Here is a 72,089-nt window from a genome sequence, read left to right as displayed (position 1 = left end):
AGCTAATTTAAGAGTGTAGGATCTAAAGATCCTAGCGTAAGTTATGACTACAGGTTATCCTACCTGCTTGAGCAGCCGCAAGTGCCGCTGTGACTTGGGCTTGAACGAGAGCCTCTAGCTGGGCTTGTGTCATATTGATTCTTCCAGATATGATCTTCATTGTAACAAGGAGCATAGGTAAGAATGGTTCGCGAATAGGGCGATGACAGAAAAGTGTAAGCACGTAGGGATTCTCATGCTATAATATCATGTGTATCTAAACGTAATGCGAGCAAAGTTCTAAACAGTTCTAGCAAACAGGCAATAACATAAACCTTATTACCTAGGATGTCGAGTCTTGCACGTAGAGCGAAGCGTCGTTGTGGATCGTTGAGAGCACTGTTCTGGTTATAGTCCGGTTTTAATAAAAACGTTTTCCCATATTAAAACCAAGTTCTCTATAACCAATGGCTCTGATACCAATCTGTCACACCCCCAAAATCCACCTCGCGGAGTACCACCGCTTGAGGGCGTGACTGACCAGGATCAAGCCATCAATCACATCAAACCATAGCATTTAATAATAGAAGTAGTTAATGAAAGTCACCATGACATGATTGATGTTCAAAAATCAAATACTGTTTAAGTAGCGGAAGCAACATAAAGTAAACCCAAATTAAGTTATAAGTTCAATAATGTTCATGATCCACCTGCCACAACGACCTGCTCCTCCCTTGTGCAAGCTCCATAAAGTACCTAAGGTCCTGCAAGGCATGCAGCAAATAATCAACAAACTAGTTGAGCGAGTTCACAGAAAGTAAGTTCATAACATAATGCATAAGTGTAGCTAGTGGGGGCTTCCCATACTAGTGTATACTAAAGGTGGGGGCTTCCCATGTTCATCCTGGTTAATGAGGGCTTCTCACTAACGGTACTTACTAGACTAACTTCCGACCATGTGTTCTTCTTTACCGAGAACAGGAAAAAAAAACGTACAGGGCCACGTAGGCTTTACGTGACGTGCCCTTCCCCGAGGACAGTGGTACGCGTGGGGGCTACGTAGGCTTTAAGCAGCGTGGCCTTCCGACCTGGAAGCCAGTAGAGGGTATTGGGTTACGTAGGTTTTACGTAACGTGTCCTCCCGACCCGGGAGACATATGGCAAATATACTGGGTTACGTAGGCTTTACGTAACGTGTCCTGACTAACCTGAGGACGATGGTCTATAGTCTGGTATATGCGTAAGTACGAGTAATTATTCCATATTCATCATATCCAACCCAATTCCCAACCCGAGAATCCCATGCCTTGGCTGTGTGAACTCACCTTGGTTTGCTCGGCAGATACACAAGGAATATAAGTAGCAAGTAAATGGTCAACCACGTCCTATCATGGTTATTATACGAGTCAGGTTCGTATATAGCACGTATATAGTAATCACGTATAGTCATGGCAAACTTGTACGCACGTAAGCAGATAAGACATAGCATGTGAGGATCCAATTGTCTAAGTCCCACAATACCCGGCCCAAAAGCATAACAGCCTAGATTCTCATTCGGCCCAAATAGTAAACGTATACCGGTCCAATAGCAAACAGTCCACAATTCAAATCGTTGGGCCCAAATGATTGGACCCGTGACAGTGAAGGCCCAACAGTGTGCGTGTAAATGGTGGTCTCGACTCGCAACGGGGTTACGAGTCGCAACGGGAATCTCGAGTCGTAACGGGGGTCTCGAGTCGTAACAAATGGTCTCGGTTCATCCTGGTCTGGTTACGAGTCGCAATCTGACTCGCAACCATGATTGCGGCTTGTGCTGTTTGTGGTCTCGAGTGGGGTTCCGACTCGCAATCCGAGTCGCAACCGAACGTGTAACTGGTTTCCATAATTTTAGTCAATTAAACCCCGTGATTTCAGCTAACAGTTTGGTCAGTTCGGTAACCAGATCAATTAACATAATTTTTAACAAATCATTTAGCATGATATCAATCAAACATAACAATTGCAACACAAATTCATAAGAACCCTAATTATATCATGCATGAACACATCTAACAATTCATCGACAAACCAACATTCAAGTTAACCCGATGCATACTATAGCCGATTACTTGATCATTCGGTAATACCACAAGATCATTGATTCTTATGTAGATCATGCATTCATATATATCCGATTTATGTCCAAGTCAATCACATAATCATAATATATCATAAAAGCCGATTTCTTTATATCTAAACATTCGATTCTAAGTTAACCACAACTACAAACTGATTATATAACAATCAATTCGAGGACCAACATAACCACAATATCTAACCGGCCCTAGTTCATCATCATGCAAATTCTAATCGGTTCGATCTAAGCATGTAATCAAAACATCACTTAACACACAAGCATAAAACATCATACTAACCGATTACAAGAAGGAGAGTGTGATCCGATCGAGATGATGGTCCTGCCGTCGAGTTCTAAGCAAGCCGAGAGAGAGAAAGAAGCAACTAGGGTTTTCTTGTGTGTGTTTATGTTTTGCAAAAGTAGTAAAACAATCCCCTAGTTCCGGTTTTGTGTGTTGCGAGTGGGAAGTGGGCCGAGCCCAACTCGGGTATCAAGTGGAGTCCGATTTCAAGGTGGCCCAAACGAGCTTGTATGACCGGTTTGCTTTGTGCAATCGGTTTTAGTGTGTGGTTTGGGTTCGGCTCAATTAACATACAAATATATCACACAATACACATAACGACATCTCATAAATCACGAAATATTCATTAGCTCAAAATGTCACATAAACACGTAACGTTACAACAAGCAAGCCTAAAGTTCGAGTTGTCACATTTGTTCATCTTCATGTGGTTTGTGTATGTTGGAATTGAGTATCTATACATGAAAAAGGTAGGTATTCTTCTATTTCTATTTAGGAAAAACACGGTTCGAAGATTCCTTGAAATGCTTTCACCTTCATGAAACTTTGATACCAGTGTACCCATTTACCATATTTTTTATGAAATCTTGACCTAGAGGTAACTTTTTTACATCAGCTTTTGTGGAGGAATTCAAACTTTTGTACTACTTATAGTGATCAGAGGACTAGAGTATTATGATTACAAGATGTTTGATATACTTTATTATGTTTGATTTTTTTTATTAATGTTCATTGTTAATAGTAATTATTTGGTGTTTGGATTTCTTAGATTAGATTTTGATTTTCGATGTTGATGTGGATGATTTTATTGTTATTTTCAGATTTTGGTAGGGAACAGTGGATATAAGATTTTCCTGATGCTACCTTCCAAGTCGATACAAAGATTGATGAATCCTAAGCAACTGGAGTGCAGAAAGAGACCACTGATAATGAGAACACTGCTGCTGCTCATGTAAGAATACATTTCAAACGTGTCATGTAGTTTTTGTTTATTTACAGCTAGCATCAGGAATGATTTTTAAGTCCCCAATTCTCTTTTATGTATAGCATCACCACTTACTAAATATGCTTAATATTAAACCTTCAGGTTCAAGGAAAAACAATATAGTAGTGGTACGGCTACCTCCCCACTAGACAGGTTTCAAGTTTGACTTTCACACATGTACATGTTTGTTATTTTCTTTTGATTTGATTATTGTAAATTAATAATTTTTACTTGAAAATATATAACTTAGATGTTTATTTGTGTAGGGGATTCATCCGATAATGTACCCATTGTTAAAATATAAACCTACATATTTAAGTATGCATTTTAGCTGGTGATAAATTATTTCAATTTATCCTTTCTTTTTTGCTTTTCCTTTTTATTTGTGTGGGTTTTCTTTCTCTTTTTATATTATTTGTTAACTATGAACTAATACTATTAATTTGGATACTATGAGAAAATTAGCAACTAATTGAACGTTGATTACATTAAGTGGCATTTTTAAGAGATCTTGAGTAAATCATAAAAGTGGTCAAAATAGGTATCATATTGGTTTTTTTCCTGTGAAATAGTAGTGTTATACTCACAAAATTGTAGGGATGAGCTCGGTAGCGATACCAAAAATTGGCAAATATGGGTACCGGTATTTGTATGTAAATTCGGTAAAATACCGGTACCGTACCGAACCGAAAATACTGGTACCAAAAAAGCCAAAAAGTGGGTACTGAAAAAAATTCGGCACGAGAAATTTGGTACTGGTACCAAGTCCCAAATGCCCATCCCTACAAAATTGTACTTGCCCCAAATGGAACACTTGAAAATAGTAAAATTTGATTGATTGGCTTTAGGACAAAATGCAGTTGAGCTTTTGAACAAATATTCGATTCGATGAGTATGGGTGAGAGACTCTTGATTGGGCTTTGGTGAACGTCGCTGAGGCAGGTGATCGTGTGATCATAGTTAATGTTTGTTGAAAGTCAAGGTAGTATTGCATGTATCCATTTTTTCAAAGTAAAGATTTAAACTTTGTTAGTCTATTCGTTTGATGTTTTACAACTTATGTATCGGGAAAGTAATTCACTTCTTAATAAGCATGCCCGGTTCTTAAACACTTGATGTTATTGAGTAAATATCTCATGTTTAATATAAACTGATTTTACTATTTTTTTTTGCAGCTAGTATAACTAGGATTGTTAAGCAATTATATTTCAAGAAGAACAAGTGGTGCATTCTCTTCAAGTTCTACTTTTGTTGCACTACAACTCAGCTTTAGAAGGAAGACTTCAACCGCCATGGTTTGAATATTACAAATTGTGATATGGCAGTTATAAGTTGCTTGATGAGGCGGAGTAATACTCTTTACATGACAACCGACATTTGGCAAATTTAATCTCATTGGACGTTAGCGCACACAAATGGCAGATGAACAAGTGGGAGTTGGCAAGTATTCATTCTATGGCAAAAGTTGCAAGTATTTTTAGCATTAAAAAGACATACTTTTTATGATTTTTATAAGACTAATAATACACATGGTTTTGAGAGATATAACTTTTTTTATTATTTGATATATAAAATTACATTTATTTAACCCGTACAATATACGGGGTTCATAAAGATCTAAATTTTTATTGTTTAATATATAAAATTATATTTATTCAACTCGTGTAATACATGGGGTTCTAACCTACTTTTGCAGGAAAAGGTAGGAGCTTCACTTTTAGCAGACAATGCGGCGGTACAGTTTTTAGAAGGCATACAGGTACCGGTGCCTGCCTTTAACTATTGCTACCTTAAAATAGACAAGACTTACATGCTATTTGAGTTGGGAAATCGATCGGAGGCATACAGGGCTATTATTTATTGATTTACAAACCGGTTAAAGCCCTTCAACTTTAAAAATACATAAGTATACGAGAAATTATCTATCCGAACTAAAATTGGCATTAATTCATGAGAATGTGAGAGCGTATGCCCTTAATAGTCACAAGTATGTATGATTAAGGATTTGTATCGGGATATATCATTTCTCTTTGTATAAAAAGTGATGCCTACTTTTTTGAAGCTGATAAACATACTTTAAAATAAATATTATTATATGTATTTTCATAAATATCACTTTAGCCCGGTTTGTAACCAGGTACTATAAGATATGCTCTACCATATTAAGTTTAAACATGCAGTTTTAGAGTGGATGACTAATTCATTAGATATTTATTAATTATTATTTGTTATTTGTCAAAAGTGGTATATTCGATACGATATTGTCATTCTTGATTAGTTTATTAGCTTTTGTATTTTAACTTTTAGATACTGTTATTATAATATATAATCTTCTTGCTCTGCGATTACGTAGAACTACAGATTAGAAGAGATATTATCTGCCACCAACAACTTTTCGGATGGAAATCTCATTACAGAAGGTAGATTAGGAAAGGTGTACAAAGGACAACATTTGCATTATGGGAATTTGGTGAATTTTGCCGTACGAAGGTTGGATCGTGAGTACGGGCAAGGAGATGAGTTTGAGACGGAGATTTTAATGTTTACGAGTCTCCAACATAAAAATATTGTTTCCTTCTTTTGGTTTTGTGATGAGGATAATGAAAAGATAGGGTGATTATTTTGTTTGTATTATTGATGTATTATAAATTATCCATGAAGACTGCTACATAAGGGTGATTATTTTGTTTGGACTACTAATGTACTATAAATGATCCATGTGATTTTGATGCTCTTTTAGTTTAATTTGTTAATTGTTTTTCGATCAATTCGATTTTGGGACTTGATTTGATGGACACTAATGTGCAAAAGAGGTAGAGAGTTATAATATATGAAACATATGAATTAAAACTATTGTTTTGACCTTTATAGTCAAAGTAAGACAGGTAAAGGAGCAAGGATTAAATATATAACTTCATCCACCTCAGCGAACTGTGAATACAAGATTGTCCATGTATTGAGTCATATCCTAACCTTGGGCTATAGAATCTCACTTTGTTAAGATATATGTTTATCATAGGCCGTCAACTTTCGATGATTCCTTTCATCATGGACAATCTTACTTGGTATATGGTTTGATTCGAACCTTGGACTATAGAACACGTAATCGCTTATGTCAACACCTGCCGTCTTACTTGGTATATGGTTTGATTCGAAACTCAACAAATTTTAGATGCCTTACCTTATTTTTTAGCTTAACTTTTTAAAGTTAGATTGAATCTAACTTCGTTTGATACATTACATACCCGCGAGTAGAGAGATGATTTCCTTACTTGAACGTTTACTTCTTTCAAATGATTATTTAAACATTTTTAATTTATATATTTGTGTGTTAAGTCACCCGCGAAACTCGCGGGGTCTTAAACTAGTATACTTTATACAATTAACTAAAACACACATTATCCAAATAATAAACGTATTAATATAGAAAGTGGAAAAGAGTGGTAAACATGTGTTAAAAAAGTGATACATATAAATAGTTTATAATTTTGTTTTTTTCTAAAAATGGTAACGGGTATGAAGCCGTCGGGCAACGGTTATGAACCCATTGGGCAATAGCTAGAACATCAAGAAGCACACATTGGGTGCAGAACCCGGAAAACATATTCGACCCAAGTACTCGGGGGCACTTGTGGAGGTATACCCAGGGTACTTGGGATTGCTCGCAACTACCCGGTGGCTTCCAGGTTTTCCATCCCTTTTACCCTTATTAAAATATTATAAGGGTGTAAGGGGTGCTCACCTAAGAGGTGAGTCCCCTCTCTTACGCCAACCAATCCTCGTGTGCCACGTCAAGTCCCCTCTTAAACTCCCCTAACACCCTAAATTGATGGCGGCACTCCCCTCTTAGGTGAATTGGTTTTTTTTTTTTTTAAAAAAAAAAGAAAAGCATTGATTGGACGCCGCCTCTCTCTCTCCTCCCTCTCTATTCGGTGAGCCGCCACCGGTTTCACCCCCTCTCTCTTGGTCACCGCAGTGATGGCGGTGCATCCCCGCTCGGGATTTTGGGTCACCGAAGGGGGTTGCCGAAGGCACCCCGTATACCCTAATCCACATAAAATGCTAATAATTATCTTCAATGGTTGCACCAAATTTGAATAAGATTCAACATTGAATGCCATTCTGATCCCTGTGCTTCCAATGGTCAGAACTTCATCAAAATTGTTGGCTACAAATTGAACCTTTTTATAAGATAACTAGGTTAGATTCCCGTGTATTACAAGGGTTGAATACATATAATTTTATATACTAAATAATATATATATATATATATATATATATATATATATATATATATATATATATATATATATATATATATATATATCTTTAATCATCTCGTTTATTACACGGGTTGAATAAATGTAACTTTATATATATCAAATAATAAAACAATATATATTTAAAAATCTTATTTATTACATGTGTTGAATAAATGTAATTTTATATATTAAATAATAACAAAATTGTATTTTTAAGAACCACGTGTATTGTATGGATTGGGTAAATTTAATTTTATATATTAAATAATGAAAAAAATTACATTTTTAAGAACCTCGTGTGTTATACGGGTTGAGCGCATGTAATTTTATTTACCAAACAATAAAAAGTTATATCTTTATAAACCCTATGCATTATATGGATTGAATAAATGTATTTTATAAATGATTGCCGCGATAGTTTTTATAAATGTCACACAAACATAGTGATTACCGTATTTGAGTTGAGAGTTGAACACAAAAAATAAAAGTATAGAATCAATAAACATTGATTAATAATTAAATTATAAAATATATGATAAAAGAAAAGCATACAAGTTGAAAGCTACTTCAAAAACCCCATTTCAGAGTTAAAAAATTAATAAGTTCAAATAAATAAACACCTTTCAAAATGAATAGTGTAGCAGTTTTTCGTAACAAATTAAATTTTGTTTTATTTCTTTAATCAAATACATACAGAAGAAACTATTAATTAAAAGTAATACATAATACCATGGATTGATTCCCATAAATCGTCTAGTTCTTTATTTACATTTATTGTGTCTTACTTCAAAAAAAATATAAAAATAATAAATAAGAATAAAATAATTTACCTTTATGCACTTGAAAACTAATAATATAATAATTAACCTTTTTATACATTTATGTATATTTTTTTAGAATTGATAAGGATAGATGCATTATTCATTGGAAAATATCTCTTCAAATAAATTATATGAAAAAAATAGATGTTGATTGTGATTTACTTCAATAAAATATAAAAATAATAAATAATAATAAAATAATTTACCTTTTATACACTTCAATAAAAAAATAATAATAGAATAATTAACCTTTTATACATTTTCGGATAAATAATTTTGAAATCTGATAAATATTTTAAAATATTAGATTATCTCCTATACGAATTGTTTAAATTTATATTAAATTTAATTTTATAATTATCTTTTAATTAATATTAATTATTTATAAAAAAATAGATGGCTTCAATGAATGACATGTGTCCTCCCATTAGTTTCTTTTATTATATAGTATAGAATTGCAACTTGTTTGTGCTGAAATCAATGAGTTGTATACGCACAAAGCAACATCTTTGATGGAGCAACGACTAGCGAGAGTAAAGGGTTCTATTGCGTTATGCATAAGCACAAAGCAACCTCTTAAAGAAGCATTATGACTTGTGAAAATAAAAAGAAAGAGGATAGGGGTTTTATTGCTTAGACCGTGGGGTATGGTGGGGTAGGGGCTTGAGGCATGGGTTGACACGTGGATTAGGGCACTCAATACACAAACCCAAGTTATAGGGGGTATGGTGGGCGTGGCTGGCTGTCGTGGCCAAGGCACATCAAATTTTTTTAATATATATATATATATATATATATATATATATATATATATATATATAGGGGATCGCTAGAATGAAAACCACCTCGAGTTGTAAGAACCGCGAGAACTACACCCCACGGAGGGGCGTTCGCCGCGATTTTTTTTTACAAGTAGATGTGTGCATTATAAACACGGCCGTAAAAAATCACGGCGAACACCCCTCCGTGGGGTGTAGTTTTTTACACCTTAAGTTTGGTGTTTTTTAATTTTTTTTCTTTTTTCTTTTTTTTTCACCAAACTTGAGGTGTAAAAAACTACACCCCACGGAGGGGCGTTCGCCGTGATTTTTTACGGCCGTGTTTATAATGCACACATCTACTTGTAAAAAAAAATCGCGGCGAACGCCCCTCCGTGGGGTGTAGTTCTCGCGGTTCTTACAACTCGAGCTGGTTTTCATTCTAGCGGCTCCCTTATATATATATATATATAAAACCATTAAAAACTACATAAACATACATAATAATTATCAAAATAAAAAACAATCATTCTTTGAACCCATGAATCGTTGAAACATGATCCACCAAATCAGATCGAAGGTTGTGATGTATATCCCTTGACTTGATCAAAAATTCATTTGACGCTTTATCTTCGTCTGTAACTGTTACATTACCTGGTTGGGGGTCATCGTAATCATAGTAGGTAACGACCGCTCTACCTTCATCCTCCAAAATTATGTTGTGAAGAATGATACATGCGTACATCACGTTTCCAATCCGATCCTTGTCCTATAGTCGACAAGGCATTGCCATCTAGATATTCTTAAAAATAAGTTTCTACTCATACGAAAACGACGCCTAAACACTTTTTCATCATACTTAGGTTCCGTTGAGAAGTAATCGCTTACCAACATATTGTTAGCGGTGTGCCATTCACGAGCGATGTACCTACTCCGTTTAGGTTGCGGAGTCTCTTCCTCATCGTCTTCCACAATAGCTTTCACCACCATCACGATCGTTTGTAGAAATATTTCCGCACCATCGTCAGATGATGATGACGATTCACTTCAACTTGAAGAAATCATGGCAAGATTGTGTTTTATGTGTTTGATATTGTGTGAGAAAAATGTTAAATATGGTAAGGTATTTATAAAGGAAAACAAGTTTTTTAAAAAAAAATTCCCCAACGGCTAGTTTGGTTTGGCCATTGAGAGCCCGCCACGTCATATCCGCGCCACGCCCGGCTTTAAACTTCCGCTCCTTGGGCACGCCTAAACCCAAGCCCACTTGGGGTGGTGGCTTGGGCGTTTTCAGCCAACCCACACCCAATACCCTATAGTCTTAGTTCACCTGTATTTTACTTTTTTTTATTAGCGATTTTTGATAGACTTCGGAGTTTTCTAATTTTAATTAACATTTTCAATGATTAAAATATTATACTTACTTTTCAAATAATAACTAGTATTAAGCCTTCCGTGTTATGATGAGGGCGTAAAACCGTGATAAATAGCACCAATGCCATACTACAGTCAACAACCACCAACATTGAAGTTGCGGCGTCTTAATGTTGAGAAATTAGATGGACATATAAAACAGAGAAAATAATAACTAATTCGATTTAGGACTCGCGTGTTGTGACGAACTTGTTAAACACGAAAAAAATAGACAACTTAAATACATTGAACCACACACGTACGTTGCGCCATGTTAACTTGCAAAATTTAGAACGAAGCGCATAAAAAACGTAAACACACACACATTGTGTCGTGTTAACTCGTAAAATTTAGAAGTAAACATAAAACGAAAATTTTTGCAAAATATGAAATATATAGGGGATCAAAGTTTAAAGTAAAAAAGCTGTTAGGCTAAATTGAAAAAACTAAAAACTTTTGGGTTAAAGCTACAAAATCAAGTAGTTTGGGTTTAAAATGAAATATGATTTTTTTTTAAAAAAACCCTCCAAACATGAGGTAAAACACGTCAAAGCACCATCTTGTTGCTAATATTATGTAAGTATAGGTATCACACGATCTCTACAAGTATCTACCCCGATAAAAAGTTTCAATAACTCAAAAATATTTTATGTTAAGAAGTAATGACCAAATATATTTTAAGAAAAGAAATTGCTTAATTCGTTTGGAGTATATTATGTTAAGAAGTCAATGACCAAAGGTATTTTAAGAGAGAAAAATGATTAATTCGTTGGAGTATATACACATAATCAAAATCTTTTAAACTTATAATGTTTACTTTCTTTCTTCTATATATATTTTCTTGCGATGAATATAGTATATAGAAAAAAAGAACATTTTTTGATGTGTAAATCACCTCATCGTGATCGTTTCACCATGAGATAAAACATAGTATATTAGAGAAAAATCTTTCAAAAACGTCTTTTAACACATTAGTAATCCAACTTGATATGGCTAAATTTAGAAGTGAATTTTACTAGTTTTATCCCCAAGTTAATATTGAATATATAGGGTTATGGTTTAGCATTGAATGTATTCAGTGTACGAGCTCGTTGATGTAACATGGCTTACTTGAATTTGTGACCACGTAGAGTCACATTACAATCTTGTACTTTTAAACTTTGATCCAAAAGTTTTATTTGTTATAACATCATTTGCCATACTTTATGTAATATGGTTTGATATAAGGTGCTCCTATGAAATGTAGTCATGTTTTAATTTGCTGTATCTTACTATATTTATAATTAATTAATGGATGAATGTTGACTAAACTACTTTAAGAAGTTGACTTTAAGTTTATGGATGGGGTGAATGGTGGCTATTGATTCCAAGAGGATTTATCATAGAACTATAAACTACTTTAAATGTGATTTTAGTCTCTAACTCAATGTTTTCAGAACCGGACCGAAGGTCGACCCGGTCGCCTTATGGGGTCAAAGACCGGTCCGACCGGTTTGACCGGATTTAAGACCCGGATGACGTCATAAATTATATAAAAATATATATAAAATATAGAAAAAATAGAAAAAAATCTAAATTTTTAATAAACAAAAAACACAACCATTAGTCATCCAAAAACAATAAAACATACAAAAGTACCAAATCCAACAACATAAAAAAGTACAAAACCAACAACAAATTAAAGTACCAATCCAACAACATTCAAATCTACCAATCATCTTGCGAATCCGATTCCTCATAAAAATCGCCATCATCATGATCAACATTAATAGCAACATCAACTTGAACCACATTATCTTCTTCGTTGAATTCTTGGCCTAACATTTAAAAAATGACAAATCTAAATATATACTTTTTGAAAGAAAAAAATTATGCATCGTGAATTTATCAAAAAGAAAATACTAACCTTCGGATGGTTGTGTTTGTGAATCAAGGTCAATTAGTAGTTCCTCCTCATCGAGCATATTTTCTAAATCATCATAGTTAAGCTCGGCTTCCTTCTCATCTTCCACCACCCAAAATTCGTTTTTGTCTATGCCTTGGTAATCAACCGGGTCATATGGCCTTTTGCTCTCATTTAGCCTAACAAGTTTATATGTAAAATCTTTTATTCGATATAAAAAACTAATAATAAGTAAAGTTTGTGCTTGTATCATACCTATTTTGTAGACGTAAGTTGTAATGCACATACACGAGATCACTTAGCCTTTGATGCTCCAAGCGGTTCCTTCTTTTGGTGTGAATTCTCTCAAAAACACTCCAATTCCGTTCACATCCAGAAGAGGATGCGGTTTGACTTAAAATTCTTATGGCAAATTTTTGCCGCCGATACATATCCACCGAACGCTTTCCACCACTCATCTAATCATACAATTAACATGAAAATATAATTTTGTTATAAACTTATAATATATAAAACTAATATCATAAGTAAACATTAAGTAGACTAACCTGGACGCTCAAGCTCCACAGAATTCAAAGCAACAGATCGACCAAAAGTACCTACTTTATCCCGAAATTTTGCCAAGTGTGAAATAGTTATTTGCACACTGTTATCTAAAGTCGTTAACTTCTCAATCATATCAAGCACCCCTACCCATGCCTTATCCTTTTCTTCACGATTATCTTTTTCATATTGAAATATCGGATTTAGCCAATAAGCTGCTGCATGAAGACTTTTGCGTAATATCTTATCCCAACGAGCATCAATGATATCAACATACCTCTTATAGTTTCTTCTTTTCCTTTTAAACAACTCTTTGATTCCTTTCCTTATCCTAAGCATACCTTCATAAACGTAGCCTAATGAAGGCTTTTCATCGGAATCACAGATACGCAAAAGTCTCAAGATAGGAGTCATCACCTGAACCGTTATAAAACAATTATTCCAAAACTTCGGATCTAAGATAGTGTCTTTCACATCATTAGCTTTAGTCACTTTCAACATCTTTTTGAAATCAAGAGAGGTTACTAAAGCTTGCAAATCATGCTTATGATCATGTAAACTCTTCAATGCAATGGATGATGTGCCAAATCGGGTGGCCCCAGGACGGATAATTTCTGTCCAACCGGGTCTTTTCCTCAACCAATTTAGAGGCCACTTGTGGTTGTAGATGAAAACTGTAATTCGTGATGCAAGTTGTATCAAAGTAGACACATCTTCCAGTTCTGAAACATCCTTCAAGATCAAATTTATACAGTGAGCCGCACAAGGAGACCAAGAAATCATTGGATATCTATCACATAATAATCTTCCCGCAACTTTGTAATTTGCAGCATTATCAATGACCAAGTGAACAATATTCTTGGAACCAACAATCTCAACAATTTCACTAAACAAATTGCATAAACCTTCAACATTACTTTCAATATCAGAAGCATCAACAGATTTGATGAATGAAATCCCCGTTGGAAAATAAACCAAAATATTAATTAGAGCTCTTTGTCTAACGTCTCTCCATCCATCACTCATTATAATGCAACCTCTTTCAGCCCATTGCTCTCTATAAGAATCAACTATAAGTTTCACAGATTGCTTAGCATCTTTCAACAAATTTACACGAACTTGATGGTAGGAAGGTCCCGTATATCCATGCCCCATGGAAGCTACTTTACTCATTGCAATTGGAAAAAGAGGACAATTTACGGCATTCATAGGTATGCATGCATCATATAGTCACATGGCTACAGCTAAATCTGTATCATGAACTCTTTCCTTACTGTGCCATACAGATGTAATTGAAGGTTGAGTAAGATCATTTATACCTCTTGAGAAATACGATTGTGCGTTGTCGGATGTTGAAGAAGCTTTCCTTTTACCAAGACTTTTTTGTTTTTAGCGTGCTACCCGTCTCAGTCTCTGAAACTGTATTTTTACCTTTTTGCGACTCTTCAAACAAAATTTTCATTTGACACCTTACATACGCCGGAACCTATAAACACGCAGCCACATTTCCTTTAACTCCACCAAGGTGTTGTTTCATTCGGTTAATGCCCCCTCCACGAAATGACTTGTTGCAAAATGTACAAATGCGCATCTTTTTACCAAGTTCATCTTGAGCTTCGGTAACATATTTCCATGTGATATCCGTCTTCGACCGAACATTTGAGTGGGCGGTCGACTCGGAATGGGGATTAGTTTCCTCTTCTTCTTGTGAATCCATACTCTACAATCAATAATCATAAACAAATCAAACACAAAGCTGAACACACAACTGATTCTCTACAATCAATAATCATAATTCATAAACAAATCAAACACAAAGCTGAACACACAACTGAACACGCAACTGAATGAACACAAAACTAAACTATCGAAGCTATTATTCAAGAATTCGAAGCTGATTGACTATTATTCTAGATGTGTATCAGTTTTTTAATGAAACATTAAACAAATCGGTCAAATCCATGGGGGAATCGAAGTATAGAATGTGATTGAACAAGGGTAATCGAAGGAATTTAACAAAATTGTAACTCAAACCTGGAATCTTGAATTGAAGATGATGGATTGGAGAGCAGAGCAGTCGCACGCACACAGCCACAGGAACACAGCGGCGTTTTTTTTTGGGTTAGAGGATTAGGTTTTCTTCATTAATATGTCCAATATTAAAAAAAAAAGAAACTGGCCCAATAGTTTGCGCAGACCCGCCCGGCCCGACCGCCGGTTTCCGGCCCGATCGGCGGCCCATTGTTGATTCCGGCTTTGAGTGTGAACCAGCCCGGATAAGCTTGCGGGTCCCGGCCGAACCGGTCCGACCGGCCGGCCCGGTCCGGTTTTTAGAACATTGCTCTAACTCTCTATGGTTTAAGCCATTTTTGTTAGGTTAGTCCAAAGTTTTCATTTTTCGCCAGTTGGTCTAAAACAGTTTCACCGTTGTTATTTTAGTCTACTAGGTTAATTTTATCCATTTTTTTTAACGAGAAGGGCAATTCGGTCATTTTATATGGCGGAATTGCCCTTCAGTTAACAGAATTACATATAATATGACCGAATTGCCCTTCTCGTTGACATAATAAATGGATAAAGTTAACCCAGTGGATTGGCAACGATGAAACTATTTTGGACCCACAGGCGAAAAATGAAATATTTGGACTAAACTGTCAAAATGGCTCAACCCACAGGGACTAAAATGGCATTTAACTCTATTATAAAAGAAAATGTCTTAAAAAACTTTGGAGAAACATAAATAGATTAGAAGGTTAGGTTTATATAAATACTAGATTATAACCCCGTGTATCACACAGGTTAAATAAATGCAATGTTATAAACTTACTAATAAAAAGAAAGTATGTTTTTAAAAAACATGCGTATTACACGAATTGAATAAAACCACGTATTATATGTCACACCCCGACCCGCAGCGGAAAGGTACGGGGCATGATGATTGCCCATAGCTCATGACAACTAATTTTTGTTTCAATATTTAAAGCATATCCATTTCAATAGTCACATAACATATAATAATCAAAATTGTTCATACATTGCTCAAAATAAACATATCAAGATTTCAATTTAATTTCCTAAGGCCCCTGCTACGTGTTCACATCACTTGATCGTCAACTTTGAAAACCTGCACCACGTTAGAAAAATATATTTTTGGGTCAACAAACATGTTGGTGAATAATTTCCTCCTTTTATTGAAAACAGTTTTATATTAATTTTATCTTAAAAAAATATTTTTAACATGCACCTCAGGGTTAGTGTGTAAATGGTCTCATATCATCAACATAGTAAACATATCCATAAATCCAAATTTACCAAACAAGAATACACCATCAAAAACAACACAAACAAACAAAATAAATAGACTCCTGATAATAGCGTGCATTAGGCTCAAGCCCCGAGGAGCGAGTCTAATACTGTTGGCGATACTAGGCTACAACCCATGGTCGTGGGGAACCTAGTCAGTCGTGTGGATCCACTAGAATAATAGCATGCAATAGACTTGACATCAGATAGCATATAGAATAATAGAATACACATAAGACGTTCACATAATAACACTTGATCATAGCATGTTAAGTAAATCGAAAAATGTAACGTGATGCACCCCAAAATTTGTAAAAGATTAAAAAGGGGAATAGAAGAAATTACTCACAAGTTGCGAAGAGTTAATCCACGAGATTTATCGCACGAGTACACGAGGAATAACAATTGACTAAATCACCCTAGAATAAATATAACCAAGATTCTAAATAACGAAATACTTGAACAAAAGGACAATTTTTTTTTTTTTTTTAGGAAATTGGGTTCTCCTATTTAGGGACTTTGAATTATATAAAATAACTATTTGACAAAATAACCAAACCAATATAATTTATGTACATATAGATTTCTAGGATTATTTACCATGAGATATTCTTGGAATTATCAATTTAATAGGGTTTAATAGTTTTGTAAATGCCATATTTAAACAAATTCAATAAAACCATCTAATAATTTTTATATCGTCGATTAAATGATTATCACATAAAATGATTAATTATATAAAGGAATTTACTTTGTTTAATATTTCCATAACTTCTTTACTTAAATGATTATCTCAAATTATGGAAGATTTATATAAAATTCCCACAACGATTATATAATCTATAGAAATCAGTAAAAATATTTATAGAATTTATTTGTGAAAATCTAGTATTTTTGAAATAATTCAATAATGTATAAATCCAAATTAAATTCCATGAGTTCCCAAAAATTAAGAAAAAAATTTATAGAAATTCCCTAGTATTGATATAGTCTGAAATGACCAATAGAAATATTTATTGAGTTTATTTAAAATTATCTTGTATTTTTGTTTGATTTATCTAGTGATTAAAACAGAAATAATTCACCAAAATTCCAATTGATATCTAAAAATTCTAACAATTTACACATAACATGCTAATATGATATATAACAACATTATACTCTCAATTTGATCAAAACACAAGTCTAAATCAAAAAGCCCCAAATTCTATGCATGAAGAACCCTAATTTCAACTAAAACTAAATTCAGATAAATTAGCCTTCTATCACTGAAATTGATAGAGGTCTTTTGTAGAGCACGAAAAAAATAAGCATGTTGGGCTTTGGAATCACCTGAAAAGGTTGAGAATTGAAGGAGATATCGTCCTCGCGAGTTACAAGCCCTAGAATGTTCTTCGATTAAATTCGAGATGTAGAGGTGATGAATGGGGTTTTGCATGGTTTGATCAGGAGAACGAATGGTAAAAATTTCGTGACCTAATTTGACGAATTGACACAAAACCCAATTGTGTGCTTAAAGGTACTTTAATGGTGAATGAATTCCACGCTAAATTGATTGGTTAGGATGTTGATTCGAACGATTTAGTGTTAATGATAATCACTCGCCATCAATAAGAGTTATATGGAATTAAAAGGAAGTCAAAGCGTTAACTGAAACGTGTTAAATACACGGGTCGGGTTATTGATAGGAACCGGGTCACGTTTGGGTAAAGAAGATGAATAGTTTCAGGTTTTAAGTATGGTTTTTACATAAATCACGTAGATACAGAGCACAAGAAGCAAGCTGAACCGGATGGTTATTCGCCACTTTGTAAAACGTTGTGGACACGTTATATCTTTTATCTTTTGCAAATAAAAGAAACCCGGTTCGAATTCAATAAATATTATGTGTACCGGTTTCCTACACATGATTTAAAGGTGGTGGTGTGGTGCGCTGATTGCTTCTAGACGCTGGCGTTTCGGGTTCGATTCCCTCCCCTTCGTTTCTTTTCTATTTTCTTAAGTTTCAGTTGTTTACATAATCAGCCCCTGTTCTTTAACTAACTTAGTTAGTATGTATCCTTTATAACTAACTAACCAAGTTTAATTATATTACATAATCAATACTAACTAACTTAACTAGGTTTACTAACCTAGTTAGTTAACTTGTTTTCAATCTAAAGTTTCCATTAATTACAATATAACCCCTTAACTTATAACTTTGAGGTTTTGACAGTTTAAACCCTTTTAAGTTTCAAACTTGATTTAACCATTATTTTAACGTAGTTAATCATTCCCTTCACTGTTATTAACCGATCTAAGTGGAAATCTTTATAACTTCCACTTTTTAATCCATTTTTAACCGAACGTGATATGTGACGATTATTAAGAAATAAAATATTAAAAACTTTAATAATTCTTATTTTTATTTTACTAAAAAAAATCCGGTTAAGAAATCGAGTCGGGTTTCGGATATCCGTTTTTTGCGGATGTTACAGTCTCCCCAACTTTTGGTAATTTCGTCCCGAAATTAGAAGAAAACTGCTCGTGTAGGATTATGTGTTGGGTCTTCCATAATCGTAAATCGGTTCGATTTAGTAATAGCATTAGGAACTCGAATCTTAGAAATAGATTGTTCCTTAGGAATGTCATGTAACAAGTGTTAAACACAAGTCCTAACTTTGCTGAGTATACGCTCGAACTATGATATAACAAAAGGGTGCAGAAATGTTGAGGCGGTAGCGTTCCTGATAAGGGTTGCATACCCAGTTAAAGGAATCGCTTTTAAATGCCAAGGATGCAGAACAATGAAAAGTGTTAACTGTTATGTACAAGATAGCCAGTTATAGGCTCTATGATCGTTACAATCACGAAGCTCAAGATTGGCGTATCAAAGATGTATTGCGGCTAAATAGAAAATCACATCCCAAAGATGACTTGTAGCACGAGAGAGTTTGCAACCGAGTCGTGAGGTATACATGTGATGTCCAACTGCAATCTGTGTCACGACTTGGGATTTTGAAAAGAAAAATTCTCATAAAATGCTACAATTTGAGTTGAATGGGCGAAATTGTAGAATTTGAATTCTCCAATCACAAAACCAAAACAAACTAACTAAAACACTCATGATTAGTCTAACGCTGCTTTTGAAAATTTGACAGACACACTTATATATAGGAAATACCAGTGGCGTATCCACCATGTCCCTATCAAATTTTCATCCACATCGTTATTCAAATCATGATTGACGACTCAACCAACTTCTCATGACCAGACTAACGAGGCTTTTGATACCTCGATAAGAACACTTATATATAGGAAGTACCAGCGGCGTATCCACCATGTCCTTATCAAGTTTCATTGGCTTCGTTATTCGGATCATGATGACACAAACACAACACACATAGGATATCTCTCGGCCAATCTAACGAGGCTTTTGATGGTTTGATAAGAACACTTATATATAGGAAGTACCAGCGACATATCCACCATGTCCTTATCAAATTTCATTGGCTTCGTTAGCGGTTTTGATTGGTTCTACGCGACGACTCAACTTACTAATTAAATAACACAACCAAACCACAACCAACTAATGTATGAGGCTTGAACCCAAAAAGGGTGCGCCTAAATGGTGGCAGTACCTACGCCCATAGTTATGGGGAAAAGGGTCAGTGTATGAATAAGTGAGACGATACCGATATCACACAAATTATGGGAAAAGGTAAGCCATGATGAATGATGATGTGAAACTGCAACAACATGAACTAGAAATAAAACAAATTATAAATGCATAATATAGTAATACATAAAAACGTCTGAATAAAGGATGAAAACAATGACAAATAGTAACGTTGAAGGCGTGACAACGACACAAGCTATCAACGGTACTGATTAAGAGTTGATATTTGTATCGATTGGTGTTAGTGCAAACGCCATGGATACAAAGTGAGAGTAGCAGGTAAAGTCGTTAATGAGGGAAAACTAAAAGTGAAGTCGAATGGTGGAGGAGATGAAGTAGCAGCATTGATTTACACTTCCACCAGTCGGGCGATAGTTACGATTCGGACAAAAGTAGAAGGGTCCTAAGATAAATTAAGGAAACCATAACTTTGTTAACTCAACTCACGTGCATTTCGTTTTGTTAACTATTTTTACACTTTACCAAGTGTAGCATATTGGTATTATAAATTGTTAATGTACAAAAGCAACTTAGTTAAAAAGATGAAAAACTTTGGATAAAAAGTTAAAAAGTCATTGGGGTTAAAGTTTAAAGAATAAAAACCTTTAGGTTAAAAGTGAAAATTGCATTTTTTTTTTTTTTTGAAAACCACCCTAAGCCATAAGTACAACCTCTTTATGCACAAAATGGTTGCAAATTTATATTGTGGAAATACCATCTCATATGAGTATGAGTGATACTTTCGTATATAAAAACTAACTAGGTTAGAACCTCGTGTATTACACGGTTGAATAAATGTAATTTTATATATTAAATAATAAAAATTTTATATCTTTATGAACCTCGTATATTGTACGGGTTAAATAAATGTAATTTTATATATCAAATAATTAAAAAAATATTTATTTAAAAACCATGTGTATTACACAGATTAAATAAATGTAATTTTGTATACTAAATACTAAAACTTCGTATCTTTAAAAGACCCGTGTATAATCGGGTTGAATAAATCTATCAAATAATAAAAAAAATTGCATCCTTAAAAACCCCGTATATTACATATGTTGAATAGATCTAAAAAAGAGTTATACATTTAAAAGCCATGTGTATTACACAGATTAAATAAATGTAATTTTGTATATTAAATACTAAAAACGTCGTATCTTTAAAAAAACCTCATGTATAGTCGGGTTGAAAATCTACCAAATAATAAAAAAAATTATATTGTTGAAAAACCCCGTGTATTACACGTGTTGGATAAATCTAATTTTACATAGCAAATGATAAAAAGTTATATCTTTGAAAATTTCGTGTATTACACAGGTTATATAAATGTAACTTTGAATAGTAAATAATAAAAAAAATTTAGAAACTCCGCGTTTTACAAGAGTTGAATAAATATAATTTTGTATACCAAATAATAAAAAAGTTATATTTTTAATAAATTAGGATAACATTTAATATTAATTTATTATTTATATATTTAATATAAGATAAGTAGAAAAGAGAGATATTTGTTTTAAAAATATATTAAATTAACAATTTAGATTTGAGGATAATATTTTATTAAAGTATGATAAGATTTAATATTAATTTATTATTTATTTAGTTAGTTAATATAAGATAAGTATAGATTTGAGGATATCCTTAATGTATGACACGTGTCCAAAAATTGGTTTCTTTAATTATAGTAGATAGATGCGTGTGTTATAGTATAAGATGTTATTTAGTATATAGTATAACATAATCTGTCTCTAATGTTGACTTGTGTTAAAGACTTTCGTGAACCCTTTGTAAAATGACGAATATGCACTATATAAGTAAGTAGAGATAGGCATAATCGGGTATTTTTAATATCCGGAATCGGTTCCTACCTGTACCCAATTCCCCTCAAAACTGAACGTACCCGGTTCCTCTTAAAACCGGTTCCGGGTCATACCCGTGTTTGTAGCGTGGTTGAAGTGTCTCTCTAGGAAGATTGGTAAGATCATGTTCGTCGAAGTGTCCAAACGACAACACTTTTTTAATCACCAACTTGGCCATCCTATCGCGAGTTATGTTATGTTCATAACGAAATATCGTACCGTCTTTTGAGAGTTGCACTTGACCGGGTGTCACCTCCTTTAATGCCTTACAATACTTCTTAACATGCTTGGTTAACGTTGAGTTAGAGTCCTTGCTTAACAAGGAGCCACAATGTTTGCATTGGGCATTTTGCGAACCATCACTCAACTCGACCAAGTCCCAATTACGCCACACCTCAATATTTCGATTGTGTGATAATGTTCCAACGACAAATGGAGCGGATTGATCACCATTGTTGACGGATGTGGAGTTTGTAACTTTGGAATTTTTGGTAGCCATTATAGAAGAATAAGCTAGAAGAAGAAGATTAGTGAGAATTGCATGATAATCTTGAAAAAATGGCAATGTTTTTATAGGCGGAACCGGTTCCAGCGGTCAGGAATCGGTTCTAACGGTAAGATTTGTATTATATGTTGAATATGACCGCTAGAATCGATTCCAACGGTCAGAAATCGATTCCAACAGTATGATAGTCTGTGGGCTTTGCTTGATGGGCTATGTTTTGAGAGTAGAAAGCCCAGCTTTATAAAACTTTAATAATTAAAGTGGCACCGGGTACACATGGAAACCGGGTACGGGTAGGAACGGGGTACGCATGGAAACCGGGTACGGGTAGGAACGGGGTACGCATGGAAGCCGGGCGTGGGGCGGTCTTGACATCCTAGCTGGCAGCCTCCTATTCGCTGACCCCGCCATGTCATAGCTGACCCGCCATGTCATAGTGGGCCATTTGAAAGTTTGAATTTTAAATTCAAACCGTTTGGCCAAGCCAAGCGGTCACTCCAACCCCCAACATCCCCTATAAATGTAACCCCCAACCCCACCGACTACCCCATCCCAAACCGTCACTATCCACCGCTACCCCACCGGCAACCCACTTGATCCCACGAACCCGCTACCCTAATCCGAAGAAGATGGCATCTTGGACCCACGAGGAAGAATTGGCTCTCGTCACAAGCATCGTTGACGCTATGAAGGGTCGGCAACCCGGCCAAACACGATATTGGTCGGAAGCATCGCAACCTACAAACATAAGGTCCGACACGACCACCACAACCTCAACGCGTGCCAACATAAATGGCGCGAGCTACGGCCCAAGCTCGATCGTTTCAAGGCTTACTACGAAGCCGTTCCGAGCGGCGATTTAAGCCACGAGGATCGGGTGGCGGTGGCGAACATTGAATTTATAGGCAAGGAGCGAAAGGCGTTCGACAAGATCGCCCTTTTTGAAATTTACCTAACGCTCTAAGTTTTTTATTTTGTAATTTTTAGGTATTATGTAATTTTTAGGATTATGTAATATTTAAAAATCTAATGAAATTGTAGGTTTTTTTTATAAATGTTGTGTGAATTTTATAAATTTTTTGTAATTTTTTTTAACAATCTGCCAAGCGGTGCACCCAACCCAAGCCCAACCCACGCCCCGCCATACCCCACGGACACGTCACTAGCCGGTGGGGGGGGGGGTTTCAATTCCAGGTGTCAACTCATGCCCCAAACCAAGCCCAACCCAAGCCCCACCATACCCCACGATCTTATGTAGACACTTTAGGCTCGACTACTTGACACCATCAATGAGCTTAGTGACTCGATAATTAGTGCAAAATTTTACACATCTTGTCAACTATACTAACATATGTCTTTAGTCATCAGTGCTGCAAGCTCAACCGGCAAATCGAATGTGTTATTGACATTGGTACCATAGAATTAATAACGGTGAAATAGGTTGGCTCCATTAACTTCTAAGGGTGGAGGGTATAACCCTCGGGGAGTTGTGCGGTGACTTGAGCCACCGATTCGGTTACTATACCCTCGCTTCCAAGGCATTCGGTGACTAAGAGAGAGAGTCTCAAAATCGGTAACCTTTCACCGAATTGACTGATGTTGATTGATGCATTTTTTGACCGTTTGCATTTTTTTTTTGACTGTTTATAGTTTTTGACTGTTGTTTATTACCGTTAGGTGAATTTTTTATATAAACTCAAATTTTCAATCCTTTTTAACACACAATTCTTACAAAAAAATTCTCTTTCTAGAACCACAAACACCATGGATAAACAAAACCAAAGTGAACCCAAGAAAAAAGGTTCCGCTAGCCGAGGATCGGATTCAAGAAAAACGGTTTCGCAAACGAGACAAGGTGATTGTAGAGGTACAAGTGCACCGGTTCAAACCTCCTACGGATATTCACCAACCACTCAACCTCAATTTTATTACCCTCAAACTCAACCATCTTTTTTTACCCAACCTACTTTTCCACCACAAATATTTTCACACCCAAGCTTCACAAACGAGTTCGATCCATTTGGATTTAGGACCCCGCCAATTCAATCACCAAGAGAGAATGTCGAGCGCCCACTTCCTATCTACGATGATGTAGAGGTTGTCCCCGAAACACAACATTTGTATGTAGATAGTGGCAAGGACAAAAAAGAATATGTGGATGAAGACGATGATATTGGTGAAGCAAGTGACCCGAAACAAAAGGGAGTCAAGGCGGAGCGTCAAACTTGGGCGAAAACACATGAAGAGGCCTTAGCCAATGAAATACCTTACAAAAAAAAAGTAAAAATATTGAATTAAATATTAGTATGTATATATATAGGTATTACTTGATTAAATAAGTACTGAATTTAATAAAATAAATAAATAATAAGAAAAGGGAATGACGTTCAATTGAAATTTTTTTTTTTAAGATAACTAAATGAAGTTTTAAAAATAACAGTAACTCATTAATAATAAAAATGTTAAACATGTTTAAAAAGGAAAAAGTAAAAATAGGTGAATATTTTGAGGATAATATTGAGTAAAAGTAAATAAGGAGGACGTGTAGTTTAGAAAAGTATATGTGTTTCAAAATTTTACATTTGTCCATATTTGACCACCTTCTTTACAAAGGAATTGACTATCTTTGGGGCCAAGGAAGTTGACTGCCTTATCTATTCCTTGTTGACTACCTTATTCCCCAAGGAAACATAGTTATAAAAATGGTACCCGAAAGCTTCAGTTCTCACACCTTCCGCCAACTCAAACAAATTTCCGGTCACCTTGTTTGTTTTCCGGCAAACCATCGTTATATTCTGATCCTTTTGTTCATCTCAGGTTTCAGGTATATACATGAACCCATATATCTTTATTCATGTCTGTTTGTTATTCTTACAACTTAATCAATAAACTAAAAAGAAGAACAAGAAAAGAAGAACTGGTTTCCTTTCATGAAAAAGATGAATTGTAGTAATGTTTATTATTATTTTTATCATCAAAGTTGCAAAGTCAAAGCTTTCAGTTATCAATCTGACACTAAAGTGTATGTCATATCTATGTATATGTATTATATATTATTATATTAAATTTTTTAGTTATGTCACATTCACTTTAAGTCAAGTTTATATTTACCAGCTTCTTTAAAATTATATGATAGAGATATAAGTTTGATTAAGAAGGCTTTAACATTTTGTAAAACCATTTAAAATATTTTCGAAAGATCAAATTTAGTTATTTTGTTTAATATAAAAGAGCGTAATTAATGGGTTCTAAAAGTTGATATTTTAGTAGGAATTATAATACGAGATACTTAAGATATTAACTTTGTCCAATGAAAAATATTACTAATAGTAAATGAATCTTCAAAACCTTTGTAAGATAGTTATATAAATTTTTATGACTAATAATAATAAATGCTTTCTATGTTCAGCCACTATACATTTTTATTAAATATTAATAAGTTTATATTTTATTAACAGTCAACACATAATAATAATAAATATAATATTATTATGTATATTGTTGAAGAATAAATTCTTTTAAACAAATTTTACAAATATTTAATTGTATTACAGAAAGTTATATAATAACTATAATTCATTATATTTGGAAGTCATATATATATATTAATTATTGTCTCGTAAGTTTTGATAATAATAAATTTAATGTTATTATTCAAATATGTTACTAAATAATAAATTAAGTAGATGAATCAATATACATATTAAAATTGAAATTATCTCTACAGAAGTTACAACCCAGTGTGGACCAGTTAAACATAATTTTGAACCATCATTAAGGTGCGGATTCCTTCCTTTACTATCTGTATAGTATGGGTTTTCAACTTTGTTCGTTAATCTTCATTTCAAGCTTCGTATTATGAATTAATTAAGTTGTACCCGTTTGATTAATATCCATTACAATTACTTGTCTAATCCTTTCTGATTCTGAACACAACTTTGGAACCATATTACATGCGATATTATCTTTATTAAATTGTACTCATTATCGCATCCTACTGATAATATGTCTGACCTGTTATACTGGAATATGGAGAAATATAAAATATTATATGTTTACCCTCTGTACTCTGATACCCGAGCACGCCCCTACTTGTGGGGGTGACCGCAATCATGTCATTGCGGCATCAATGGCGTGGCACCGACTGTGACGGTGAGCCTAAATCACAGCGTCTCGCCTGTTCTGAACTCTACGGAGGGCCAGCTATATATTTTTTCGAGGCGTATGGATCGATCCTAGGATATTATTATTTCTGGTGGATGGTTTGTATGATGCCCATACGCCATCACACATCGGTTCAGGACTAGCTAGCCTGTTCCGCCTGTTCTGTTTATTATATATAAATATATCGGGCTCGATGGGTATATCTTATAACATGGTAACGTTATTGAATTCTATCATGTAGTTACAATTACATTATTATCTTTTCTTTCATATCCATTATTCATTGCTATCATTATCCGCTCGTGGCATTTTGCTCCTTCGATTTTTTTTTCTTTTCTACAGGTTAGCAGGGATGGCGGGAAAGTGTGAAGAGAGCTAAAATAAACAAGTTGGAATCTTAGTGTGTAGTTTTAATATTGTATGAAATAAATTATCAGGAATAAATCTTTTGTAAACTCGTTTGGATAAAAAATAAAATAAGCCCTTTTGTATCTGATTCTGTAATAGTGACACGTCAGCTCAGAGCTGGGCTGGGGTGTTACAGTTATGGTATCAGAGCTTAGGCTCTTTCCTGTAGAAAACTTAAACATTAAAAATAATCACACCTGTGAGTTAATGGGTAGAAACTGGGATAGGAAATCAAATCTTTCATTTTGTCTTTATCGCCATTCTTACATTATCTTTCCTTCCAGATGCCTCCTCTAAGATCTGTTCGTCGGAAATCAAGTTCTTCTAAACGACGTAATTTTGATAAAGCCTTTCAGCGTGCTTTTGAAAGAATACTGCCTAATATTCTACAGACCGTTGACCAACACGTATATAACACGATTCCTCCACCACCTCCAACTCCACCTCACATATCACCTCCTTCATCTCCCCATGTTACTCCTCCTACATCTCCACCAAGAAGCAACAAAGTGGAAAACACTGATACAAAACCGTCTGAAGGGATTCATATTTGGAATGAGAGATTCCAAAAGCAAAAACCAAGATCATTCAGCAATGCAGCCAAGCCAGTGGATGCTAGCAACTGGATAGCACATGTGGAAAAGATATTTGAAGTCCTCGATGTAGATGATATATTTAAGACAAGGCTGGCATCATATAAGTTGGAAGATGACGCTCGTATATGGTGGGAAGGAATTAAACTTGCTAACGGAGGAAATGGGTTTGCTGCTACTCTTCCTTGGACCGATTTTCGCACCATATTCTTCAAGCAATATTTTTCTGATGTAGAGAAAAACGAGTATGCTAGAGAATATGCATCGATCGAGCAGCGGGATAATGAACCATGGTCAGAATTCATGGCTAGATTCTGTAGACTGGCTAGTTTTCTCGGGGCGACGGCTGGAACACCAGAAGTACAAGCAGAAAAGATGAAGTGGGCAGTCTGTGAAAAGAACAGAAGATGGATAATAACGCAAAAGTTCAACAACATTACTGAGGTTGCAGATGTTGTTAAAACAATGGAAATAGAAAATAAGAAAAGATGGGCTAAATCCGAGGAGAACCGCAAGAGAAACCGTGAGGACAACCGCATCATAACTACTGGGCAGTCATCTAATCAAAACCAATTCAATAGAGATGGAAGAAACCAATTCACGCGTAACCATAACAACCAAAATAATCAATGGCAACCAAGAAACCAAACTTTCAATCATGCTCAACAACCCCAACCCTATATGGCCACTAATAGGACTCCATCTGTCAACCGTCAATCTAACAACAAGAACCAAAATCAAATCCCTATATGCAATATATGCGGTAATCGTCATCAAGGCGTATGTCGTCGGGCATTGGGAGCTTGCTTTAGATGTGGAGCGACTGATCACATGATTAAGCAATGTCCGAAGCCTGACCCTAAAGGAACTAATGTTGGGAATACTGCTCGACCCACTGCTGGAGGGCGAGTGTTTGCTTTGAATACTACGGAGACTTCAAATGCACAAGGTACGGTCTCTGGCACTCTTCGTTTGGGCTTACATGATGTTGAAGTTTTATTTGATACTGGAGCAACTCATTCTATAGTCTCACTATCAGTTATTAAACATCTCACGACAACACCTACGCTATTAGAGAACACTCTTACTCTTACAACACCTATGGGCTATCCCGTCGCGATTTCACAGGTCTATAAAGACTGTCCTATACAAGTTAAATCCCTTATACGTAAAGCAGATCTATACCCCATGAAAATGGAGGATTTTGATATAATATTAGGAATAGATTGGTTATCCAAACACAACGTCACTATCAAATGTCGAACTCGACGTGTAATTTTTGGAGACCCTCAATCTCCTAAACTCGTCTTTCAGGGGACTCAACCACGAAAAGTCCTCAAGATTATCTCTGCCCTCAAAGCCCAGAAATTCCTATCGCATGGTTGTGTAGGGTTTATAGCATCCGTTAAATCTCTTTCATCTGAAGAACCAACCATAGATAGTCATCCGGTTGTCTGTGAGTACCCAGATGTATTTCCAAAAGAATTACCTGGAATTCCACCAGATCGTGAAGTGGAGTTCACCATTGACCTTCTTCCTGGAGCTGAACCAATTTCAAAAGCACCATATCGTAAGGCTCCCTTAGAATTAAAGGAACTCAAGGAACAATTGCAAGAATTGCTGAATCTAGGATTCATTCGACCAAGTGTCTCACCCTGGGGCGCACCTGTCTTATTCGTGAAAAAGAAAGACGGGACTATGCGTTTATGCATAGATTATCGAGAACTAAACAAAATCACAATTCGAAACCGTTATCCTTTACCCCGAATCGATGATCTTTTTGACCAACTTCAAGGTGCCAAATTATTCTCAAAAATTGATCTCAGATCTGGTTATCACCAACTCAAAATCAAGGATACAGACGTTCCCAAAACCGCTTTTCGAACTCGATACGGCCATTATGAATTCCTAGTTATGCCATTCGGGCTGACTAATGCTCCAGCCGTATTCATGGATCTAATGAATCGTGTCTTTCATAAATTCCTTGATAAATTCGTCATAGTTTTTATTGACGACATTCTAGTGTACTCTAAGAATAAAGAAGAACACGAGACACATCTACGTGCTGTTTTGGAAACGCTCAGGCAAAAGAAGCTATACGCAAAGTTTTCCAAGTGCGAATTCTGGTTAAATCAAGTTGCCTTTTTAGGTCACGTGATATCTGCAGATGGTATCATGATGGACCCTGCAAAAATCGAAGCTATTACAAAATGGCCTAGACCTGCCTCGGTTACCGAGATTCGAAGCTTTTTAGGTCTAGCAGGCTATTATCGACGCTTTGTTGAAGGGTTTTCTATGATTGCCTTACCTTTTACGCAACTTCTAAGAAAAGGAGTAAAATATACATGGAATGACGAACGGGAAAAGAGTTTTCAAGAGTTAAAGAAAAGACTTGTGTCTGCTCCTATACTCACTCTTCCAACAGGCTCTGGTGGCTACCAAGTTTATAGTGATGCCTCGAAGAAGGGACTTGGATGTGTTCTCATGCAACATGGAAAAGTTATTGCCTACGCTTCACGACAGCTCAAGCCATATGAAGTTAACTATCCAACACATGATCTTGAGTTAGCAGCGGTAGTTTTCGCTCTTAAGATCTGGAGACATTACTTATATGGAGAAAAGTGTGACATTTTCACCGACCATAAAAGTCTCAAGTATATTTTTACTCAGAAGGAGATTAATATGAGACAGAGAAGATGGTTGGAACTTCTAAAAGACTATGATGTCCACATTCAATATCACCCCGGCAAGGCGAATGTCGTGGCAGATGCATTGAGTAGAAAAAGTTCAGGAACGGTGGCATGCCTCACCATTCAGCCTGAGATTGTCAAGGATCTGGAGAAAATGGAGATTGACATTCAGATTAGGAAGTCTGATGGTTTCTTGGGCAGAATGCAAATCGAGCCTGATCTTATCTCAAGAATCAAGGAAGCCCAGAAGCAAGATGGAGAACTGTGGGCAATCTCGCAAAACCTGGAGTTAGGCAAGCAGTCGGAGTTTCGTATAGATGAACAAGGTATTATTTGGTGTGGAAAGAGATTATGTGTTCCGTCTGACTCCACCCTTCGTGAATCCTTATTATTAGAGGCTCATAGTTCACCTTTCTCTATTCATCCCGGTTCAACAAAAATGTATCGTGACTTGAAGCAGAATTTTTGGTGGAATGGCATGAAAGAAGATGTTGCCCAGTTTGTGGCAAAATGCCTCACCTGCCAACAGGTGAAAATCGAACATCAAAGGGCTAGTGGGTTATTGCAACCTCTTAATATCCCTATCTGGAAATGGGATGAAATTTCTATGGATTTTGTGATAGGCCTACCAAAGACCTTCAAAAAGAATGATGCTATATGGGTCGTGGTTGATAGATTAACCAAGTCAGCCCATTTCTTACCTATCCAACAAGGTTACTCTATTAGTAAGTTGCCCGAAATTTTTCTCCAGGAAATTATTCGTTTACATGGCACACCATCATCCATTGTGTCAGACAGAGACCCAAGATTTACATCACGATTTTGGAAAGGTTTCCAAAAGGCTTGGGGTACACGTCTGAAGTTCAGTACTGCTTTCCACCCTCAGACAGATGGGCAAACTGAACGAACCATCCAAACGTTAGAAGATATGCTTCGAGCATGCACATTAGATTGGAGTGGAAATTGGGATGAATACTTGTGCCTTGTTGAATTTGCATACAACAATAGCTGGCAAGCAAGTATTGGTATGCCCCCATTCGAGTTGTTATATGGTCGTAAATGTCGTGCTCCAATCTGTTGGGAAGAAGTTGGAGAAAAGATCATCGAAGGACCAGAAATAGTTCAGGTCACAAATGAAAGGGTCACTACTGCTCGAGAACGATTGAAACAAGCTCAAAGCCGTCAGAAAAGTTATGCTGATCAACACCGACGAACCTTAGAATTCAAAATAGGAGAACACGTCTTTCTCAAAGTGTCACCTAGTCGCGGTATTCGAAGATTTGGAATTAAGGGAAAGTTAAGTCCTCGTTATATTGGTCCATTCGAAATCCTCGAAAGAATCGGTGAAGTTTCTTATCGTCTTGCTTTACCACCACAACTTTCTCATGTCCATAACGTATTCCATGTATCCTTACTAAGGGGATACAACTATCACCCGATTCATGTTATCAATTATCCATTAGACATGATTCAAGAAGATTTAACGTATGAAGAAGAACCTGAGGCTATCCTTGATCGTCAGGAACGTGTGACAAGGCGAAAGACGATACCTTTCGTTAAAGTTCTATGGAAAAATCACTCTGAGCAAGAAGCGACGTGGGAAACCGAGGAGTCAATCCGCTCTCAACATCCAAACTTGTTTAACAATTAGTATTTCGTAAATTCTATCACGCTATTAGCTTTTCTTGTTTTATTGTTAAACATGAAACTTATGTTTTTACTACTCCTTATAGTTAGATTCGTTTGTTAGAAATACTTTAAAATTTCGAGGACGAAATTTATTTTAAGGGGAGTATAAATGAAATACCTTACAAAAAAAAAGTAAAAAATATTGAATTAAATATTAGTATGTATATATATAGGTATTACTTGATTAAATAAGTACTGAATTTAATAAAATAAATAAATAATAAGAAAAGGGAATGACGTTCAATTGAAATTTTTTTTTTTAAGATAACTAAATGAAGTTTTAAAAATAACAGTAACTCATTAATAATAAAAATGTTAAACATGTTTAAAAGGGAAAAAGTAAAAATAGGTGAATATTTTGAGGATAATATTGAGTAAAAGTAAATAAGGAGGACGTGTAGTTTAGAAAAGTATATGTGTTTCAAAATTTTACATTTGTCCATATTTGACCACCTTCTTTACAAAGGAATTGACTATCTTTGGGGCCAAGGAAGTTGACTGCCTTATCTATTCCTTGTTGACTACCTTATTCCCCAAGGAAACATAGTTATAAAAACGGTACCCGAAAGCTTCAGTTCTCACACCTTCCGCCAACTCAAACAAATTTCCGGTCACCTTGTTTGTTTTCCGGCAAACCATCGTTATATTCTGATCCTTTTGTTCATCTCAGGTTTCAGGTATATACATGAACCCATATATCTTTATTCATGTCTGTTTGTTATTCTTACAACTTAATCAATAAACTAAAAAGAAGAACAAGAAAAGAAGAACTGGTTTCCTTTCATGAAAAAGATGAATTGTAGTAATGTTTATTATTATTTTTATCATCAAAGTTGCAAAGTCAAAGCTTTCAGTTATCAATCTGACACTAAAGTGTATGTCATATCTATGTATATGTATTATATATTATTATATTAAATTTTTTAGTTATGTCACATTCACTTTAAGTCAAGTTGTTTATATTTACCAGCTTCTTTAAAATTATATGATAGAGATATAAGTTTGATTAAGAAGGCTTTAACATTTTGTAAAACCATTTAAAATATTTTCGAAAGATCAAATTTAGTTATTTTGTTTAATATAAAAGAGCGTAATTAATGGGTTCTAAAAGTTGATATTTTAGTAGGAATTATAATACGAGATACTTAAGATATTAACTTTGTCCAATGAAAAATATTACTAATAGTAAATGAATCTTCAAAACTTTTGTAAGATAGTTATATAAATTTTTATGACTAATAATAATAAACTAGGAACAAGACCCGCGCGCGTTGCGGCGCGGGTATATCGCAAACATCGAATGGATTAGTCCAACGTTATGTGATGCGTTAATCATATGAAAACATGTGTTTCGACGTAGCTTATTTAACTCAATGCAACCTATATAATTATTGCAATTGGCGCGCGGGTACATCGCAAACATCGAATGAATTAGTCCAAACGTTATGTGATGCGTTAATCATATGAAAACATGTGTTTCGACGTAGCTTATTTAACTCAATGCAACCTATATAATTATTGCTATTGGATCAAAACATAAAGAAATCAAATTTATACTGTACAATTATAACGTATTATATGTGGCTCGAGTCATACATAGAAAATGTAACAGTTTTAACGGAAATGCTGCCACGTATAATTATAATAGATTAATTGAAACTTTAAAAAGGAAAGAAAATCGCAATTTGACTCCACTTGGATCGAAACAAAATTTACAAAACATTCATAAAAGTCACGAAAACATATTATATTTGACCTAACTTGTTTCCCAAAAAGTTTAGGTCGAAACACACAGCAATTCGAATTTATACCGAAACGTACATAAAAATATGTGCGTAAGATTTGTTTTTTAAACGAAAGTGTATTATATTTAATCAGACTCGTTTTCATAAAAAGTTCACGTCGAAATGTAAAACAAATCAAATTTATATCGATGCGTACATAAAAATATGCATATAAAAGTTAGTTTTTCTTAAGTAAAGGAGATATAGTTGTAAAGTCGAAACAAATACGTTCGTAAAAAATCGTGCCAAGTAGCACTAATGCCACAACAGTTGCCAACGACCACCAACACCAGAAGAGCTCGTAAAATTAAAATAAATAACAAAGTAAAAAAATAATACCGACGGAAAAACAGACGTAAAATCGTTGAACCACGCACGCCCGTTGCGGCGTGTTAATACGAAAAAATAGACATAAATCTAAAACTTAGAAAAGAATAACTAAGTCGATCCAGGATCCACGTGTTGCGACGAACTTGTCAACGAAGAAAAATACACGTGTTGCGATTGCCTGTCAAACGGGAAAAAACAGACGAAAAAACGTTGAATCCTATACGCACGTTGTGGCGTGTTGACTCGAAAAATTTATAACGAAACTTAAAACGAAAAACTTGTGAAAGATAAAAAGTATGGGGGAACAAAGTTGAAAATAAAAAAGTGTTGGGGGTTAAATTGGAAAAGATGAAAAGCATTTTGTTAAAAGTAAAAAACTCCAAGGTGTAAAAATGCAAAAGATTAAAATCTTTGGGTTAAAAGTGAAAAATACAATTTTTTTTTGGAAAACTCCCAATACCAATGTTACAACCACATAAAGCATATATTTGTTGCTAATTTATAGTTTTGAAATGCTTTCTATGTTCAGCCACTATACATTTTTATTAAATATTAATAAGTTTATATTTTATTAACAGTCAACACATAATAATAATAAATATAATATTATTATGTATATTGTTGAAGAATAAATTCTTTTAAACAAATTTTACAAATATTTAATTGTATTACAGAAAGTTATATAATAACTATAATTCATTATATTTGGAAGTCATATATATATTAATTATTGTCTCGTAAGTTTGGATAATAATAAATTTAATGTTATTATTCAAATATGTTACTAAATAATAAATTAAGTAGATGAATCAATATACATATTAAAATTGAAATTATCTCTACAGAAGTTACAACCCAGTGTGTACCAGTTAAACATAATTTTGAACCATCATTAAGGTGCGGATTCCTTCCTTTACTATCTGTATAGTATGGGTTTTCAACTTTGTTCGTTAATCTTCATTTCAAGCTTCGTATTATGAATTAATTAAGTTGTACCCATTTGATTAATATCCATTACAATTACTTGTCTAATCCTTTCTGATTCTGAACACAACTTTGGAACCATATTACATGCGATATTATCTTTATTAAATTGTACTCATTATCGCATCCTACTGATAATATGTCTGACCTGTTATACTGGAATATGGAGAAATATAAAATATTATATGTTTACCCTCTGTACTCTGATACCCGAGCACGCCCCTACTTGTGGGGGTGACCGCAAGCATGTCATTGCGGCATCAATGGCGTGGCACCGACTGTGACGGTGAGCCTAAATCACAGCGTCTCGCATGTTCTGAACTCTACGGAGGGCCAGCTATATATTTTTTCGAGGCGTATGGATCGATCCTAGGATATTATTATTTCTGGTGGATGGTTTGTATGATGCCCATACGCCATCACACATCGGTTCAGGACTAGCTAGCCTGTTCCGCCTGTTCTGTTTATTATATATAAATATATCGGGCTCGATGGGTATATCTTATAACATGGTAACGTTATTGAATTCTATCATGTAGTTACAATTACATTATTATCTTTTCTTTCATATCCATTATTCATTGCTATCATTATCCGCTCGTGGCATTTTGCTCCTTCGATTTTTTTTTCTTTTCTACAGGTTAGCAGGGATGGCGGGAAAGTGTGAAGAGAGCTAAAATAAACAAGTTGGAATCTTAGTGTGTAGTTTTAATATTGTATGAAATAAATTATCAGGAATAAATCTTTTGTAAACTCGTTTGGATAAAAAATAAAATAAGCCCTTTTGTATCTGATTCTGTAATAGTGACACGTCAGCTCAGAGCTGGGCTGGGGTGTTACAGCCAAGGCATGGGTTCATTGTTCCTTAAACAAGAAAATAGGAAATGCACAAAAAGGGGATAGTTTTTGGAAAAAAATTCTCGTCCATTACAACGAAACGGTCGGCGGAAGTACTTGTTGGTGCAGTTATCTGTCGACTACATCTTAGTTCGAGTCTTAGGATAGGGCTGATTGTATAGTGAACGGTAAACGAGAAATCTTGTAATGTTGAGGGCCGCTTATAGGGTAGAATAGGTGGGTCGCTTATGTGGCAATCATTATGGATCGCTCATTTGTCACTTGGTTGGATCGCTCATATGGACTTGTCCATATGAGCGGCCTATGTTTCCTATATATAGGAGTCCAGATGAGCGATTCAAGCAGTGATGTGTAGGTGTTTTCCAAGGTGTAAAGGCGAAGCCCTGTCCGATTGTCTCCACAAGCTTGTAATTTGACAGTTAATCAATACAGGAGACATTAAAGAGTGAAATCAAGCTTTACGAAGACTAATTCAATGAATTCCGCCTCTGGATTAGTCTAAGATCTCTTCTGAACGACTCGTTGGGTCAGCAAACGATCCTACATGTGGTATCAGAGCTCAGGAGGAAGAGTTCTTACCGTTTAGCTCGATTTTCGCTCGAAATTCTCACTTCTACACCTTCTTTTTCAGATTCAGACATTTTCAACGGTCGAAATTTATTGAAAATCTCAGGGATTGTGCGCAATAGTACCGTGACAAACCCTGGAAAGTTTCAGATCAAAATTCAAAGTTTAAATGGGTCAAAATTGGATTTGAAATTGTGGACCGCTCGATCGAACTGTTCTTGGACCGCTTATCCGAACGGATCTTGAACCGCTCAATTGGTCGAATTTATCTTGGACCGCTCTAAATTTACATTTGAGAACCGCTTATTCGTTCAATTGACTTGGATCGCTCGTAATTTGGACTCTTGAACCGCTCCAAAAACAAAGTCTGGACCGCTCGAACATTCAAGAGTTTGAACCGCTCTTTTGGACTAGACTGGATCGTTTATCCGGACAATCTAGACTCGCTTATTTGAAATTGTCTGGACCGCTCATTAGTAAAATTGTCTGGATCGCTCGAAAATCATTTGAACCACTTTTTCAGATATTGGTTGGTCCGCTTATCAGACAATTTTAGTGGACCGCTTATTTGACAGTTCACTCGAACGATTTGTTTGACTGGTCCGGTTATTGATCAGATTGATTGAATCGCTTAGTGTTTGACCAATTTATCAAAGTTAGGAGGATTTGAAATATGACGATGATATTTCACGAAAAGGAAAATGATTTTATTGGAAGGATAAATAATTTTGGGAGATATCGTACGAGGTCATTTGATCAAGATGATAAGCATAGTTGGACTCTCCGACTTGAAAATTTTGCTTGTCAACAGAATGAGAGTTTGATAGAGATGGAAAAAAGATTTGATTACATGATGGACAAGTTAAAATCATTTGATATAAAATTGACAAATACTGAAATGACATGAAAGTTGGAGGCCGCGTTACCTGCCGAATGGGATGATGTTTTAAAGGAGTTAAAACAAAAACCTAAATTCTCAAAATTACATCCATCTGATTTCATCAGTAAACTTCAAAAAAGTTATTATAAAAATCTTGATAAAAAGAAGATATTGATGAATAGAGTAAAAGAGAATCTAGAAAGACTGAATCTGGGAAATCTAGATAAAATCAATTTGGATGTAATTACTGAGATTAACAATAGAATTTGCATATGTTTTGGTGCAAAACAAAACATGAGGTATGATTATAAAAGGGGATGTTATATTGATGAAAATTTAAAACCTCTTGATTTTGTAAAAATTGTTTGTGCAGGTACGTACAAGAAAGAAACAAAAGAAATATCAGTAAAGGATGAAGAATCTGTGGAGAATGAAGCTTCAAGTTCTGCATCAGTGTGTTTCAAATGTGATAACTTGAAGACCGACAATGACAAACTTGTCAAAGATGCGGAAAGTTTGGCATTGGAGATCAAGAAGTTGAGAAATGAGAAACAGACTGATGATAATCAGATTCTTATTCTGAAGGAAATTTGTGAGAAGTTGAAAGCTGAAAATGACAAACTGTTGGTTGGTTTAAACAGTTTGACATTTGAAAACAAGAATTTGAAAGAAAAAGAAAAGGTTTTTGAAAAGAAAATTAAAGATTTTGAAATTGAAAAATCAAAAAATGAAAAAGAATTTCAAAATCAACTAAAAATTCTTGAAGATGGGAGAAATGTTTTTAGCCAAAACAACATTGAGAAGCAAAAACTAATCAATTCACATCTTCAGAAAATTATAAATTTGGAGAAAGAATGTGAAAATGCGAGAAAGAAAATCAAAGAGCTTGAAATAGAGTTTGAAAGCAAAAAGAAATCGTCAAAAGATGAGGATTTCTGGATTAAGCTTGAAAACAAAAATTTGAAAGCAAATGAATCAAAATTCCAAGAACAGATAAAAGTTTTGGAAAATGAAAAATCTGTTCTTGAAAATTTGAAAAATGAAAATGAAAATTCAATCAAGTCTCATCTCGAAAGAATATCTCAGTTTGAAAAAGAAGCTGAGAATTCCAGAGGTAAGATTGATGAACTTGAGAAGAAATTGATAGGTTTTGTGACTTCATCAGACAGTTTGAAGTTTCCATGTCCAAAACCAATCAATTCTGTTCCAATGAGTGATAATGTCACAAACTTTGACAATGTCAAAGATAAAGGTTGTGATGGAAAATCTGATGATAAAAGGATTAAAATTGAAAAACAAAAATTGGTTTTAAATTTAAAAGAAAAATCTCAGAAATCTGTTCTACAATCGACTGAAAAAGGTGAATGTTCTAAACAGAAACCTTTGAAGAAGAAAGTGGAACAGAAACAAAAAGATAGTAAAAGGTCATCAGATAGATCATCCAACCATAGTGCTCAAAAGCTAAATCCAGCAGATTTAAGAAAAGAGTATCACCAAGCCAAACAATGTTTTGATCTGAGTGTTTGGACTAAAAATGGTGATAGGTACGATAACAGAGTGTGTTACAGCTGCGGCTTTCATGGACACATTGCTGTTAACTGCCGGTATTGGAGTTATGAGACCAGGAGGTGCTTTAATTGCAACATCAAAGGTCACATTGCCAGAGATTGCCCAAGGAAATCTAGTGAAAGATTGAGGGTTAATTCTCAGAAAACGGCAAAGATTCCAGTCAAAGTCAAGCCCCAGGAACAGAAGGTTCTGAAACCTAAAGTTCAAGAACAGTCAACTCAAGAAAAGAAAGTAAAACTTTCACAGGGGCAGAAAGACAGACTGAGGAAGAAGAGGAAGAAAGCGAGAGAGTATCTCGAAAAGATATTGTCCTCGGGTTCACCAGACAAAAAGATTAAAGTTCTGATGAATCGATTCCCTCAGTTGCAAAAACAAGGAAAAAGAATTCATCAGATACAAATCTGGGGACAAAAGAGGAGAAGAAAAAGGAGAAGGTCGGCGATAAATCTGACAGGTCAAAGTCAGACAAGCCACCTGCAGGCAATGATTCTGGTTCGTTAAAACCAGAGGAGCCATTGGTTGAGGTAAAAAAGGAGAATTCAGGTTTAACAATGAATGATGCAAATTTTCCATCATTGTTGAACAAGAATTCGAAATCACCCAAGGACCGTCAGGCTTGGGTGAATCTGTTTAAATGAAAAACCTGACTTGCCGGAGATCCCAAGATGGTATCGTGGATCATGAATCGGCACATTTCTTGAGAAATTTCACTTTGGTGATTTTTCGCTTTACATGTGGTAAATCAGGGATATTAAATTGTACTTGATTTTCTCCAAGATGGTTTATGTTAAAACTGGAAATGATAAATCTTTAAAATGTTTGAAGAAAACAAGATGAAGAGATAACCCCGAACCTATAAATGGTTGGAACACAAACTAATTTTTCTGGAAAAACCATTTTGATTAAAACAAACTTAAGTGTTTTGAAATCACAAATGGGAAAATAGTTTGTTGTGAGGGGGAGTTCTGATTGTTTTTGCATGAGAATGGTGAATTGAGGTAATTCACACAATGTTGTCATATTCCTTGTATAGTTTGTTTTCAATTTTTCCTCAGAAAATCAAAATTGAAACATATTTTGATTTTAGGGGGAGTAAGAAATTGTTTGAAAATTTTAAAAAATTGAAAAATGAAAATGAGTTTTGCTGCAAAAAGAGGAGATGATAGTACATCGGTGAACTATCACAGCATGCTAGAGATTTGTAAAGACAAAAATGTTTTTTAAAACAAGTCTTACTAATGATGTGTCAGTAGACTTCACACAGTTAGTAAATTGTATTCGAGATATAAACCTAAATTCAAACTTACTTATTTTGTGGGGAACACTACTTGGATATATAGGTAACCCCTGAAATCTCGTTTGAAAGGTTTCTTATTTTGAAATACTAGGTTCTTATACTCGAATGATGTCTGGGGTATTATTCCGGGACTTCTGCTGAACGGTAGTTCTGACCTAGTCCCTGGCTAATACTTGCTGCAATATGCTTGAAACATAGCATAAAGCCCTCAGCTGATCAGACAATAAAATTGATGATCAGTTGTTGTAGCTGAAAAGATCCTCTAAAGGGGACACACTGCCAAGTCGAAACTGATATCTCTCTGCTGAACGGAAGTTCTGACCTGAGATCCCTCAGTCTTCGCATATTTCCCCTAATTTATATACAGATATCATTTGTAGTATAGTTACCTATAAATCAGAATATTGAGATCTGGATACGGGAGTATATCCAAGAGGTGGGATACTCAAATAAATTTAAGTGCTAAGACATTAAATGCGTATCTTGAATCAATTGAAAACTTGTGTAGAGGTTTAAGTGGACAACAATACTGACAATCAGAAGTAAATTTGTTTTTAACATTTGCTGATTAATCAAGATCAACGGTGTTGGTGATATGTCTCAAAATCCGATATGATCCTCTGGCACAATCTCTCAAAAATAGTGTTTTATTTCTGTATTTCATTAAATTCAAAAATCCAAAAATCCAAAAATATTGTATTTTTGCTTGATATTTGAAAACTACAAAAAGATTTTCGACAACAGAGTGTGAAGAACTGATATTTGACATTTTACGTGCTAAACATGTTGAACTTGTGGTTTGGGAGAGAGTGTTAAATTCTGAAGATTTGAAATGCAAAATTGGTTCATTAACTTGATGATTAAGTTGAATGGTAACCTACAGTTTGATCTTCATAATTTTTATTACATGATTTGCTGATTCATTAAATTGAATTTCAAATTATGTTAATTTGTGATAGTGTGTTTGAGTTTTGCAGGTTTCTGATCCTGTTGCTACAGAAAACCAGGAGATACATCAGAATCAGAGAAGAGCTTAAACAGAGAAAGCCAGGAGTTGATTTCAATGGTGATAACGATTTCCAGACTGAGATCCCAGCATGATGATAGGGGGAGTCTGATGAAAGTTAGAGCCAGAGAAAGTTCCAGGCATATAATTCCAAGAAGAAATTCTTGAAGAAAGATTTGATTCCAGGCAGAGTTCCTGAAGAAGACCGAACAAGATTGAGGTGCTGTGAATGATTGAAGACTCTCACTGAAGATTCCGTCAACATTCAAGGGGGAGTCTGTTGGTGCAGTTGTCTGTCGACTACATCTTAGTTCGAGTCTTAGGATAGGGCTGATTGTATAGTGAACGGTAAACGAGAAATCTTGTAATGTTGAGGGCCGCTTATAGGGTAGAATAGGTGGGTCGCTTATGTGGCAATCATTATGGATCGCTCATTTGTCACTTGGTTGGATCGCTCATATGGACTTGTCCATATGAGCGGCCTATGTTTCCTATATATAGGAGTCCAGATGAGCGGTTCAAGCAGTGATGTGTAGGTGTTTTCCAAGGTGTAAAGGCGAAGCCCTGTCCGATTGTCTCCACAAGCTTGTAATTTGATAGTTAATCAATACAGGAGACATTAAAGAGTGAAATCAAGCTTTACGAAGACTAATTCAATGAATTCCGCCTCTGGATTAGTCTAAGATCTCTTCTGAACGACTCGTTGGGTCAGCAAACGATCCTACAAGCTTGTAATTTGACAGTTAATCAATACAGGAGACATTAAAGAGCGAAATCAAGCTTTACGAAGACTAATTCAATGAATTCCGCCTCTGGATTAGTCTAAGATCTCTTTTGAACGACTCGTTGGGTCAGCAAACGATCCTACAGTACTCGAACAATTCATCAAGTACGTTCAAAATGGCTCCCTATGTTGAGTAAGATAAACCACTTCAACGGTCTTTGGCAACAAGCGGTAATATTTTATTTGTAATGTGTTTACTTTTCCATAACATTTAAAAAATAATTTCCATAAAATTGTTTATGTTTAATTTTTTTTTTTACTTTATATTTGTTATCTATGTAGGATCGTATTCGTGGTAGTGGTGTTAGCGACCTCAACGTCATGAATAGGGCTTTAAGTGATTTCAAAAAAAAATATCCGAGTAACATATTGAGGCATGGGAGGTCGTTCGTAAACATGACAAATGGACAACGGTACCATTGTTGGGTGAAGATAGCGAAGGTTCGGGACAAAAAAGAAAGTCGCCCTATGCGGGTACACCGGGAACTGAGTCACTGATCGATATACCGGACATAAACGTAGACCCGTCACCAACAAGACAAAAAAGGAAAGACAAGAGGCCGGCATCATCATCAAACGATAGCCAAGAGGCCCTCACCGAGAAGCTCGCGCAATACACTCTTATGAAAGAAGAAAAAAAGGCACGGGCAATAGAGTTGACGAATATACGAAAGAAACGCGAGGAAGACACCATAGCGTTAGTGGCAGAACAACGCGAGGCGGTGAAACAACTCATGTATGATCGGGATTTGAAGACATTTACTGAGTCACACGACCATGCTCCACCCGAGATGTTGCCATTTATTCTCGCGAGGAAACGAGATATCGCAAAAAATATAATTGGCCATGCAATTTCTAAATATTAGTTTATTTTATGTTTAATTTTTATGTATTAAATGTAATGTGTTTTTTTAATTTTAAATGTAACTAGTGTAATACCCTGCACGCGTTGCGCGCTTACCTGGACCGTTTTTGGTTTAATAACATGTACGTTGGTGTTTCATCTTCTTTTAATCTAATCTTATTATTTAAACTTAATAAAAATACACGTTGCCTAACTAACGTACTTTGCGTACTTTGCTGAGAAAAAAATAAGGAGAAACTACTTCATTCTAAGATATAAGAACTTTAAGAAAAGGAAAACAAAACTCTATTTCACATTATACCCAACTAGGGGCGTGAATTTTCAACATGACACGAAAACCCGACACGACCTTTTTGTGTTTAGGTTTACCCTAAACGGGTTCGGGTCAGTTTCAGGTCGAACCCGCGAACCCGTTTAGCTAAACAGGTCAGGTTTGGGTCAAACCCGTCGGGTTCGCAGGTTAACCCATTTGTTATATATCTATAAAAGTCCTTATTATATATAAAAGTTTAGGGTAGATTCTGCCAATATAAATAGTTGAGGATTTGCTTTGAATTAAAACTATATTGGTAAACATAAGATCGCATATTTGATTGGCCATTTAGGGCGGCCGTAGTATCAGATTTGCTTCGTTCCAAGATAGAAGATGAAACGATCTGTCATTCAGGCGCCAATCTCAGTTCTGAAAATCGTCTAAACCCTTCACCAAAAGTCCAATATATTATATATATTGTTTCTGTGATTCTGTCTTGGCAGCACTTTGCGAATACAGAGTAATAATCGTTGAGGATTTGCTTCTCAGTACAAGTAATAATCTTCTAAACCCTATATATTCCAATCAATCGCAGTTCTAAACTTTATCTATTCCAATCGATCAGAGTTCTAAACCCTATCTATCCCAATCGAATTCTCTCAGGTCTGATATTGTTCATATTAGTATGTTATGTCTTAGTGTCCAATTGAGATATTTTTTTTATGATTTATGGGTAAAATATTGTCAGTGATGATGTTGATGATGAAGATATTGAATCTTTGAATTCGAATGTTGCATCCAAAGTTAGGGGGAAAAGAGAAAGTTGATTTCAAAGGTATGGAACTATTTTGAAATCTTAGATACAAAACCGGGAGTGGAGTTAATGTGTAAATGCAAAAAGTGTGGAAACAAGTATAGGGCTGATAGCAAGAATGGCACGGGTAATCTAAATCGACACATACAAAGCTGTGTGAAAACGACAACTAAAGACATTGGCCAGTTTCTTCTATCCTCTAATCAAGGTTCGCTTCTTTCTAGAAATCCTCAATTTAGTCAAGAAAAGTTTAGAGAGTTGCTAGTTCAAGCTCTTATTAGACATGATTTACCATTTAGTTTTGTGGAATACGAAGGAATTAGAGATTTGCTAAAGTATTTGGAACCGAAGGTTAGTTTTTTTTAGTAGGCACACTGCTAGAACAGATATAAAGAAAATGCATGCTTCATTAGTTGATAAGGTTCGAAACGAATTAAGTTTATGTCCTGGTCGAATTTGTTTGACGTCTGATTGTTGGAGTTCTATAGTTATTGATGGTTATATAAGTTTGACAGCACATTTCATTGATAGTGAGTGGGTTTTGCATAAGAAAATTCTTAACTTTTCATATATGCCTCCACCTCACAATGGAGTCTCTTTATTTGAAAAAAAATCCATACTTTGGTTGCTTGTTGGGATATCGATAAGAAATTGTTATCTCTTACACTAGACAATGCATCTGCGAATGGTAGTTGTGTTAATATTCTTCGCTCTCAGTTAAAGTTAAAAGATGCGTTAGTGTATGATGGTGCTTTGTTTCACATAAGGTGTTGCGCACATATATTGAATTTAATTGTGCAAGAGGGTTTAAAAAAGATTGATGTATCAGTGGACAAAGTAAGAGAGTGTGTCAAATATATAAAGGGTTCACAAATAAGAAAAGATAGTTTTAGAAAATGTATTGGGCAGATTTCTCTTGATGATAAAAAAGGTTTACTTCAAGATGGAATTCAACGTATAAAATGCTTTCAAGTGCTTTGTACTATCAACTTGCTTTCTATCAACTGGAACTAAGTGATTCAAACTTCAAATGTTGTCCATCTTTAGAGGAGTGGAAGAGAATCGAAACTATATGTTGCTTTCTTGAAATCTTTGACAATGCAACTAAAGCCTTCTTAGGATCATATTATACTACATCCAATTTGTATTTTCCTCATGTGTTTCGCATTCAGCTAAAGTTGGTTGAAGCCTGTCAAAGTTCGGATACTTTTATGAAACAGATAGCTGGACAAATGTTTGTTAAGTTTAACAAATATTGGGTTGAATTTAATCTTGTATTAGCTATGGCTGTGATATTTGATCCTCGATATAAATTGCGCATGTTAGAGTTAGCATATAATAAACTGTATGGTGAAGAATCAACTGAGTTTAAAAAGGTAAAAAACACACTTTTTGGCATTTATGATGGGTATTTAGAAAAAAAAACATGGGTCAGCAGCTACTATTGCTTGTGATGTGGATAAGTCTAAGAATGCAACAAGAGTCAACCAACAATCAATGGATGTTTGGAAGAGACACACCATTTCTTTGTTTTGCTTATGTCTAACTTTCCCTGCATAGTGTCTGATTGTTATTTATAATTTTGTAGAAGTTTGAAACATTTGATATTATTAATACAACTTTGAAAAAGAGTGAACTTGAGATGTATTTAGATGAACAAAGAATTGATTTATCTCAAAATGTCCAAGTTCTTGATTTTTGGAAAGCACATGCATATCGTTATCCAAATTTGTGTAGAATGGCAAAAGATGTTTTATCTAATCCAGTATCAACTATTGCTTCTTCTGAAGCTTCTTTTAGTATTGGTGGAAGAATTCTTGATCAATATCGTAGCACATTGACCCCACAAATTGTTGAGTCAGTGATATGTAGTCGGGATTGGCTTTTTGGAGATTCAGGTAATGTTTTATTTCCTTTTTTATCTCGTTGTACTATGTTGTTCAATGTTGAATATTAGTGCATTTTTTTTTTGTCGTAGGTTTGCAAACAAAAGAAAAGGAAGCAATGGATGCTATTGTTGAAGAAGTTATTTCTCTAACACAATGGTGGCGAAGAGGCAATGGAAAGTGAAGATTGAAAACCAGCACATGTTATATTTTGTTGAAGTAGCTTCATTTGTTTTTTTTTTTAAGTTTTATCATCTTTTGGTACTTTTAGTATTTTGGAGAATGTATTTTGTGGTAATTTTTAACTTGAGATCCTATGATTTGTTGGTTCAAAAGAACTTATTGAAGGATGTATTTTGTGGTGTGTTTTAATTAAGATGTTGTATTCTCTTTTAAGTAAGATTTTCGAATTTTAGAGCAAAAAATTAAATTTTCGGGTCAAGCGGGTCGTGTTCGGGTTAACCCGTGAAAAATCAAGTCGTGTTCGGGTTGTATGTCTAGCAGATTTTCCGGGTTCGGGTCATGTTCGGGTTCGTGTATTTATTCGGGTTTGTGTCGGGTTGAACCCACCAACCCACGAACCCGACCCGTTAAGCACCCCTACCCATAGTGGGGTGGTGAAACTATTGTAATAATTCAACCAGTTTCATGTGCTCAAAAACCACCCTCCTTGATTCCTTTTTATAAAAATTGGGAAAAGTCGAACATGAACAAAATGTAACATAACCAATATGGAACATGATCAAAATTGGCTGACCGAAATCGAGCATAGTGTTCTCCGACATAACCCTATAAATATGGAATGTTTCGACCCCTAAGCTATTTTTAGGCTTTTCTTTATGAAATCATGAAGAGGATCATCGAGGGAGAGGGAAATGGTGGTGGGTCGTCAACGGGGGTTTGCTAACGAATTAGATGATCTGAGGGGTGGGAAGACTTATCGGTGTTTAAATTTATTTAAGAGTAAAATGTCATTTTAGTCCCTGAGTTTTGGACCATTTTGACACTTTAGTCCAAAGGTTTCATTTATCGCATATGGGTTTAAAAAGTATTAACATTGTCATTTTAATTCAACTAACTTAACCCAATCTATTGAACTCAATTAACCAAAGACAATTTTGTCATTTTCCCTGTTATTTTAATTAAAGCTTCAACCCACTAGATTCATTTAACCAGCAAACACCAACCACCACCACCAAAACACCTGCACGAACACCCACCACCACACCGCGACCACCAAACACCCACCAACACCATCTCACCTCCCACCAACGAACACTTACCACCACCTAAACTAATGTTTTAAAAGCCGATTTTTAAATCCTACTGGGTTAGGTTCAGAAATGGTTCAACCGGTTGAACCGCATTGTACCAAGGGGTTCAACCGAGTAGACCTGTTAACCCTATAAATCTATTATATACAACTTCAACTAAAAAATAATCAAAAACTATATCATTCCATAATAAAAAAATCCAAAAATTAATCCATAATAAAAAAAATCCAAGAACTCACTATTGGTACCTTTTTGGGCGCTAGGTTTTACTAACAAGGTAAATCGTCACCTTTATGGACGCATAAAAGATTAAAAGCCCAAATTTTAACCTTTGGCCCGATACTGGTATATCGGTTTGGTATAGCCCAGTTTACTGGCGATACAATTTCTTTGTCGTTCTTACATTTTACCGGTATGATTCGTGCCGGCGAAGCTTTCGGCATCCAGTTTAACCGGTCGGTTTAAACTGGTTTTTAAAACATTGACCGAAACACCCACCACCACATCGCAGCCACCGAACACCCACACCATCGCCTCACCTCCACCATCGAAAATCCACCACCACCATCTCAGTTCTAAAGAGAGAAATGAAGAGATTCTTAGAGAGAGAGAGAGAGAGAGATCTTACTTGGTTGAGAGAGAGAGAGAGAGAGAGAGAGAGAGATCTTACTTGGACCACCAAACACCCACCACCAACCAACCAAACATCTACACCACCTCCGTCGAAAATCCACAACCACCGTCTAAGCTTTAGAGAGAGAGACGAAGAGATTCGAAGAGAGAGAAAGTATAATGCAGAGAGTTTAGAGGGATGAAAAGATTTTTAGAGATGGAGAGAGAGAGAGAGTAGAGGGAGGTGCAAACAAAGAGATAGATTGGTGAGAATAGGGGGAATTAAAAGGATGGATTTAGTAAAAAGGTTTAACTAAAATAATAGGGGAAATAACAAAATTACCCTTGACTAAATAAGGTCAATGGATAGGGTTAAATCAGTTGTACTAAAATGGTAATGTTAAAAACTGTTTGGACCCATCAACGATAAATGAATTGAACTAAAGTGTTCCCCAAACCTTAAGTATTAAAATGACAATTTACTTTTTATTTACTAAAATAGGTATATATGTCATTTCATAAAAAGTTAACGAAAGTTAGTGTCAGAGGAAAACTTGTTACAAAATAAAAAAAAATACATAGCCTAAATATGCAACTTCAAACATAGACCTTAAATGTATGACTTTTAGTATTGCTAGTGATAGTTATGAAAATAACACTGAAAAACAAAAAGAAGTGCCACAAGAAGTTGGAATTTAATTGGGTGAAACTTTATATAACTTAGAATTCGAATTTTGAATCAAATCAAATTAAAAATCATAGGTTCGTATCTCATTTATATTCGATTATTGAACTCGAATTCGAATGTTTCAAAACCGAATTTTAACCTTGACTTCAAATTGAATTTCGTATTTTTAAAATCCAAATTGAACTCCAACACCCCTAAAATGGATCACAATATTGTTTTTCTTTCATTATCTATTATCTAATTGTTTTGAGAGGGAGAAAAAGTGGAAGAAAAAAAATCACAAATTGACCAAAGCCACCAAGACCACCATCGGTCTCCATCAAAATAACATAAATTATCCTACATATACATTTACTAATTGGGGGAATAGTGCCAGACAGCTGCCTGACACTCCCCCCCCCCATTGGACCAACAAGTTTACTCTTTTATATTCATTTTCAAATTACATTTTTGCTCCTGCTTAAAATTACCGTTTTGGCCCCAGTTCAAAATAAAATTACGCTTTTGTCCCCATCTCAAAACTACGATTTTGCCCTCAATTCAAATTTACTATTTTCCATTGCACTCCCCCATTGGACCAACCAGTTATTATTTTATATCCACTATAAAATTACGGTTTTGCCCCTCTTTAAAATTACAATTTTGCCCAACTCAAAATAAAATTACACTTTTGTCCCCAACTCAAAATTTCGATTGTTCTCTCGATTCAAAATAAAATTGTGGTTTTGCTCTCAGCTCAGAATTACTTTTCCGCCCCAGTTCAAAATAAAATTTTGTTTTTCCCCCGGCTAAAAATTACAATTTTGCCCTTTGTTCAAAAATGTGAGTTTTCCCTGTTTAAAAAATTATGATTTCGCCATCAGTTCAAAATTACGTTTTCTCCTCAGTTTAAAATAAAATTATGCTTTTGCCCCCAACTCAAAATTACGATTTTGCCCTCGGTTCAAAATAAATTGTGGTTTTGCCTCCAGCTTAAAATTATGATTGTGCCCTTAGTTCAAGTTTATATTACGCTGTTACCCTAAGTTCAAAATTACGAATTTGTCCCTGTGAAAAATTACAATTTTGCCCCCCGTTTAAATTTACAGTACTGCCATCACTTTACCTTTTGGCAAATTCAAAAAATACAACTTTCCCTTAGTTAAAAATTACAATGTTGCAATTGTTTTAGTTTTTTTAATCAAAACTATAAAAGTGTTTTATTTTAATTGGTTTACTCGATTTAATTGTTTTCTGTGTCAATGAGCTGCCTAATACTCGGTCATTATTCGGCCATCGCCCCGCAACGCAGGTGGGACATCAACTAGTTTGGTTTATGTTATATGTTATGCTGAGTTTGCCTTCTTTTTCTTTTTAGTTTTTTCTAAGCAGGCTATGTAGATTAAGGTCAGGGCTATGGATTCACGTTTGGGCTGATCACATACATCTGTCCAAGACTAATGTCTGGGCTGGCCCCACGCATTCTGCCCATCCATTAGTTTGGCTTAGCTGGGCTTGTGTAGCTTGTTCTGAGTTCGGGACAACTCAAGAAGTCATCAACCCATTTTGTCTCTAAAAGAAACATGGTTGATGGGTATATCAACCATATCCAGATTTTTGTGGAGCAGTATAACCTGAGGTGCACAAATCAGGTTTTTTCTAAAATCCGTGTTCGGGTACATACCTGAGTTTGGGTATGACCGGGTTTTAAATTTTTTGGGTATTGTCAACAACCAGGTCGGTTAGGGTCTGGGTATTGGCCATGAAATCCATATTCTGTGTACCCGGGTTCAGGTTCGGGTTTTCTATACCAGGGTATTAGAATACCCTATTTTCGGGGTCGGGTAGGGTTCGGGTACTGGTCGGTTATGGTTCGGGTTCGTGTATAGATTAGGGGTGTTCAAAAAACTCGTGGCTCGCAGCTCGCTCGAAACTCGCTCGAAAAAAGTTCGAAAAGAGCTCGGCTCGAAATTGGCTCGGTTGTAAACGAGCCAGCTCGGCTCGGCTCGATTTGTAAGCGAGTCGAGCTCGAGCTTGGCCTGGCTCGGCTCGTGAGCTCGTGAGCCAGCTCGATAAGGTTTACATCCTTCATATTTTTGTCCCACATCGCTCAGAAGACAAAAATTAAGGGAGTATTTCCCCTATAAAAGAAGGTAAGGAAAATGTACAAATAGATTTAAGTATTTATACTTGCATATTTAGCCATTTGGTTAAATATAATTGCAATTATGGCCCTTAGTCTATGAAAATATTCATTTTTAGGGTTTTTTAAGTAGTAAATTTTGCGGTTTTTTGTTAATTCGAGCTACATCGAGCCGAGCCGAGCTAGCTCGAATTTTAATCGAGTCGAGCTCGAGCCTCAAATCTCAGCTCGATTTGAAATTCGAGCCCGAGCCGAGCCAGCTCGAATTGAGTTCGAGCCGAGCTCGAGCCAGGTCGAGCTCGGTTCGACTCGGCTCGTTTACAGCCCTAGTATAGATCGGACTTTTTCGATTCATTTTTTGGCATAAAACATAGAAATATAATGGAATCCTTTATTTATACATATTGTATGCCTTGAAATCTGCCAAAAAAACCTCACACAAGCTCTAAATGATCATATGACTGTTAAAAAACGTTCAAAAAAAGTTGTAAACAACGGGTCCGTGTATTTTTTGAACACGGTTACGGTTATTACGAAACCCAGGTATGGGTTTTATGGAAACCCAATTACGCTGAAAACACGGGTACTAATTATGCATACATCCTTACCCTACGGGTTCAGAGAGAGAGGGAGGGAGGGAGGGAGGGAGAGAGAGAGAGAGAGAGAGAGAGAGGGGGGGGGGGGGGGCCAAATCTACATATTTTTATTTTTAAGTTTAAGTTGTTTAAATGTTTAACCTATGCTACCAAGAATTATTAATTTTATTCTTGATTGTTAAAGATTTTTAATAAAAATATTAACATGTTTATTTATCATTGAAATGATTTATTCATTGTTTACAAGAAATAACAAAATTTAATATAAAAATATATGATTTTCAAAGTATTATAAAAGAATACATCTTAATAAAAACTTTGGTGAAGCATTAAAATAGATTGAATGTTAGGTTTATGCGAACAATATTAATTAAAAAGACAAAATATATCAACTTAAATGTAAAGTTTTAAGAAAGATTCTTAAACTTTAAATTATAATTTTTATTTTTAAATCTTACGTATTTTGTTTCAAAATCCGAAAAACCAAACCGTTGCTAAAACCGAAGTAATCGAAACTGAACGGTTTTCAAAAACCAAAAACCGAATGTTCGGATACAGTTTTAGTTTTACCCAAAACAGAGCCGAACCGTATACACTCCTAGTTATTAGTGTAGGTTATCGTTACATATTCTCATGTTGATAATCTTTTAAACAGTGTTGAAGATTTGTGTTACTCTTGATTTCAAAGGTTTATCATGTTTTCTCATATTTAAAAATAAAAAGATGGGGTTAAAAAATTTTTAAAAAAAACATCTTCTTAAACAAAGGGGAAATTTTTTATATGTTAATAAAATCAGTATGAAATTACATTTTTAATTGTTTATTATTTACATTAAACTAATTTTTAAAAAAAGGCTTAGTGAGTCCAAGGAACTCCACTTTTCACCTTTAAGGAAATCTAAGGGAATAATGAGGTGGCGTACACACACCTTATTCTCTCAATCCAGATTCAAAACACATACACACACCGTCCCTTTATCGCATTAACACCATCATATGCCATTAACACCAACAACAAAAATCTTCTTATGTTGTACCATATATGTTATGGATTCAAACCATTACAAGGTAAGGGAATTGTTTCACATTGTTTTGTATTTTTAAACTAACCAATGGGGTTACCCACGCTCCACAGCGGGCTACCAGGAATTCGGTCGGTATCATTTCAGTTAGACACTTGGACTAATTATTTGGACGTTCGGAGGTTAAGGAAAAAACCTTGATAAATTAAGGGTGTAGCCAATGGCAGAACTAGAAGATAAATTCAGGAGTATCCTGATTTTTTTTACCTAAGGTCCCCTTAGGGGCCCTGTACAGCTAGTAAAAATAGACCATTAAAATTTTCTTTTGCCTGGTCATTGTTGTGTGGCTAGTAAATATATATTTACTTAGGGTTACAAACGCTTGTGCAAACTTTTTGAAGTGTGGCTAGTAAATATATATTTACTTTGTCAATGTCAATAACTTGACCTCTTTATGTCACGATGCATAACTTGTGTTATAAAATAACACAAATGTGAATGTAATTCAATGCGGACTGAACACTTATCGTTTTCTTGACTCTTTGCATCTAATATAGAGTATACCTGTCCCTAACTTGAAACTGAGATTTAGAGCTTTTGACATCACGATGTATGACTTTGTATTGAGTGTCAATAAACATGTGAAGGTAGTTCAATCCCGCTAACACCATTATGAAGGTAGTCTAGTCCACTTTAAACTCATGTTATACGCTGACCACAATTTACGACACATGAATGTTTGTTCACCTTATCAGATCTTGTATTTCTCATTCCATCATCAAAAACTTTGAATGCAACACTCACCTCTGTAACTGATGATAACAAGTTGCCACCACCATTATTATCACCAAATAGATACTGCATAATCCTGTTTATAAATTTATAAAATCAGATTTGAACATCTTTTAAAATTACAACACACAAATCTTGATTAGGTTTATAAATTTCAACCGGTCAAAAAGTCAAAGCCCAAATAAACCAACATGGGTACCGTTTCATTATTCAAATCAATACATATAATCAATAAATCATTAGATCTAGAACTTGGTGAAATATGAAATAAAATTCAGACTTTTAACATAACGATATGATAATAAGTTAATCATAGTTAATCGATGGAAAGTAAAGATACCTAGCGAGTGGGATACTGACGATTGACTGGTTGAGCTCCGGCGTGGTGGATGATGACGGCCGGCCGGTGGTCGGAAAAAGGTATGTGACTGGGTACGATTGTGGAGAAGTTGTGTTAGGGCGGCTAGGGCTTAACAAAATAAAAGAGTATTTATAATGACGGAATATAACTTTAAAGTAAGAAAAAGCTTATATTAGAATAAATTATGATTTTGACCCGTGCTTATATCACTTTTACCCTTTTAAGATAAAAAGAAATCTTTTAATATCTGAGCCTCCAACGTCTTTTTTCTAACCCTTTTGGCCCTCATCACTAATTTATTCATTTACTCGGTTAAAACTAGTCATGTGCCTCTCACATGAGGGGCATTTGTGTCAATTCACCAACCTACTTATAAATCCTTCAATAAATAAATAAATAAATTGCATCCATATATCTTCATCTTCTTCAAGTAAGCATCAACGATATCCAGATCTCAAGATCACCTTTTCCCAATTCAAAACCACCGTCGCTAAACTCTCACACACCTTCAACACCCAACTGGCATCACCAAAACCGACGTTGTTCTCATCCTCGCCCCAAATTCAATTCAATACAGTGTTACAGTGTACTCCATCATAGCCCTTGGTGCCATTGTCACCACAGTTAATCCTCGGCACACTGTTGGAGAGATATCCAAACAAATTAAAGATTCTAACCTAAAAGTTATTATCACCGTTCAAGATTGTAAGAAAAAGTTGCAAACTTTGGGCTGTATGAAAAGGGTGTTTTTGGATTTGTATGAAAAAGTTCAGGATTGATTTTGGAGTTTATAGTCTATTAAATGATATTGCTTGATGAGTTTGAGATCTAGAGATATGGTTGATGCTTAATTGAAGAAGATGAAGAGACTTGAGATCTAGAGATATGGTTGTAACTTGTAAGAAAAACCAGAGGGCATAGATGGAAATAAGGTTGCCGGTGACTAAAATGATTTGATGTGTTTGAGGCCATAAATTATTTTGACAAGATGTGTTTAGGTGACCGAGAAATGGATGACGTGTCACACCCCAACCGATGGCGGAATCATCAGGGCACGACACTAGGCGAACCAGATTGCTCAAGAGAATCCATAACAACTATTTAATGACAATATTTAAAAGGTTCATTATCCCATACTAATAAACAAATATTTCAATAAACAGTCATAACGGAGTTCACATCTCTCAAACAAAAACAAGTTCGACAACCTAGATTTTATTTGGTGAGTTTCTAGACTTCCTATCCATTTGCAGCTGACATCCATCAACCTGTCACATACGTTAAAATAAAAGTCAATACAAAGAATGTAAATGTGAGTACATAAGTTTAGCATAGATATAGTATAAAAGCGTTTACGCATAACCAGCATAACACGTATCAGGCGAATCAAGTAACTATCAACAATGGTACAAGCTAACAATATGACTGCGAGTAGAGTATGCGCGACACATGTCCACCGAAGCGAACACGTGAAGTAAAATATGTGATCCTTAACAACCCCTGAATAAACAAGTGCTGAGTCCAAACTATAGTACTATCGTTGCTAAAGGCGGTTGGACAAGTCATCCTTGTGTAACATAGCAACAAGTATTCAACTAATCACGTATAACATGCGAGTGCGATTAGCGATTGGTAAAGCGTTTAAGTGTTGTGTTTTTTATAGAGAACGTGTAACACCTCGAATTTTTGTGTCCAATGATGTGTTAACACGTGTCAATTGATTACACGTGGCATCTATATTAAATAAAGGACTAATTTTGACAAACCTTGAAAGTATGTAAATTCGAGGGTTATAATTGTCAAACAAGGGTAAGTATACTGTATAGTAACCCTAAATAATGCTTGTACCTTCAAACGAATAAATCATAGATCGTACGGAAGCGAAACGCGAAAGAAAGTGAGAGATTACAAGCTACAGGGGTTAAATGTGTCAACATGTATAAACTATACCTCTGAGTGACCCTTTAACGTTCCCAAGGCTTTGTAACGGTATTATACACTCACTAGAATGTAATATATAAATTTCGCGAAGTTTCGTTATGAAACGAGAAAGTTACGATCGAATTCGTAGGAGAAGGGTTAAAAGCGTCAATAATATAAATTAAGGCCTTCTGAATAAATAAATAAATTAACCAGGGGCTTATCGATACGGATAAATAACGTGAGGTCCTTAATTGTAATTAAACGAGGGCCATATCGCAAAGTTACCCCTTCAAACCCGAAAGGTCAAGTTATTAATTACCGAAGATTCGATATTTAATATAAAGATTTAGTAATCATTTGAAAAAGATTTATTTTTAACCCCTTACGGACCGTAAAGGGGATGCCTTACGGACCGTAAGGAGGTGAATGATTAAAATTGATCCGCCTATGGCTTACGGACCGCAAGGCCGAAGCCATACGGTCCGTAAGCGATGCCCAGCGACAGAATTATGGCTGTTGGCTCCTTTAAGCGGCAAGACATTAATGTATGGGTTTTCCAGGGTCATGGGCGCCCTCTACTCGACCCATAACACTTAGGGACACCTGCCCATCATCCATGAGCACTTGTAGACCATTGTGTGATGATCTTGGACCATGTCTTTGGCTATAAATAGCAAGCTTGTGTTCATAAGTTCATCACAACTCAAACTCACTCATCTGGTCATTTCAAAAGCTCTCAAGTCTTCTTCATTGCTCTCTAAGCAAGTCTTAACTTCTGTAAGTTGCTTAGATCCTTTATAGATCAATTTACGCTTAGTAAATCACTAGAAACCAAACCGTCGTAAATACGGTTTGACTTTAAAATAAATCCGAGATGGTTCAGTCTTATGACGAATCAAAGGTAGTTATGAGTTGGTATTAATGTGGGTAATAAACCTCTAAAAGGGTTCCATCTGATCACCACTCTAACTAGCTCAAATGTCGAGTCAAACGAACGGTTAAAAAGTCAACAGAAAGCTATTTTTGCGATTTATGCATAATCTGTGATGTATATGCTATGGAACCTGGTTTGACACTCATAAAACATGATATTAAGTATATAAACTTGTTTGCGCTCGTTTGAATCGACCATTTGCTATATTGACCCGGTTCGGAGCCGAATGTCGCAAAAGTTTGACTTTTGCTTTGACTTCAGTTCTGACCCGTTTTAGTGAGGTATAAATATGCCTTAGGACTCTCTTAGGACCAGGTTACATGATGGTATAGACCTCTGTGATCGGTTCATGAGTTATCCGAGTCTTTTGCGCATTTCCGTTAATCGCCTAAAAGTTGACCGTAACGGCCTTTGAAAATAAAAACGAGTATTTCGGACACGTGAATGGACCAGAACCTTGCTTACCAAATTATAAGCATGTCCTTAAAGTTTCACGTCAATCCGAGGTCTAGAATGGGAGTTATGCTAAATAGCGCAATTAAAATAAACTTTTGTAATAAACGGCGCAATTAGCATAACGCCTATCTAAACCAAGATTTCGTCACCAAAACTTTTACCCACTGTTATAAAATAATATTTTGGGAATTTTAAAGATTTTTAATAATTTTTACCTTGCTCATAACCTGCGGTTATGGCTACGGTTCGGTAAATACCGAATATGCCTTTTCGGCCAAAACTTGAGTTCTACAAGGTCTTTTGACCCAATTCCAGTTGCTACTGATTTTAAATAATAAATAAAGTATTTTAGACTTTACAAACTGTTCGGGAAACTCAGATTTCCTGTAGAACTCGAAAAGCCATTTAAAAGTCTTTAAAATGACCGAAAAGCCCCTACGGGGCATAATATTAACTTAAACTCGTTACGGGCATCACGGAAGGTATCCTACTGGTACCACAACCTCTTTAAGGCATATTGACTTAGGAAATAAGTGTAAGACTCTCATGGTTAACCGTTTCGCCTATTGCGCGCACGGTTCGGCTTATGAAACTAGTTTTCATAAATTAGCCGATACGGGTCAAATTATATTATTTGAACCACAAAATCCAGAGTGTGAACCATAAACCCATATAAAACAAGTCTTTGAACTAGTTGGGTCAAAATTACACTCCATTCTCGGTTTTCGCCTTTTCGCGCGATTAAACCATATTTACATTCCGGAACCAACCGGTCTAGGCTACGACCAATATAGAGACCCATTAGGATTCTAAGAGGTTAATTAAAACCTTCGTTCCAGATTAGGAGCCCCAGTAAAAGCTATCGGTGATTTAATCAAACTAAGGAATAATACTTGCAAAGGTAAATACTTTAACTTATTTCCCCTATACGGGCTTGGGATACGGTATGTTAGTACCGCTTGATTGAGCATTATATTTTCCATCGCTTAGGTGGTTAATTAAATATTATGATCGGCTCATTTAAACAGTTTTGTTTCTTAAAAGCCTTTGGGGGGTTAATGACCGTTGTCCCGGATATCCTTGGCATCATTTTACGAAATGGCCACGACCATCGACATCCCGGTGTAGGCGTACACCCGGTATATATTGTCGACATTTAATTAAAAGACGTAGCCGTTGGTTTCTATACTACGGTTTTACGCAATGTGGTGTGTCTATTAATCTTTAACCCGACACGACCCGGCTACTGAACGCATAAAAGAACATGTAATACGTTCACAAGATTATTATGATTTTCCCAAGTTATAAAAGAATTTGTGCCTCGTGCATTCAAATCAATTTTAAATAAACATTTTTCAATGTGTCAGTTGAACGTATTTACCAGTGTAAACTGACGTATTTTCCCCAAAAAGATTAAGTGCAGGTACTATACGAAATGGGCTGGTATTAGCTTCCTAAGCATCACGAATAGTCTCGCAAACTCGATGCTGTATCTGAATGAACAATATTTTATCTTTATTGATCCGCTGTGGATACATTCAACTTCTGTAATACATTTGATATTACAACCAGAGGTTGAAGTATATATATTTATCTTTACGCTTCCGCTGTGCATTTATATAATTGTGTGGTTTGACTATATTGTTGCCAACATCGTCACGGTAATCCCCCACCGGGCCCACCGGTGAAACACGTGGAAATCGGGGTGTGACAGGTTGGTATCAGAGCCAACATTGAGTGAATTAAACACTATCCTAAAGTGTTTAATCTCAATGACACAATTGCACATACTTGAGTCTAGACAATAACTTAGGACAAATTCGGATTAATACTCCTTTTTGTCTTTATTTTTATTATGATTTTTAATAAGTTTTGAAGCAGGAAAATGCCGCCTGTTATCTTCCGAGGACGAGGAAGGGGAAGAAGAGGCCGAGGAGAGATCGTTACCCACAACGATCATGAAGTTGGACCGTCAGGTACACGACCTCCTTCGATGACAAGGAGCGAAGAACCACAACGACGAAGAGATCTTTATGAACCAGCACGGCATTCGACCTCTCACAGTTCGACGCCATCTTATCGACACTCATTCGGACCGGATTCCGAAAATGATCCGAACAACCCCCAGCCATCCTACATACCGCTACAGCGCTCGGTGTCTCACCGTGCCTTTGGTGATCCTACCCCATACTTCCGAGGTCAGTTTAATCCGGCTGACTACATACAGGAACCTGCTGGATTTGTTCCGCTTGGTCCACAAGACCACTTTTCTGAAGATCACATGGATGAAGACACGGATCATACTGAACCAGCTCGTGGTACGCCCACGCACCCGATTGAGATCTCCGATGGATCTTCATATCATGGTCCACAGTACCAAGGCCCAGACAGCTTCATGGCCTTGTTTGATCAACACGAGTGGTATTATACACCATCTCAACATGGATCGCAGCAGCAGCAGCAACATCCGCGCGATCCTTCCGAGGATCCTCACTTCGAAGCAGTGACGCCACCGCCTCCCCCACCGACTCAGCCAGTAATGCCTGATCCGCCAAGGCGAAGAAGATCAGGCGCACGGATGTCTACCCGTGGAGGGGAATTTCATTTCAGCACCCCTCGCCACTCAAGCGGGAGCCACTATCCATCAGTACCGGAGGAAGGGCCTTCAAGCCCAGTTCAAGAGGCAAATTCCGCACCAGTTGCGCCATCTTCGCCACCATTTGGGGATGACCGCCCAGTACCTCCGTACGCAACGGCTTATAACCCGTTTGAGCCAACGTCGCAAGCTCACTACAACTACAATTACGAGCGCGACCCATATGTGGTAGCGGCCAGGTATGACGCCCGCTATCCAGACAGAGCTCATGGACCTCCAGGAGCGCCGGATTACTCAGCTCATGGGTATCCAGCACCTCCTAGACCTCCAGTTCCTCAACCACAACCATGTTTCTCTCCCCCTGAGCAGGAAGAGATACTCCAACGACTAGATCGTGTGGAGAGAGAGTTTGAGGAAGAGAAAAAGAGCCACCGAGGTTTTCTCGAGGGCTTGGCGAACCTACTAAAGGGCAAAAAGAAGAAGCGTGACCACTAGCCCTTAATAGCTGTACTACCGTAATTTCTCTTTTTAATTAAATCCCTACGTGGACACTTATGGTATTTCAGTCCTTACATGGACTTATCGTATTTTAAATCCTACAAGGACATATGTCGTGTACTAGTCCCTGTATGGACCTATTTGTTATTTTAACCTTTATAAAGGTATGTACTGTTTAAAGACCCGTTTAGGGCAATATGTGATAGTATTTGAAACTATGGAATGTATGTTAAGAATTTTTGTTTTGATATATGAAATAATCAAAACCATTCCTTTTAATTGATCTGCCTGAATAAAGAATCTTAAGGGTGAAACCTAGCCTGGTGTCTTTTAAGATCCGGTCAAGATGGTACGACCTAATTAAAAGATTCAGATACGCTGTTAACCTCTGTAAGCATGTTAACACTCATGGCAGGTGTGATTCGTTAAAATCACACGCGTCATTCTTATATAATAATCCTTAAAGGATTTTAAGGACCCAACTAAATGATTTATAAATCAGGGGCTAAATCATCAATGAAAGGCGATCAAATTATTAAACATCCATTAGAGATGTAGTGCCTACGGGCCAACCATATTGAAACATCCATTAGTGATGTAGTGCCTACGGGCCAACCTTATTAAAACATCCATTAGTGGTGTAGTGCCTACGGGCCAACCTTATTAAAACATCCATTAGTGGTGTAGTGCCTATGGGCCGTGATAATTATCTTATAAAGACAAAGGACAGTGGTGGTCTATGACTCCCTGCCAGAATGGGGTAATAAAACTACGGTTTGAACCTCTATGCCTTTGATTCTCTGAAATCTCGGCTAATATTATAAAACATCCTCATGATTAGGCTTTATGCCGCCAATATAATTGTTATAGCTAAATTAGGATATATTCAAATCCTAAAACTATGTGAGCAATAAGTTAACCAGATATGGTCTCTGTTACCACGGTTAACGAATTGTCATAAAAGACAATTCCATAATAAGCTTCTAAATAAATTTTTGTTATCTTCTGTAACAGATTCTAGTTACAATGGCGGATCCCAACGGAGTAAACAGCCATACAAACGAAGATGATTACGATAATGCGCAGGTGCATCTGACCGGCGCACAGTTAAAGGCTCTGATTGACAATGCTGTTCAGGCAGCGCTTGATCGTCAATACACCGAGTCCCATAGCAGAACGGTAACAAAACCACTCTCCAAACCAAAGACACACTCCAAACCACCTTCCCAACCCAAGAAAGATGACGACAATCACTCGTCAGCTGAGAACAGTGTTCATCGCGATCGCAAGTACACTGATACATCCGGTGCCAAGGGTTGCACCTACAAGTATTTCGTATCTTGTAAGCCCCGGGAATTTACAGGGGAGAAAGGTGCTGTTGACTGTATCACCTGGCTAGATGAGATAGACACTATCGTGGACATCAGCGGGTGTGCAGAGAAGGACGTGGTGAAGTTTGTGTCTCAGTCATTTAAGGGCGAGGCCCTGGCATGGTGGAGAGCTTTGGTGCAGGCATCAGGTAAGTCTGCTCTATACAAAATGACGTGGGAGGAATTTATTGCTCTCATTAAGGAGAACTACTGCCCTCAGCATGAGGTTGAGAAGATAGAGGCTGATTTCGTGTCACTGGTGATGACGAACCTGGACTGCCAGGCATATTTAACGAGCTTCAATACGATGTCTCGCCTGGTCCCATACCTTGTGACACCAGAACCCCGTAGAATTGCCCGTTTCATTGGGGGCTTGGAGCCTGCGATAAAGGCTAGTGTGAAGGCCTCTCGGCCGACGACCTTCAGGTCAGTTACTGACCTCTCCTTGTCCCTCACATTAGATGCTGTCCGTCCGAGGGCACTAAGGAGCAAGGAGGCTGAGAAGAGGAAACGTGAGGATGATACCTCACGAAGGTCAGGGAAGAAGCACCGTGGAAACGGTGATGGCAAAAGAGGGTCGGAGACGAAGAAAGATGGGCAAGCTGGTGAAAGACCCAATTGCAAAATCTGCAAGAAACCTCACTCTGGGAAGTGTAGGTTTGCATCAAATTCACAGTCCCAACCGAAGACTTTTTCCTGTGGACTATGCAAGTCCAAGGATCATAAGACTGTGGATTGCAAGAAAATCAAAGACGCAACCTGCTATGGTTGCAATGAAAAGGGACATATCAAAAGCAACTGCCCTAAGAACGCCAGAAAGGCGGAGGAGACCAAGAAGTCAAATGCAAGAGTCTTTCGCATGGATGCAAAGGAAGCGGTTTAGGACGACAATGTGCTTACAGGTACTTTTCTCGTAAATAATATATTTGCAAGAGTACTATTCGATTCTGGCGCCGATAAATCCTTTGTAGACCAGAATTTTTGCCAACTGTTAAATATGCCGATCAAAACCCTAGATGTAAAATACGAAGTAGAGTTAGCAGACGGCACGATAGAAACCGTCACCACCGTTCTAGAGGGATGTGAAATGTCCATTAAGAACCATTCTTTTCCCTTATCTCTACTTCCCTTCAAGCTAGCGGGTTTCGACATAGTCCTAGGCATGGACTGGTTATCCCGTAATCAGGCCCAAATCATTTGCGGCAAAAGGCATATAGTTTTAAAGACTCCGAGTGGTGAATCGCTTACCATTCGAGGAGATACGCAGTACGGATTGCCCGAGGACGTATCTATGCTCAAAGCCTCTAGGTGTTTGAACAGAGGCTGTGTCATTTACATGGCCCAGGTGATAATTGAAGAACCTAAGCCGAGAATAGAGGATCTTCCAGTTATTTCTGAATATCCCGAGGTTTTCCCCGAAGAACTACCTGGTTTACCACCAGATAGACAAGTGGAGTTCAGAATAGATATCATTCCAGGAGCAGCTCCTATAGCAAGAGCACCTTACAGACTAGCTCCGACGGAAATGAAGGAACTGAGGACCCAGTTAGATGAACTGTTGGCTAAGGGTTTAATCAGACCTAGTTCATCTCCCTGGGGAGCACCTGTCCTATTTGTAAAGAAGAAGGACGGATCGATGCGGTTGTGTATTGATTATCGAGAGCTAAACAAAGTTACCATAAAGAACAAATATCCTTTGCCAAGGATCGACGATCTGTTCGACCAGCTGCAAGGAGCAAGCTATTTCTCGAAGATCGACTTGAGGTCGGGCTATCATCAGCTAAAGGTCAGAGATGAAGATGTACACAAGACAGCATTTAGGACTCGCTATGGTCATTACGAGTTGCTAGTGATGTCTTTTGGGCTCACAAATGCACCGGCTACGTTCATGGATCTTATGAATCGCGTTTGCAAGCCGTACTTGGACAAATTCGTCATAGTCTTCATCGACGATATTCTCATATATTCCAAAAGCCAAGCTGACCACAAGAAGCACCTTCGTTGCATTCTCGAATTACTACAGCGTGAGAAACTCTACGCCAAATTCTCGAAATGTGAATTCTGGCTACGAGAGGTTCAGTTTTTGGGTCACGTTGTGAGTGAGCGTGGTATCCAGGTGGATCCCGCTAAGGTAGAGGCAGTCATGAACTGGCAAGAGCCGAAGACTCCTACTGAAATTCGTAGTTTCCTGGGATTGGCAGGATACTACAGAAGATTCATTGAGAACTTTTTGAGGATTGCTGCGCCCTTGACTTCCCTAACCAAGAAGAAAGAAAAGTTCATTTGGGGCCCGAAGTAGCAAGAATCTTTCGAAACCCTGAAGCAAAAGCTAAGCAACGCTCCTGTGTTGACATTACCGGAAGGCACTGATGAATTCGTAGTTTACTGCGATGCATCACACACAGGCATGGGGTGTGTGCTTATGAAGAAGGGCAAGGTGATTGCCTATGCTTCAAGACAACTAAAGGTGCACGAAAAGAATTAGACCACCCATGATTTGGAGTTGGGTGCCGTTGTATTTGCACTAAAATTGTGGAGGCATTACCTTTATGGTATTAAATTTGTGATTTATTCTGATCACAAAAGCCTCCAGCACCTGTTCAACCAGAAGGAGTTGAACATGAGGCAACGCCGTTGGATGGAGACCCTGAATGATTATGACTGTGAGATCAGGTACCATCCCGGTAAAGAGAATGTAGTCGCTGATGCCCTGAGCAGAAAAGAAAGGGTGAAACCCATTCGAATCAATGCCAAGAGCATTGAAGTCAAGAACAATTTAATTGAAAGGATATTAGCTGCGCAGCAAGAGGCTGTGTTGGAAGCTAATTATCCTAATGAAAAGCTAGGAGTAACTGAGGAGCAGTTGACTCTTAGCAAGGATGGAATCCTTAGACTGAACGGACGCATATGGGTTCCGATTTATGGAGGACTACGAGATGTTATCCTCCAGGAAGCCCATAGTTCCAAATATTCAGTCCATCCTGGTGCAGACAAGATGTATCAAGATTTAAAGGCAAACTATTGGTGGATAGGCTTGTAAAAGTCTGTAGCCGCCCACGTAGCAAAGTGCTTGACTTGTGCTCAAGTCAAAGCCGAACACCAAAAGCCGCCTGGCTTGCTACAACAGCCTGAACTTCCCGAGTGGAAGTGGGAATGTGTAACTATGGACTTTATAACCAAGTTACCAAAAACCAGGAAAGGGAACGACACGATATGGGTCATAGTCGATAGGCTGACTAAATCAGCTCATTTCTTACCCATCAAGGAGACAAATAGCTCCGATATGCTAGCCCAACTTTATGTTGATAAGATTGTAGCCTTACATGGCATACCTGTGACTATTATCTCCGACAGGGATACCAGGTACACTTCTCATTTCTGGAAGAGTTTCCAGCAATCTTTGGGCACACGTCTGAACTTCAGTACGGCTTACCATCCACAGACAGACGGTCAAAGTGAGCGTACTATCCAGACGTTAGAAGACATGCTTCGTGCATGTGCAATCGATTTAGGTGGTAACTGGGATAAGAACCTACCCCTAATCGAATTCTCCTACAATAACAGCTACCATACCAGCATAAAGGTTGCGCCTTTCGAGGCATTATACGGTAGGAAATGTAGATCGCCTGTATGTTGGGCGGAAGTAGGAGAGGTCCAATTATCGGGACCAGAGATAGTTTTCCAGACGACGGACAAGATTGTCCAGATTCGGGAACGTCTCAAGGCTGCCCGTGACAGGAAGAAAAGCTACGCCGATCCAAAACGTAAGGATCTTCACTTCGAAGTAGGTGAGAAGGTGTTGCTTAAAGTATCGCCCTGGAAGGGGGTGATGCGTTTCGGCAAGAAGGGCAAGCTGAGTCCGAGGTACATAGGACCTTTTGAGGTCATTGAACGTGTAGGGTCAGTTGCCTATAAGTTGAACTTGCCTGAAGAGCTCAATGGAATTCACAATGTGTTCCACATCTGCAATCTCAAGAAATGCTTCGCCGATGAATCATTGGTGATCCCACATACAGATGTGCATATAGATGAGAGCTTAAAGTTTATAGAAAAACCTTTGTCGATTGAAGATCGACAGGTAAAGAAGCTTCGAAGAAAGCACGTACCGATTGTAAAAGTCAAATGGGATGCTCGTAGAGGTCCCGAATATACGTGGGAAGTCGAAGCCACAATGAAAGAAAAGTACCCCTATTTATTTGAGTAAATCTCGGGTCGAGATTTATTTTAAGGGGGTGAGGATGTAACACCTCGAATTTTTGTGTCCAATGATGTGTTAACACGTGTCAATTGATTACACGTGGCATCTATATTAAATAAAGGACTAATTTTGACAAACCTTGAAAGTATGTAAATTCGAGGGTTATAATTGTCAAACAAGGGTAAGTATACTATATAGTAACCCTAAATAATGCTTGTACCTTCAAACGAATAAATCATAGATCGTACGGAAGCGAAACGCGAAAGAAAGTGAGAGATTACAAGCTACAGGGGTTAAATGTGTCAACATGTATAAAGTATACCTCTGAGTGACCCTTTAACGTTCCCAAGGCTTTGTAACGGTATTATACACTCACTAGAATGTAATATATAAATTTCGCGAAGTTTCGTTATGAAACGAGAAAGTTACGATCGAATTCGTAGGAGAAGGGTTAAAAGCGTCAATAATATAAATTAAGGCCTTCTGAATAAATAAATAAATTAACCAGGGGCTTATCGATACGGGTAAATAACACGAGGTCCTTAATTGTAATTAAACGAGGGCCATATCGCAAAGTTACCCCTTCAAACCCGAAAGGTCAAGTTATTAATTACCGAAGATTCGATATTTAATATAAAGATTTAGTAATCATTTGAAAAAGATTTATTTTTAACCCCTTACGGACCGTAAAGGGGATGCCTTACGGACCGTAAGGAGGTGAATGATTAAAATTGATCCGCCTATGGCTTACGGACCGCAAGGCCGAAGCCATACGGTCCGTAAGCGATGCCCAGCGACAGAATTATGGCTGTTGGCTCCTTTAAGCGGCAAGACATTAATGTATGGGTTTTCCAGGGTCATGGGCGCCCCCTACTCGACCCATAACACTTAGGGACACCTGCCCATCATCCATGATCACTTGTAGACCATTGTGTGATGATCTTGGACCATGTCTTTGGCTATAAATAGCAAGCTTGTGTTCATAAGTTCATCACAACTCAAACTCACTCATCTGGTCATTTCAAAAGCTCTCAAGTCTTCTTCATTGCTCTCTAAGCAAGTCTTAACTTCTGTAAGTTGCTTAGATCCTTTGTAGATCAATTTACGCTTAGTAAATCACTAGAAACCAAACCGTCGTAAATACGGTTTGACTTTAAAATAAATCCGAGATGGTTCAGTCTTATGACGAATAAAAGGTAGTTATGAGTTGGTATTAATGTGGGTAATAAACCTCTAAAAGGGTTCCCTCTGATCACCGCTCTAACTAGCTCAAATGTCGAGTCAAACGAACGGTTAAAAAGTCAACAGAAAGCTATTTTTGCGATTTATGCATAATCTGTAATGTATATGCTATGGAACCTGTTTTGACACTCATAAAACATGATATTAAGTATATAAACTTGTTTGCGCTCGTTTGAATCGACCATTTGCTATATTGACCCGGTTCGGAGCCGAATATCGCAAAAGTTTGACTTTTGCATTGACTTCAGTTCTGACCCGTTTTAGTGAGGTATAAATATGCCTTAGGACTCTCTTAGGACCAGGTTACATGATGGTATAGACCTCTGTGATCGGTTCATGAGTTATCCGAGTCTTTTGCGCATTTCCGTTAATCGCCTAAAAGTTGACCGTAACGGCCTTTGAAAATAAAAACGAGTATTTCGGACACGTGAACGGACCAGAACCTTGCTTACCAAATTATAAGCATGTCCTTAAAGTTTCACGTCAATCCGAGGTCTAGAATGGGAGTTATGCTAAATAGCGCAATTAAAATAAACTTTTGTAATAAATGGCGCAATTAGCATAACGCCTATCTAAACCAAGATTTCGTCACCAAAACTTTTACCCACTGTTATAAAATAATATTTTGGGAATTTTAAAGATTTTTAATAATTTTTACCTTGCTCATAACCTGCGGTTATGGCTACGGTTCGGTAAATACCGAATATGCCTTTTCGGCCAAAACTTGAGTTCTACAAGGTCTTTTGACCCGATTCCAGTTGCTACTGATTTTAAATAATAAATAAAGTATTTTAGACTTTACAAACTGTTCGGGAAACTTAGATTTCCTGTAGAACTCGAAAAACCCTTTAAAAGTCTTTAAAATGACCGAAAAGCCCCTACGGGGCATAATATTAACTTAAACTCGTTACGGGCATCACGGAAGGTATCCTACTGGTACCACAACCTCTTTAAGGCATATTGACTTAGGAAATAAGTGTAAGACTCTCATGGTTAACCGTTTCGCCTATTTCGCGCACGGTTCGGCTTATGAAACTAGTTTTCATAAATTAGCCGATACAGGTCAAATTATATTATTTGAACCCCAAAATCCAGAGTGTGAACCATAAACCCATATAAAACAAGTCTTTGAACTAGTTGGGTCAAAATTACACTCCATTCTCGGTTTTCGCCTTTTCGCGCGATTAAACCATATTTACATTCCGGAACCAACCGGTCTAGGCTACGGCCAATATAGAGACCCGTTAGGATTCTAAGAGGTTAATTAAAACCTTCGTTACAGATTAGGAGCCCCAGTAATAGCTATCGGTGGTTTAATCAAACTAAGGAATAATACTTGCAAAGGTAAATACTTTAACTTATTTCCCCTATACGGGCTTGGGATACGGTATTTTAGTACCGCTTGATTGAGCATTATATTTTCCATCGCTTAGGTGGTTAATTAAATATTATGATCGGCTCATTTAAACAGTTTTGTTTCTTAAAAGCCTTTGGGGGGTTAATGACCGTTGTCCCGGATATCCTTGGCATCATTTTACGAAATGGCCACGACCATCGACATCCCGGTGTAGGCGTACACCTGGTATATATTGTCGACATTTAATTAAAAGACGTAGCCGTTGGTTTCTATACTACGGTTTTACGCAATGTGGTGTGTCTATTAATCTTTAACCCGGCACGACCCGGGCTACTGAACGCATAAAAGAACATGTAATACGTTCACAAGATTATTATGATTTTCCCAAGTTATAAAAGAATTTGTGCCTCGTGCATTCAAATCAATTTTAAATAAACATTTTTCAATGTGTCAGTTGAACGTATTTACCAGTGTAAACTGACGTATTTTCCCCAAAAAGATTAAGTGCAGGTACTATACGAAATGGGCTGGTATTAGCTTCCTAAGCATCACGGATAGTCTCGCAAACTCGATGTTGTATCTGAATGAACAATATTTTATCTTTATTGATCCGCTGTGGATACATTCAACTTCTGTAATACATTTGATATTACAACCAGAGGTTGAAGTATATATATTTATCTTTAAGCTTCCGCTGTGCATTTATATAATTGTGTGGTTTGACTATATTGTTGCCAACATCGTCACGGTAATCCCCCACCGGGCCCACCGGTGAAACACGTGGAAATCGGGGTGTGACAGAACGTATGTAACACCCAAAAGTGCGTTAAACGAAAAGGGTTCGAGTATACTCACGGTGTGTCACACCCCAACCGATGGCGGAATCATCGGGGCATGGCACTGAGCGAAACAGATTGTCCAGAAGTTTCCACAACAACTATTAATACAAATTCAGTTTAAATGATACGTCCCATACCGTATCCCGAATAAATAAACAAGTTATTACACATAACATCCAAACAAATAAATCCTGTTCCGACAACTCAGATTCTAACGAATAAAATAAGTATTGTTTAATTGCTCCTAAAGACCCAGCCTGACAAGATCTACAAACAATTATGCACTAGAAGCTTGCTCTTGACAGACAACTATTTGTTGGGGGCCTCTGGAGCTTATTCCTAGCCTCGCATTCCTAGCAAGCATACATCCTAAACACCTGTCACATACGTTAAAATAAAGTCAATACATATAATGTAAAGGTGAGCATACAAGTTTGATAATAACATATAGAGTTCGAATAGTTTACGCATAACCAGCACGTACACAGAGGAAAACGAAGCATGTTAATTATCGACATGGATCTATCGATACCAACGACTGCGGGTTGACTGTCCGAGACAGTTCGCAATACACGATTACCACCGTAATCCATGCAAGTAATTGTCTTTAACAACCCCCGTGTGAACTGGTGCTGAGTCCAAACTATAGTACTATGTTGCTAAGGCAGGTAGACAACATTCCACGTGTAAACATAACAACAAGCATTCATTTAGTCACGTAATACATGCAAACGGTTAGCGTTCAGATAGTTTGAATAGTGTGATCGTTTGTGATTTGATAAGTAACGCATGTAACACCCAAAAGTGCTAAAGCAAAAAGGGATCGAGTATACTCACAGTGGTTGATTATGGATTGAAGGGAGCGCTGAGAGTAGGGCTAGCCTGAATAGTTCGATAGTATAACGATGAGTAACGCGGAAATGCAAGGAAATGTGGATGGGTCGAACAGCTTAATCGATCAAACAGTAGGTTCGATCGAACAGCCCTATCCGTTCGGTTGGTCTAACCGTTCGGATAGTCTGCTCGATCGGCCGGAAGGCTCGATCGGCTTGGGCAGTTCAAGTGGGTTGTTTCTTCCTTTGAGGAGGATGTGTTTGTGTATGATGGTTTGAACTTTTGAAGTTTTTGTAGCATTATTTGAAAACATTGAAGTGTTCTTACCTTTCAAGTCTATCGATCGATCGAACGGGTCGTTCGATCGGTCGGCCCAACCGATCGGTTAGTCACTTCAGTTGCAAGACCTCAATGAATGGTCACTCAATTGGACAGGTATCCGTACGACTTAATTAATATATAATTACTGCTTAATTACTGTGCTTACTTGAAATTATGGATAAACTGCTACCTAAATACTGATACATGTACTTACTTGCATCATACCTTACTTGCTGTCACTCCATGATTTGCTTACAGAACTTTAGTGACAACCTTGATGCACCAAAAGCACGGTAGCACAATAAACGGATAACCTATTAAACGTGCTGTTATAGCTAGCACCAGGCAGGCACTGCCTCTATGGCCTGTAAGAGCCAGAGATAGTTTGCTACACTAGTAAAGAGTGTAGGGATATAAGGGTTGTAGAACTGCGTCACTAGGTGATAATTACAGTGACCGGATGTGCCTAAAACGTACTCTAAGTACAAGATTCAGCACTTTAATTAAAAATTTAGCATCTAACTAACTAATAAAGTGCCAAAACATGAGAAAAATATTACTAGACACTTTCCAAAGTGTCGGGAATAAGTTGTGTCACTAAAAATGGTATTAACGACACTTTAAAGCTTTGTTAAGCGCTTTAACGGATCACTATCCAACCAAACAACCGGACTTTACCCGGAACATAAAAATATTGCCATTAACATTGTTTTTCTTTTTCTGAGCCAGTTAGGGTCCCTGAATACCCTAACACCCCCTATAATGAATAACGCGCTAGTAACCGAGTTAACCTCCTAATCACTTAACTCTATCCTAACTAATTAGTTGAAAACTAACCAAGGGACCCCCCCCCCCAACCGAGTTCGGTCACTATGTGACCACCCTTTGTACCTTGCATGATTATTTTAATCAACTTGTCTAATATCAAGGTTACATAGAAACCTTTGGATAATGATCTTGAAATTGCCTATAAGTTCCACACTAAACACACCATAACCTTCTCACCTCACATCACAACTTCATCACTCTCTCTCCCTCTCCCAAAGTTCACGGCCGAACACCCCCTCCACCATCCATCCATTTTTCGATTTTGATCTTCTCATTTCAAGTGCATTCAAGTGTCAAGGGACTCACACAAGGAAGCTTGGTGCATTCGGAACGTGAAGGACCTCACCCCATTGCTTTTATCCACTCATTCGTCGACTAGTTTCTTCCCTAGCCTCGAGCTAGTAGTAAGTTGCTATAAACGCCCTCTCGATCTATTTTAAAGTGGTTAAAATGAAATATGATGGTTAAAACTCATGAACTTACAAGATGATATGTAAAAGTCTACTAAAATGTTAACAATATTGGATAAAAGCTATGTTGTTGTGTAAATCTTGTAAGACTTGTCTTGTGATGATTATTTAGTGCTGATCTATGTTGTGGTAGCTCGGATCATCATCTAACCCGGATTGGTCATGTTCATGAAACATGACACAGAGTATGTTTAAGTATAAAGAGGGTTAAATGATGAAACTCTACCACACACTAAACATGAACTTGTGTAAAATCGATTTTACTTATGAAATATTGTTCAAAACTAGTAGATCTACGGATCTACAAGCGGTATTTTCAAAGGACCGAGTGTCAAAAGAAAACGTACTTTTAAAACCGGATCTTACATGAACAAGAATGCTTTTTGTAAACACACAAGTGTGTAAACACTTGTGTAACACAAAGTTTCGACAAAAGAACTATTTTTGTAAAAGTTGTCAAGAAGTTGTAAAGACGGAACTTCTTTAAAAACAAGATTTTCAAGAGACCAAATTTATCTATTCGAAGATCCACTAAAAATAATGAAAGATTACTACACATTTTGAATAAACCGCAAGTCCATGTATTTTTGCGATTTATATTTATTTTGACTAGATTAATGTTGAAATGTTGTTTGTTAATGTTGGAAACATTGTTGATTTGAATTATAAAAGAAAATGATACGCTTGAAAGCGTGGCCACCTCCAGTTACTGGGAAACTCTGGCGAAATTTTTCTAAAAACCTAACACTTGGAAATATTTTCACCACAAGTGTTGTAAATGTATTTTTGACTTGTTTTCAACATGTAAGTTTCGCCCCGACGTTATTTACAAAATATCGGAGGTGGGATTTTTCACAAAATCAAACGGGGTAAATATATATTTGATATATATATTTTTCATAGCGTCACTTGTAAAATGTTTA

General features: G+C 36.6%; 1 protein-coding gene and 2 long non-coding RNA genes across 4 annotated transcripts; 1 reads left to right on the top strand and 2 right to left on the bottom strand.

Annotated features, from left to right (window-relative positions):
• Positions 1-12,342: 12,342 nt before the first annotated feature.
• On the bottom strand, positions 12,343-14,290 carry LOC110875431. Its single transcript, XM_022123630.2, has 4 exons — positions 13,087-14,290; positions 12,909-12,996; positions 12,542-12,717; positions 12,343-12,452 (listed from the first exon to the last, which is right to left on the bottom strand). Exons 1-4 carry the CDS (start codon positions 14,288-14,290, stop codon positions 12,343-12,345), a joined length of 1,578 nt encoding a protein of 525 aa, XP_021979322.2.
• A 29,166-nt stretch (positions 14,291-43,456) lies between these two features.
• LOC110877351 lies at positions 43,457-49,708 on the top strand. Of its 2 annotated transcripts, XR_004866700.1 has the most exons (4): positions 43,460-43,796; positions 43,882-44,155; positions 45,738-45,845; positions 45,926-49,708. It is a non-coding gene; the product is annotated as an uncharacterized LOC110877351 (long non-coding RNA). The 2 variants fall into 2 exon arrangements; XR_004866699.1 differs by having other exon boundaries at positions 43,457-43,796; positions 43,882-45,845.
• Positions 49,709-52,377: 2,669 nt separating this feature from the next.
• Positions 52,378-54,247, bottom strand: LOC110874192. The gene is made up of 2 exons (XR_002555723.2): positions 53,280-54,247; positions 52,378-53,015 (listed from the first exon to the last, which is right to left on the bottom strand). It is a non-coding gene; the product is annotated as an uncharacterized LOC110874192 (long non-coding RNA).
• Between the last annotated feature and the right edge of the window lie 17,842 nt (positions 54,248-72,089).

The sequence above is a fragment of the Helianthus annuus genome, chromosome 9, assembly GCF_002127325.2.
Source record: "Helianthus annuus cultivar XRQ/B chromosome 9, HanXRQr2.0-SUNRISE, whole genome shotgun sequence".
In the NCBI taxonomy this organism is placed as follows: domain Eukaryota; kingdom Viridiplantae; phylum Streptophyta; class Magnoliopsida; order Asterales; family Asteraceae; genus Helianthus; species Helianthus annuus.
The sequence above is the reverse complement of the archived record's forward strand: the minus strand, read 5'-3'. Positions and strand labels throughout refer to the sequence as shown.

Excerpts from the sequence above, each read along its gene's own strand:
- LOC110875431 (XM_022123630.2), bottom strand. The coding sequence starts at position 14,290 with ATGAATGCCGTAAATTGTCCTCTTTTTCCAATTGCAATGAGTAAAGTA. Across the intron at positions 12,718-12,908 it reads AACCGCATCCTCTTCTGGAT|GCTAAATGAGAGCAAAAGGC; the intron begins GTGAACGGAATT and ends TAAACTTGTTAG. Across the intron at positions 12,453-12,541 it reads ACAAACACAACCATCCGAAG|GCCAAGAATTCAACGAAGAA; the intron begins GTTAGTATTTTC and ends TTTAAATGTTAG.